A 72,089-nucleotide genomic window follows, 5' to 3' on the forward strand; every position below is an offset into this window, starting at 1 on the left:
ACATAGAGATGTACAGTTTACTGTAGGGCTATCATATAAATCTCTAGCGCTAAACATTAATAAAATACACAGGGATGCAATAAACTTCATTGTCGTAATATTTCTGTTGAAAAATATTTTTGTATTGTTCATTATTCTCCTTTTAAAATTTTACTATTGATATAAATACATATATGACTAATATACATTGTTTTAGTTTATCACCTACCTGGACTTCGGGCAATAGACCCACTTATTAAATTTGTGTGAGCTATTATTTTCTTCAATAACAATAACGGTCTGAAAAGTAATTTTCTTCCAGAATTATATTAAAGTCGAAAGTTAACATTTTAGGTTAATCTAGTGTTACTATTCAATTCAGCATTTATTTGTATTACTTTAATTAATCATGTATTGGTAATTAAAAAAAAGAGTTTTTAATATGAGATCATAATTAAATTTTGGTTTATATTTTGTCTACGTATAGTTATCTATTAATTTGATACAACTAAAGATGTTATATGTCAAATATTATCTACAGGGTTGTTTTAATTATTAACAGTAATAATAAAACAATAAACTATCCATATCAATTAACGTGTAACACTAACCTACTCGCATATACCGTATTATAGTAACGATGGACCAAGATAAGGAATAATTATTACAACCTTACTGTAGATGGTTATCACTCATTAGGATATTGAGAAATTACTTAGATAGTGATGTGTGGAATTTGTCCCAATATAATTCCAATTATAAAACCACTTCAAACAATTCATATCTTCAGTTTTGGTTTGAGTAAACTGTTGTTTATATTTACTGCCTAAGCAGTACGCTGTGCGTGTGTAGTGGAATTATCACTCACATTCTTCCACAGAATAAAGAATGACCGCAGGTAGAAATACTAATGCACGGCCAGGTCAGTTTTGAAAAGTAGGACAGTTAGTCCACGGGTGTCGGCGTGGACTAACTATCCTACCCTGCAGAAAAGTGATATCAGCTACCCTCGTCAAAGTTAGGCGTGGAGCTACAGTCCTATAATCGGCTCAAACGGTTTGGTTGAAGTCAATTGCCCTTGCAGTGAGCGTAATATGATACCGAATTATATAGAGAGAAACAAAGCTATCAAATGGTGTGAATTTGAAAATAATGACTTAAAATAAGAAACAAACCATTCGTATTATTACTAGACCCAGGGACAGTTCCACATAACGAAAACAGAGTTTTGTTTATTGGTTATCTGGGCTCCACTTGGTCTATCAGTCGGAAAATGACTTATTGTGTAAAAAATGAAAGATCAGCTGAAAACTTTATTTGACTTGTTTGTTGCCTGAATTGGTAGATCCCAGGTATCTCAGAAGAATTTCAATCCGAGGTCGTTCAGTAGCTGAATACCAAGGTTTTTATAATACTCGCGATATCCGGTCTTTACGCTTGAAAATACCCAATAACACGACGACAGTAGCGGGACAATTACTGGCGGTTACTGTGATATCCGGTCTATACGCCTTAAAATAACCAATCCTAAGAGGATAGTGGTGAGACAAATACAGCGGTTACTGTGATATCCGGTCTATACGCCTTAAAATAACCAATCATACGAGGATAGTGGTGAGACAAATACAGCGGTTACTGTGATATCCGGTCTATACGCCTTAAAATAACCAATCATACGAGGATAGTGGTGAGACAAATACAGCGGTTACTGTGATATCCGGTCTATACGCCTTCCAATAACCAATCATACGAGGATAGTGGTGAGACAAATACAGCGGGCACTGTGGTATCCTGTCTATATGCCAGACAATATACGACTATTGACTATTGACTATGAGTACAGTGGTGAGACAATTGCTGGCGGTTACTGTTATATCCCGTCTATACGCTTGAAAATACCTAATCACACGAGGACAGTATTGAGACAAAAAATGGCTATACGCTTGAAAATACCAAATCACATGAGGACAGTGGTGTGAGAAATACTGGTAGTCACTGTGATATCCAGTATATGTCGGACAATACCCAATAACACTTGCACTGTGGTGGGACAATTACTGGCGGCTACTGTAATATCTGGTATATAGCCTACGTCGGACAATACCCAATAACACGTGCACAGTGGTGCGACAAATACTGGCGGATACTGTGATATCTGGTCTATAGCCTACGTCGGACAATACCTAATAACACGTGCACAGTGGTGGGACAATTACTGGCGGCTACTGTGATATCTGGTCTATAGCCTACGTCGGACAATACCTAATAACACGTGCACAGTGGTGGGACAATTACTGGCGGCTACTGTGATATCTGGTCTATAGCCTACGTCGGACAATACCTAATAACACGTGCACAGTGGTGGGACAATTACTGGCGGCTACTGTGATATCTGGTCTATAGCCCACGTCGGACAATACCTAATAACACGTGCACAGTGGTGGGACAATTACTGGCGGCTACTGTGATATCTGGTCTATAGCCTACGTCGGACAATACCTAATAACACGTGCACAGTGGTGGGACAATTACTGGCGGCTACTGTGATATCTGGTCTATAGCCTACGTCGGACAATACCTAATAACACGTGCACAGTGGTGGGACAATTACTGGCGGCTACTGTGATATCTGGTATATAGCCTACGTCGGACAATACCTAATAACACGTGCACAGTGGTGGGACAATTACTGGCGGCTACTGTGATATCTGGTATATAGCCTACGTCGGACAGTACCTAATAACACGTGCACAGTGGTGGGACAATTACTGGCGGCTACTGTGATATCTGGTATATAGCCTACGTCGGACAATACCTAATAACACGTGCACAGTGGTGGGACAATTACTGGCGGCTACTGTGATATCTGGTATATAGCCTACGTCGGACAATACCTAATATGGTGCACAGTGGTGGGAAAATTACTGGCGGCTACTGTGATATCTGGTATATAGCCTACGTCGGACAATACCTAATAACACGTGTACAGTGGTGGGACAGTTACTGGCGGCTACTGTGATATCTGGTATATAGCCTACGTCGGACAATACTTAATAACACGTGCACAGTGGTGGGACAATTACTGGCGGCTACTGTAATATCTGGTATATAGCCTACGTCGGACAATACCTAATAACACGTGCACAGTGGTGGGACAATTACTGGCGGCTACTGTTATATCTGGTATATAGCCTACTTCGGACAATACCCAATAACACGTGCACAGTGGTGGGACAATTACTGGCGGCTACTGTGATATCTGGTATATAGCCTACGTCGGACAATATCCAATAACACGTGCAGTCATTCCGGCTCTTATCGCCGCTCTGTACAGACGTGCTGTCTGTCGCTCCGCTCAGCTTGTGCTGTGTTTTGTTCTGTGCGTGCCTAGTTGTTTCTAGTGACACTAATTATTCTATGTTAGTAAAGTGTCTTGCTGGATATTGGATTACCTCACTCCGCAGTTCTTCGGGTGGTGCGATCTAATATTAGTTTTACATTCAATCTAACACTTCTCTTGTACTTGACTATTTAGTTTTGATTTGTTCTTTACAAATCAGTCTCAATTAGAAATTTGTGTTTATGCAGAAGTAATTCCGCAGTTTTAAACAAGACTTCAATTAGTAATTACAAACAGCTATCTTACAATTGTAATATTTTTTCTTGGACATAATAATTGCTTGTTTTTGACACATTTGTATAATAACACATCTTAATCCACTGTAGTACACTGTGACCATAGTTTCCGACAGACTCACCTGAAGTTATTTAATTATCTATTTAAATAAATATTGTTCAAATAGTTTGTTGTGTCACAGCTGATAATATACTAGAGTCACTGTACTAAATCAATTAAATTGTAGTGCTTTCAACTATCTTACCCTTATAATTTTTATTTTTATAATCTAATACTGTGCTTTATTCGCTATGACCTAACAATGTTTGTTAAATAACTGTGTACCTTGCCTATATTTAACTAGCAAATAGTAAAGTTATTATCTTCCTTGTATAATTGTTAATCAGACAGTCTAGGCGACCACGTGCTCCGACGAGGCCGGAAACTAACGGTTCGGAACTAACGAGATTCTCGGCCCAACCGATCAACAACCGCGGCGCCTCTGGACCCGCGCTCTCAGTAGCGCCTTTGTAGCGCCGCCGCCTTGCCTGACAGGAATTCTCCAGCCCGTCGGGCCGATTCTGCTCCGAGACGTGGACCCGACAAGACCTACTAGTCATTCTGCTCCGAGACGTGGACGAGTCAACAACTCTACTAGAGCGACCACGGATGAAGATGGATGAAGAGGGATCTGCCTCGGCGGTCTCAGATGGCGGAGCCGGTTTACCGGAGCCGCTGGCGACACTACTGGGGTCCCGCGCGGCTTGCCAAGCGGGCCCCGGCGCTGTCTGCCCAAATGGCCTTTTACAAGGCCAACCAACCGCTGGAAGTCCCAGCAACACCATTCCACCCGGGACGGGAGAACAGGGCCCGGGTGAAGTCCGGTTTTTACCGGAGACCTGTTACGCGATGTGCCAGGTGAGCCCGCCCCGGTCAGCCGACCGGGCCGCGGGATCCCAGCACCGCACTGCTGCTCAGGCCAGCAAACTTATTCCACCCGGGACTTGTCAGGGCCCGGGTGAAGTCCGGACTACCCCGGAAAGCTGCCAGGGTGCAGCGACTAAGTGCCAGGGGAACCTGCGCCGGTCTGAGGCCCAAAAAGGCCTTTCTAAAGGCCACTCTACAACACCGGGGATCTCAACCCCAGTGGCCCAGGCCATAGTGCCAGCTACCCCTGGGGCCAATTCCGGCTCATCAGGCCGTCCTGCCGCGGGTCTGCGGAAGCGGCAAGCGGCCCCAGCTTCGACTCTTCCGCCTAAGAGCCGACGGACGGACACCGCTGCCAGTGAAGACATGGAGGTTGAGCGAGGCCCCCGCATTCCCCCCATCATCTTGGACATCCCGAAAGGATGGGGTAGCCATGCAGTGACCCTGAAACAGCTCCTAGGAGGAGACCTTGAAGCTGTGTGCACGGCCAGGACATTGCGGCTCAAAACCAGTACTGTGGCCCACTTCAGGTCCTTGCAGAGATACCTGCAGGAGCAGAAGATAAATTTCCACACCTTCGCTATGGCGAACGAGCGTCTCTTGAAGGTGGTGGTCAGAGGATTGCCCTCCACTCTGACTCCTGAGGAGGTCGTGGCCGAGTTTCAAGACATCGGCTATGGCATAGTGGAGGCCAAATTGTTAAAGACTAGGAGAGGCCAGCCGACCAGCCTGTGGCTTATCACACTGCGCGGTGGTGATGGTCTGAGACCCCCCACGGACATCTAGAATCTCCAGACTGTACTTTTCTGCAAGCTGGAGATTAGGAAGTACACCCGACCGGGAGGACCGATCCAGTGCCACCGATGCCAAGGCTACGGACACGGTTCCAGACACTGCCACCGGGATGTGCGTTGCGTCCGATGCGGCGAGGGCCACCCTGCCAGCCTGTGCCCGAAGGAGTCAACTAGACCGGCAAGGTGTTGTAATTGTGGCGAGGCCCACTCTGCCAACTACCGCGGGTGTGCCAGCTACAAAAATGAGAAGCAACTCTCCTATGCTGCCGTGGCAAAGAAGACTCGGAGGCCAGAACCTTCCAGGGCCGAGCCTCCAAAACCTCGGGAAGCTCCTGACTCTGCCCCAGCTGCCCCTGTTGACGACATCACAGAGCCCTCCACTGACAGCCGAGAAGACGAGGACTTCGAGGTAGTTCGACGTCGCCGACACCGACCTGCTCGGAAGCCGGAAAATCGGAGAGCTCATCCTGCCGCGAAAACCTCCATCTCCGAGCCGCGACGACCAGAGAGCCCGAGGAATGAAGCCGTACCAGCCCCTGTAAGACCTGAGAGGAGACCAGCCCTACCCAGGCCCACTCCAAAACCTCGCTTGGAACTGCCAAAGATGGCTGCTAGTGCAGAACCTCAGGCCCAGCCGCCCACACAAAACAACACGCCGGCCTCTCAGCCTGCTGCCCGTCTCCCTGAGGAACTCAAGGCAGGGATTTCACAGTTCCTCTCCCAGCTGACCAGCATGGTGGCGATGATGTCTCGCCTCATGGATATGTTGTCCGCCACCATGCATGGGTAAGCTGAGAGTTGTCAGCTGGAATGCCAACGGGCTTGCTGACAAGAGGCTGGAACTCAGCCAGCTCCTCCAGGACATGGACGTGGACATCGCTCTCCTCCAGGAGACCCATTTCAGACAGACGGACTCCTTCACCATCCCAAATTTCCAGGTGTATCGCACTGACAGACAGCTGCAGGACATCCGACCCAGCGGAGGCACGGCGGTCTTAGTCCACCGGAGGGTGACTCATCGCCCACTGGCTGCAGTTACTACCCCGGGGACCGAAATCAACCGGGTTGCCGTCAGCTACAAAGGGACGGAGCTAGAGATAGCTTCCGTCTACAATCCGCCAAAGAGGTTGCTCCAACCGCACTGCCTCGACTGCCTGCTGCGACCCGGCTTTCCTGCACTCATCGCTGGGGACCTCAATGCGAAACACCTGGACTGGGGATGCCGGAAGACAAACTCCACCGGGACCTCAAACGTCTCCTGGAAACCCGCCACCACGTCTATGTACTGGCCCCTGAGGAGCCTACTCACTACCACCACCAAGGACATCCGCCGGACATCCTTGATATTGGTCTAGCTGGGTCACTAGATGGAAATGTCGAGGTGTTTGCTGTGTCTGACCTCTCGTCAGACCACGTGCCAGTTGTCTTTGACCTCCCGGACGATGGAGCGCCAGCCTACCCTCCGACGCGCCCCACCAAGGTCAACTGGCACAAATATGCAAACCACCTCGCCGACAGACCTCGGCCCCCACCAACCCCCGCCGAATCGCCCGACCAGCTAGACCAACAGGTTCTGGACCTGACCATCACCCTCCAGGAGGCTGTAGAAATTTCCTCGTCCCCTCTCTCACAGGAGAATCTCACTCCACCTCTTCCTGAGAACCTGAGAGAGGAGATACGCCTACGTCGTAGACTGCGAAGGGAGTACCAGCTGACACGGTGTCCCCACGCTAAGCAAGTCTTCAACCGCCAAGCCAGGAGATGCTCACGTCTCTTGGCGGAACACAGAGCAGCTACGTGGGACAACTTCGTGGAACACCAAGCTGACGATGGTGTCGGCGGCATCTGGAAGGTCTCCAAAGCTCTCCGAGGGGATAAGAAGGTAAACCGCCCTCTCCACGGCCAACGTGGTATCGTTTACTCCCCCAGAGACAGAGCCGAGGCCTTCGCCGACACCATGGAAGATCAATTCTCCCCACACGCTGACATCTACGACGAGGTCACTTGCGAAAGAATCGAAGACTTCCTGGAGGACTACGAACCTGAAGAGGATGACCCGCTGCCCTTGGTGACTACACAAGAAATAAACGACCACATCCGTCGCCTCCGCCCAAAGAAGGCTCCTGGCCCAGACTCCCTGGGAACGCCAGCTTTGAAGAACTTGCCGGCTTGGGTGATCGTCACTATCACATGCATCATGAATTCCTGCATACGCCTGGCCCACTTCCCGACCACCTGGAAGGATGCCAAGGTAGTTATGATTCCCAAGCCCGGCAAGGACCCCCTTTTCCCGGAGAACCACAGGCCCATCTCCCTGCTGCCTGTACTCTCCAAGATCTTCGAGAGGATCATGCTGGCTAGGTTCCCTGAGGAGTTTTTCACGTCTATTAGGACTGAACAGTTCGGTTTCCGAAGTGGACACTCGACCACCCTCCAACTCCGCAGAGTTCTAAACTACATCTCAGGAGCGGTGGAGAGGAAACACCATTCAACTTCGGTCCTGATAGACGTGAGCAAGGCCTTCGACAAGGTGTGGCACGACGGCCTACTGTACAAACTCACAGAGTCCCCGCTGCCTGGCAGGATGTTCCGGCTAATCCGCAACTACCTTCACCACCGGACCTTCTCCGTCTGCGTTGCCCGATCCACCTCCACGACTCGACCAGTCTCCTCCGGTGTACCACAGGGGTCAGTGCTCGGCCCGATCCTGTACCTGTGGTACACAAACGACATCCCCGTAGCTCCAAGAGTGCAGCTGTCGCTGTACGCCGATGATGCACTCTTCACGGCCACATCTGCAAACCTGAGGATGGCCAGAGTCTACATGCAGCGGCAGCTGGATCTACTGGAGCCCTGGTGTGAAAAATGGCGGATCAAGGTCAACGTAGACAAGTGTGAAGCTATCAACGTCACAAGGTCAAGGAGGCAAGCGGACGGCCGACAACTGACTCTCAACGGGGACAACATTCCTTGGAGGACGACGGTCAAGTACCTGGGGGTACTCCTGGACAGCGGACTGACCTTCACTCCCCACGTCACGAGGATCTGCGGACTAGCAAAGAAGGGCTTTGCTAGCATCGGCCCACTGCTCCGTTCCACGAAGCTGCCCACCAGGACGAAGGTCCTGCTCTACACGGCTCTGACCCGATCAGTGATAACCTACGCGGCTCCAGCATGGTATCACCTCACCTGCAAGTCTGCCCGGAGAAAACTACTCGCAGTCCAGAGTAGGTGCCTGGTTTGTAAGAAACACCGTGATCAGAGCATCGGCCAACGTCCCTACGATCAGAAGCTTCGTGGATGGAATTACATCAACTCTAGAAGAAGCAGCAGAATCCTCGCCGTGGGAACACATCCGTCGTCTACGTGACCAGGAGGTCCCCCAACTCCGTCTTCCAATGAACTACTAGCTACTAGACTACACTCCACTACTACAATACACAAAAATAAAACACTGACAGGTAGCGAAAGCTACTAGGGCTTTGACCCTTGCAGACACAAGGCAAAAGCCCAGCGGCAGAAGCCTTGAAAGAAGTGGGGGAAAAACCCCCCACAGTCACAGTGACTTGACTTGACGGTCGGGCACTTTGTGTCTATTGTTACAGGATGGAAGTAGAATGTGCGTCACATGCCGCCCCCCGAGCTGACTACCGCCGACCCAAGGCCGCACTATACACCAGGCCGGAGTCACCCCTCCACTTAGCGCGCCACGTCATCGCAGTGGCCGGCCGCATCAGCTGAGACAAGCCGCACGGCGCACTGGCTGAGTAGCTCAAGGCAACACCAACCATTCCACCCTGCGCTTGCACGTGATTAACTGACTGAGGTTATTAACTTAACGTGATTAACTGAATCAATGTGATAGCAAACAGACATTTACGTTTCCAAATGTCGACAATTATAATATTAAACAAACTGCATGTGTATCTGACTTAAAATGTTACACAAGAAAGAACAAAATGAAAATATAAAATTAGCACCTGCTTTTTCTCTGAAAGTTCTCCATCCCACTTCGATAGAAAGGCAAAATGTTTTACTTTGTTGTAAATTATTTGACGAAAAACACATTGCAGCTCTAAAAAATACCGATATAAACTCTAGTACTGCTTATTTCATGGACATCATTTTAAAATGGTGGAAAGTTGTGAATGTAAATCAAGCTTAAAAAGGGGTAAGATTTAATGATGAATATTACAAGCCAATTAATTTAATGATAGACAAAACCAGTTTATATTTAGAAAAATTTTGTTCATGGTTAGTTAAATGGAATGAGATAGAGATTCAAGGAGAAAAAGTAGGTTGTAGGAATGGAACGACAAAAACTCTATTAGAAATAGTCGAATTCTTAACTAAGAACCTAAAATTGTCCTACATCTTACTAGGAAAATTTCAAACAGATAGTTTGGAAGCACTTTTTGGCCAATTTAGGCAAATGAGTGGGGCTGCTATAACATTTCAGTAAATCAGGTAATACAATCTGAAAAAAAGTTGAAAATATTAAGTCTCATTAAATTATACTCTGCAAAACATTCTGAAATATGTATATCAGATATATTCTCTCAGAACGATGATTTAGAGAAATGTGAAAAAGAAATCGTTAATCCAGTTTTTGACGAGTTTCAAGTAGATTTGAATGAAGATACAGAGAATGATATGTTAAGTTTAGTATATATTGGTGGTTATGTAAGCCATATTATTTTAAAGAATATATCATGTAAATCGTGCAAGGAATTGTTAACCCTTGGTTCTGACTCAAATTGTTCTATCGCTCCTTTACGGAAGGATAATGTTTACTTTAACTTAATTGATTGGGGTGATTTGAAATACTTCTCTGATTTCATTATGCAGGTTATTGTTATATCTTTTAAAGTTTGTTTATCTGATAGATATGAAAGTAAATTTCTTCTGAGAAATAATCAGAGAGCAGTATTAAAACAGACTATCTTAGAATTTTTGGCCTTAAATGAGAATGCAATGTGTAACAGTTGTAATGTAGAAAAAAGTAGACTTACAGTACAATTCATTTTTTTATTTTGTAATATTCTTTTGAATAATTATTCCAGATCAGCAACTGATTCAATGAAAAGAAAACAGTCTGAGAAGAATTGTAGTGTAAAAACAAAATCTAACAAAAAGAGAAAAGTTTCTAAGTTAAGTTCAAACTAAAATGTATAAAAAACTAAACAAAATAGAATTGGTAAAATTTTATTCTAACAAGTAGTAAGTATTGTTTATTTGGTATTTATAATTCTTTGTAATATCTGATGATACCTACATACAATGTTTTACTAATATGTCATTTTTACCTTTGCAACTAATATTGTGACTACCTACTCAAAATAAGCATACTTTTATAAATTAAAATAAGTTTTTGAACTCACTTTTAATCTTCATTTATACCCCAATTTTCAAATATTGAAACAAATTAATAAGTCTTTTGATAGTTTAAGGCATCAAGTAGCTTTATAAACAGCCTGAAGTGAAAAGTTCTAATTAATTTTAGTACATGTCTATCAAATCAATTTTATTATTTTTATACACGCCTGTGCTCTGCCTATAATAGGCAAGCTCTACAGTTAAAAATAAGTCAAGATCTAGAAAAAGTATCACGCTGGTTAATCGAAAATAAATTATTAATAAATGCTCAAAAATCTAAATGTGTAATGGTTCTTCGACCATAAAGTACCTAAAGAATATTTACAAAATGTTTTCAATTTAATCTGTCACAAGCATCAGTGTTTGTATAGTTGCTCATGTTCTAACATTGAAGTAGTTACATTTGTTAAATATTTAGGTTTATATTTAGATCAACACCTTAAATGGGATCACCAAATTGATTACTTATCAAAGAAATTAAGAAAAGTTAATTATGCACTTTATCATTTGAAGCAGTATGTTAAAAGTGAACAACTGATAGAAATATACACTTCATGGTTTGAAAGTATGATGAGATATGGAATAATTCATTATGGAGGAACATACCCCTCAATTATTAGGCCCGTGGTTATAAGTCAAAGACATGCACTTAGAACAATGTTTACTATAAAAAGAAATGAAAGAGTAAGTTACATTTTCAACCAGTTTAAAATATTGACATTTAAACAGGTTTACCAGTACTCAGCAATAATGCATATTTACAAATATATTAATCAATATCCGTTCAAGGAAATAATGAGAACAACTCGCTCTGCCCGGTATATGCAACTGGAAATTCCTTATTACACCAAAGAGCAGAGCAGACATCAGTTTAGTTATTCAGGTCGAAAATGCTTCAATAACTTGATTTTAGCGTATGGAAATGAAATTATTTCCGAGAAAAAACACAAGGTAAAAATGAAAGCTCTTGAACTTGTCAGAAACACATAAGTACAACTTGTCATATCAAACTACTTCTCATGTATCGTTATTGCAGGCATTTTATTATATTTATTTATATATTATAGTTATTTTTTATATAGTATTAAATTGTTACATAGTATTTATTTGTTTATATAGTATTTAATGGTTTGTATAGTATTTATTTGTTATATAGTATTTAATTGTTACATAGTATTTATTTGTTATATAATATTTAATTGTTACATAGTATTTATTTGTTATATAGTATTTAGTTGTTACATAGTATTTATTTGTTATATAGTATTTGTATATTATTATTTTATATTTTATACTATTTATTATTTGTTATGTTATATTTATTTAGTATGTTAGGTTACTTATTTAATGTGATTCACAAAGTTAACTGCAAAGTCATTGTTTTGTTAAGTTTCAAAAGTCACTTACCACTATTAATGATATTGTATTCAGACACCATGGACACAGATTTCAATTTATGACTGTGCTGTGGATATTGCCTCTCCCTTAAGGAAGGCAATATTATACGATACAAAATTTAATGACAATAGTATCTATCATGTCACCAAATATTGATATAACTGATGGGAAGTCATTGTCATTGTCTATGGTTTAATGTTTAAATTTATACTGTTTTTTTAGATTATAAGGTTTATTTGTTACATTGCTAAGTTATATTATTTTATTGTTAATTCTTCATAGTTTATTTATTGTTATAGATCTTTTCTACTTTATAGTTTATTTCTGGTTATAGGCCTTTCTACTTCATAGTTTATACAGTTAATGAAATTGTTATTATTATTTCAATGTTATTGTTGTTTTTACTGTTAATTATTTATAGTACATACTATTGTTTCCGGTTAAAAATCTATAGATCATCCTAGTGCATATTTCCAGAATTGTTTTTACTTACCATGGCAAACAGGTTTTTATTTGTTAGCAGTTTATTATTTATTGTCGCTTTCTGCTCAAAAATGTTTTGATATAATGATTAAGCTAAAAAAAGTGTAATTTTTGAATTGTCTCTATTTTCTATTGGATTAAAAGTTAATGGTGGTGGGAGATAAAAATGAACGACTGCAAAATGTTTCAAAGCTTAACATGTTAACTGTCAACTACTTTTCCCGCACGCGCCCTGTGAGGCGCATTGGGATTTGTGAGATTTATGTACTTTTGTTGACGTGAATAAAGAGTTTTGAACTTGAACTTGAACGCCGAAATAAGACAATATTGCCACAGATTTAAAGAGGATGATGTAAGCTTTAATTTGATATAACATACATAATTTTACTCCAGATTTTAAGCTGTCAAATGACAGGTTGTAAGTTGCGTATTTTGCATTGAATGTAACGGCTGCTACTGTGACGTCACAGCTGGATGGCTCCGGCCTGGTGCATAGTGCGGCCTTGGCCGACCCGTCCAACAGTGAAGAACCGTGTCAGTCCGTCCCACCAAGGAAACGGGGGAGACGGGCTTCCACATCTTCCGAATCCTCAACTGCAATATTTGTTACAGCACAAAAGAATCCAGAACCAAATGTTGGAGAGTGCCGCCAGCAGCGTATACCGCCGCTGATCGTTCAAGGAGTCACCGCCTGGACATCGCTCTTACGCCACCTGAGAAGCCTGTACCTTTGATGCAAAATATGTGGGCACTCGCGTGCATATTTTATGCAAAATCGAACTATGTTTCAGAACAGCACAGCGAGAACTACTCGATGCCAAGCTCGCCTTCCATACCTTTAGTTTGAAGGAGGAACAGGAGCTGAAAACTGTAATCAGAGGACTTCCGGCATGGACCTCAACAGAGGACATCGCGGAAGATCTCAGAGACCAGGGGTTCACGCCGACTCACGTCGCACCCCTCCAACGCCGCGACTAGGCTGGTCGCCACCAAACTAACAGTTTTTATGTCCGTTTCAGAAAACTGGCAGCTGGTCACAAACATGGCAGCTCAACACCTCGTTGGGCGTCAGAGTCTCTGTTGACCAGTTTTCGCCCAGAAGAGGACTGCCACAATGATATAATTGTGAGCAGTTCAACCACAGTTCATGGAACTGCCACCTCCCAGCACGCTGTGCCAGATGTGGAGGAGAGCACAACGTAGCCACATGCACTCTGCCAAAAGACAGCAAGTGCGAATGCACTAACTGTGGTGGTAAGCACCCCGCGAGCTACAGGGGCTGCGGAGCGAACAAGCGGGCCATGGTACGCTGCGCCGCCGTGAGGCTCTGCAGCGGCACTCGGGCGCCGCTACTGCGCGACCGGTCACTGGGCAAGTACGTACCCTATCAACCACGAATGTCTCTGCCCGCAGGTACGCAGATGTCCTAGCTGCCACCAGGCTCCGTCCAGACTCACCCACTCCTCAACAAAAGCCAGCTACAGCACCTGTAGCTCCGGCCAACACGACTGCAACACATGCTCCTGCTCCTATTCCTGTTCCCAGGAAACAGAGAACCGTTAAGGCAGCAAACTCAGAGCCGGAAGCCGCAGCCCCACCTGCTTCAACTGCCTCAACCGTCGCTAAGCAGCAGAGAAGGCTGAGGGCCCGCTCAAACCGCCGAAAACTGAGCACTAACCAACCCTCTGTTTCAGTTTACCCGCAGGAGGACGTGGTGGAACCAATGGAGGATCACCCTTCAGCGGTAGCCATAACCAGTACCTCGGCGACACAAATGACGGCGATAAAAACTGTGAGGGTACCTTACAGCCAAAGGGCTTCCTGTCCCACGGTGCTGTCCTAAGGTGGATAACCTCTTTAGTAACGATCGTATCCGACAACAACAAAAAATCACAGCGAGTTGCTTGCTGCCTTACTGACGTCTTTCCAGGAACTCCTCTCCAATGAATAAAAGCCTAAAACTTGCTATCTGGAACGCGAACGGCGTAGCGACGCGGAGGAACGAACTCCATCTCTTTGCTGTTGACCACGATGTCGACCTAATCCTACTTACAGAAACGCACCTGCAGTCCGCCACTGTATTTAATGTTCCAGGATACCAGACTTACGGGACGGACGGACTAATCACAGCTACTGAGATATCTGGTCTATACGTCGGACAATACCCAATAACACGTGCACAGGAGTGGGACAACTACTGGCGGCTACTGAGATATCTGTTCTATACGTCGGACAATAACCAATAACACGTGCCCAGTGGCAGGACGATTACTGGCGGCTACTGTGATATCTTGTCTATAGTCGGACAATACCCAATAACACGTGCACAGGGGTGGGACAACTACTGGCGGCTACTGAGATATCTGTTCTATACGTCGGACAATAACCAATAACACGTGCCCAGTGGCAGGACAATTACTGGCGGCTACTGTGATATCTGGTCTATAGCCTACGTCGAACAATACCCAATAACACGTGCACAGTGGTGGGACAATTACTGGCGGCTACTGTGATATCTTGTCTATAGTCGGACAATACCCAATAACACGTGCACAGTGGCGGGCACAATTACTGGCGGCTACTGTGATATCTTGTCTATAGTCGGACAATACCCAATAACACGTGCACAGTGGCGGGACAATTACTGGCGGCTACTGTGATATCTGGTCTATAGTCGGACAATACCCAATAACACGTGCACAGTGGCGGGACAATTACTGGCGGCTACTGTGATATCTTGTCTATACGTCGGACAATACCCAATAACACGTGCACAGTGGCGAGACAATTACTGGTGGCTACTGTGATATCTTGTCTATAGTCGGACAATACCCAATAACACGTGCACAGTGGCGGGACAATTACTGGTGGCTACTGTGATATCTTGTTTATAGTCGGACAAAATTGGAATATGGTTCTGTTGTTTGGCACCCTCATTTAATATGTCTCTCAGATATGTTGGAAAGTGTTCAAAAAAAAAAAAATTTTTTAAGATATTTGTATTATAAAACATTTGGTCACTACACTGATATTATTCCGTATACAGAGCTTCTTAACATCTATAATATGGATAGCTTAACAAAGCGGCGTAAATTAGGCATGTTGTTGTACCTACATAAGCTAGTGAACGGAGTGCTGGATGACAGTGCCTTGTTATCTATGTTGGACTTTGCCGTCCCCCGCCACAACTCCCGCTCAGTTGCATTGTTTGTTCCGCGATTTTCTCGCACTAATTTGGGTTAACACAAAATTATTAGACTTTATAATGAGCACTCAAACTCTTTAGATGTATTTAATTTCTCTTACAGAGATTTTAAGGTTAAAATACTCCTGATTATCAATTAATAGTTAAAACATATTGTTATTGTTGTTGTTATTTATATAGTAAATATTTATTGGTGTTTATATATATATATATATTTGTTTTAACTGAATCAAATTTTATAATTGTTATATTGTTATATATATATTTTGTTAACTAGTTTTAGTACATGTTTAATTGATTACTTTTGGACAGTAGTTTATTGATTCTCGGTTGTTGTTTATTTAAATTATTTGATTCCTCTTGTGGTTAATTTATCGGTCGGTGCTTCGGTAGTGTTGTCAACTTTGTCAACTTTCAAATGCTCTTTTTTTGTGTATAGTTGATATTTAATGTAGTTGAGCTGTTGTTTTGGATTAAATTGTGTGTGTTTTTGTTGTTGTTAAAAGTTATCCAATTATATTCATATAAAATAATATTAATGTCACAGTGTAATTGGCTTCGGCTGTATTGTAACATTATAAAATATAAATAAATAAATACCCAAAAACACGTGCCCAGTGGCAGGACGATTACTGGCGGCTACTGTGATATCTGGTCTATACGTCGAACAATACCCAATAACACGTGCACAGTGGCGGGACAATTACTGGTGGCTACTGTGATATCTTGTCTATAGTCGGACAATACCCAATAACACGTGCACAGTGGCGGGACAATTACTGGTGGCTACTGTGATATCTTGTCTATAGTCGGACAATACCCAATAACACGTGCACAGTGGCGGGACAATTACTGGTGGCTACTGTGATATCTTGTCTATAGTCGGACAATACCCAATAACACGTGCACAGTGGCGGGACAATTACTGGTGGCTACTGTGATATCTTGTCTATAGTCGGACAATACCCAATAACACGTGCACAGTGGTGGGACAAATACTGGCGACTACTGTGATATCTGGTCTATACGTCGGACAATACCCAATAACACGTGCACAGTGGCAGGACAATTACTGGCGGCTACTGTGATATCTGGTCTATACGTCGGACAATACCCAATAACACGAAGACAGTGGTGAGACAAATACTGGTAGCCACTGTGATATCCGGTCTATATGCCGGACAATACCCAATAACACGAAGACAGTGGTGGTGAGACAAATACTGGTAGCCACTGTGATATCCGGTCTATATGCCGGACAATACCCAATAACACGAAGACAGTGGTGAGACAAATACTGGTAGCCACTGTGATATCCGGTCTATATGCCGGACAATACCCAATAACACGAAGACAGTGGTGAGACAAATACTGGTAGCCACTGTGATATCCGGTCTATATGCCGGACAATACCCAATAACACGAAGACAGTGGTGAGACAAATACTGGTAGCCACTGTGATATCCGGTCTATATGCCGGACAATACCCAATAACACGAAGACAGTGGTGAGACAAATACTGGTAGCCACTGTGATATCCGGTCTATATGCCGGACAATACCCAATAACACGAAGACAGTGGTGAGACAAATACTGGTAGCCACTGTGATATCCGGTCTATATGCCTGGACAATACCCAATAACACGAAGACAGTGGTGAGACAAATACTGGTAGCCACTGTGATATCCGGTCTATATGCCGGACAATACCCAATAAAAGCCGGGACACACATTCCCGCACCGCGTCCGACACGTCAGTCGCCCGTGTGATGGCCGTCATACAGTGAAAGAATTGCAGTGCAGTATTCTACCTGCAAGTCCACACATGTCCGCACGGACACCAGACCGTCATGGCCGCACCGTGCCCTCACCATCACCGATAGTAGTTGAAGTTTGAATTTTGACGGGCACGTGCGGTCTATTTGCGGCATCATATGTTGGTTACTGTTGCGTTCTTCTTTTTGAAACTATTTAAGTAGTATAAACGTTCTACTTTTTGAGTTAGTTATTATAGCCTACTAACTTTACATCCTGTGTTTGCGTACAAAATCATATTTATTAATAAAATTATTACATTTTTTACCTTAGAGTAAACTAGTCATATTTTCTTATTGTGCTAAAATAACAACAAATTTGAAAACCATGTTGTACATTAAGTGATTTTAAACAACTAAACTCGAATTATGTAAAATCTATAAAAACTTTTCATTAATTAAGAAATGACAAGTATATAATTATTTGCGCAAAATTCTATTTATCTTTGATGTTTTGAAGTTAATACATTTATTCCGGTATTTTGTATGGGTCATATTTAGAATGTTTCTAAGACATGTTTATTTTTTTATTCTTTTCACTTCAATAAAGTAAAAATAAAAATATTTTATTTACAATTAGATTTTCAAGCAAGAAAAGCCCATGTTCTCCAGTATATATTTTACAAATATTTACTATGTTTTACAAATTATTATAAAAGGGCTTGCATCATGGCAAACTCTGGTATTACACTATAAGGTCTTGGGTTTAATACAAAAAATACCAAATATACCGTTTATAGTGTATTTGACCGAAATTCACTGCAATGAAAACACAACGAACAAGAATTACAAGGATAGAAAATATAACCAAGATAATTATATTTACAAATTGTACATACTAGCTGATTGTAAGAAGCTTTACTGTAGCATTGCAATGTTTCATTCACCAAAGCGATTAATAAAAATATCAACAATAAAATTAACATTCTTCATCTCAAGCAATACTTAATCATCTGAATATTTTTTAAGTATCTGTCACTTCGAATTCAAAAGAAACATGCTCTAAGTCTAGTACAAATAGTGAGGTTGTTGCGCTCGGACTGTATACGGATATGTGTGGCCTCACGGTAACCGAGCCGAGCCGGCACCGACACTCGGCAGACTCACGTGTCGGGCACGGTGCTGTTATGTGTGTCCCGGTCTTAACAAGTGCACAATTGCGGGACAAATACTGGTAGCCACTGTGATATCCGGTCTATATGCCGGACAATACCCAATAACACGAAGACAGTGGTGAGACAAATACTGGTAGCCACTGTGAAATCCGGTCTATATGCCGGACAATACCCAATAACACGAAGACAGTGGTGAGACAAATACTGGTAGCCACTGTGATATCCGGTCAATATGCCGGACAATACCCAATAACACGAAGACAGTGGTGAGACAAATACTGGTAGCCACTGTGATATCCGGCCTATACGCCGGACAATACCCAATAACAGGCAGGGGCGGTACAACTTCTGGTTTCCACTAATATTTAGGCTTATTGTCGCCATCACTATTTTCAATATGGATTGATTAGACAAGCTCTTGCAGGGCTCACAAGTACATTAAGTCCTTAATAAAGTATGTATGCGAAATTATATTTTAGAGTTGAGATCGTAATAGAATAAGTATGAATGTTTTCTCATTATTATGTGGAGATTAAAATGCCTATCACCTGTATCACTGTTCAAAAACAGCAAATAAAAATGGAAGTAAATACATTTTAAAAAGTAGTTCGTTTACAATACTTAGTACTTATAGTCTAACACAATTCATGCTTCATATCAAGAGCTCTCCACCATTGACTTTCCATGTATAACACCTAGTATGTACCAGTTACTACAAACATGGGAAGTAGACAACGTTACTGTAGGGAGTAATCAAGCACATAATCACATTAAATTTGATGCAAAAGCTAAAATTTTGGTTGTTATTGATTCTGGCCTGAATTTTATTCCCAGGAATAATTATATTTAATAAAAATAGTAAACTAGTCCATAAAAAATAAATAAATAATCTACAACTAACGTTGCTTCAAAATGCATTATTGACACTTTAAAGGATAACTGCAGAGAAGCTTGTGAATTATCTTTGCCAAAACTTAAATCACTGTTAGGCAATAAAAAGCTTTTTCTCACAAAACATGGTTGGCAACAAACAGCTCACGAGTTATATCACGTCCAGTTTTCTGGCGCTTACCAAATTTATACAAATTAGTAATCTGCTACTCGTATAAAATAGCACAAGGAACTGCAGTAGGTTAACAGAAAAAATGCCAGGCTATAAGGGAAAATATCTATTTCATATGTTTAGAACGTTGTAAGAAAATTGAAATTCAACACACATACAAAACATGTATTAATAATGATGAATTATATGAAAATGTTATAAAACATATTATACCAGGTTATGTTCCTCAGTTTATTGAATTGAAGTGTACGAGAAAAAATATCAACTATAAATGACTTACTGGAGATCTTCAATTAATAATAGCTATTACAATATAGAAAACATCCACGCCCACGAAGGTCTTGAATGTTTATCATATAAAATTTTTAAATGTGCGGCAAAAATTAAAGATGTGATATGTGAACGACAACTGTTAGGATGTATAATAACATACGAGTGTAACATGGCTCATATTCTTTGATTGACACTCTATACCGGAAGTATGTACATTACTATATTGTACAAGCGTCAAGCATATGATCTACAGTGTAGTGAAATTAACTAATTAATAATTCCAAAGAGGTGTGGATCACGTGTTGATTGCTACCCATTTGGATTTAATTATTATATTACGAACTAATATTACTTTACAATAATAATAATTTACATTTAAACTAATGCTATATTCCCAGGCTGCCGTGTCCATAGCTGTGAAAACTAAGTATAATATTTTAATACATTGTGATAACACCTTGGTCAAGCTCTCAAATACTCTTAATGGTGCACTACTGTAATACATAATAAGATACATTATTAACATATTCCAATGTAATAATGTTAATAATTATCAAGGGGTTGAGCCGTCTGTGTTGCGACGTCTCTGTTTACGACATGACTCCCGGTTCTTGGTCCCGTCATCTGACCTTAGCTCCCAGGCTCAGTGGCTTATCTCCTTTGACATAACACGTTAAGTCCGTGTATTTCACGGCCCTACATTGCTGTTCTCGATTTTTCTTTAACCCGGAGTATAGGCGAGCCTTTAAAATCCCCCTTTATGTTGAGGGCGAACGAGAAAAGACCTCTGAGGGAATAGAAAGGGGAATTATCCCCTTCGGTACATTGTAATTCACACAATCGATTAATTGTAGTTCTTAGGCTTCAGCAGCGCTTAACTTGTAAACACATGAAAAAGCAGTGTGGTTGCATAGATGAACGATAAATTTAATGGGTTGCAATTCGTTCTCTTCCGCCATTAAAGATATTGTTCCATCTTCCAACAACATTTCTTTAACTTAAACAGAAATCATCAATATGGAAAATAATAAACAAATAAGACCAAATAATTGAACTCCATTTAAATAAATACAGGGTGTTTCTGACCACCCGACCGCAAATCTCCTGTGGTTGAACCGTTGGACATAGAGCGATGTGATAAACTGTAACCCTGATAAATCTCATATGAAGACGGTCACAACATTGTTTTGTCACATTTTAAATACCGGGTGTGTCCGAAAATGAGGGCCATAGGTACGAATCTCGAAAAATGTAAAATAGTAAGATATATACTATATATACAGTATATATATATATATATATATATATATAATTTATTTCAATAAACATTGAATCGCAAAAAGTACTTGCTCCGCCGGGACTCGAACCCGGATCTCTCACTTGCCGGGTGAATGTGCTACCATTACACCACAGAGCCCTCACTTTTTACGATTCAATTATTTTGTATTTGGCCGTTTCTTTCACATATGTGTTTAAATAACCAAACTAACATATGATCGGAAGACCAAATACCTGTCAAATGACTTCTATTTACATTAATTAAATTTGTATAAATGGCAATAGCCGAATTTAATTTATTTCAATAAACATTGAATCGCAAAAAGTACTTGCTCCGCCGGGACTCGAACCCGGATCTCTCACTTGCCGGGTGAATGTGCTACCATTACACCACAGAGCCCTCACTTTTTACGATTCAATTATTTTGTATTTGGCCGTTTCTTTCACATATGTGTTTAAATAACCAAACTAACATATGATCGGAAGACCAAATACCTGTCAAATGACTTCTATTTACATTAATTAAATTTGTATAAATGGCAATAGCCGAATTTAATTTATTTCAATAAACATTGAATCGCAAAAAGTATTTGTTATATTTAAATATTATATATATTATCTATATATAATAAATATATATATATATAGATCTAATATTTATTAAATTAAAGTTTCCGTTTACTGGTTTTGTACAATACACGAATGTCAAATAGACCTGACCAAAAAAATTACCATGCAACAGCATCCTAACAATGTAATTAATACAATACAATTATGATTTTAAAACATCATGTATTCATAGATGTGAAAAAAGTATGTTAAATGTGTAAGTGATGTCAATGTCATGCGAAAAAACATATATATATATATATATATATATATATAAATTTATCTTTTATTAGCTGTTCTAATATCCTGTAGATAACTTGAAATTATAACATATATATATATATATATATATATATATATATATATATATATATGTATATATAAATATGTATATATATATATATATATATATATATATATATATATATATATATATATATATGTCATAATTTCAAGTTACCTACACGATATTAGAAGAGCTAATAAAAGACAAATTTTAACCGAGAAATTTAAAATTGAATTCATTGTAAGAGTTAGGATTGCTTAACTTTATACCTGAATATAATAGTATATGTGTTATACAATAAGAAACAGTGAAATCGCTGGAATGCACTTTAAATCTTAATTTCTAATAATTTTGTAATAAAACAGTACAGTAATATTATTTCAGCAAATGTTAAGGTTAAAAAATATAAGATTCATAGCTTTAAGTTATTGGTAATGTTGCCGACTCCAAAAATTATACTGTAAGGCCACAAAATTTTTAATACTTAGTGACCACTTATGTATACACTACAATTACCAAAAACTAAACCAAGACAATTTTTAGCATAAAAGATTGCCCATAATCGTTAGTTTGTTGTGTTCGTGGGGTCACGATCGTCACCGCACTTATAATCCGTTCCTAAAATACCATGAGTTAGTGTTCGTCTGCAATACACGGTAGTATGAGTACAATTTCCCTAAACCATCCGACCATGGTCAAGAATAAACCTAAATAATGCAATAGGACTTATCTGTTTGATGAATCAAGCCGTCTCCTCAGCGTGATGTCCGGACTCAGATCCCAAAATAGCGGTGCGACCTTCACGAGGCTGGGGAAACTGCGGTTACGGCAGTGTGTTCGTTGATCACCACGTACGAAGATGGACCCTATATCAAAACAATTATTTTAGATAACTGAAATTTAAATGCCTTAAAACAAGCTATAGTAAACATTCATTGTTAATAATTATGTAAAGTTTGTTTCTTATCGTAGAAAACCAAATAGTAGTTACTATGATAAGTTTAAAAGTATAAAGATACTGTAGACACCATTTCAAAAGTCTCATCATTAATTCGCAAGTGATTTGATTCTTTTAAGTAACATAATAGTGTACATATGAATTTTTATATTATTATAAATTCTATACAAAGATACATAATAACACATTTAAAACAAGTGAAATGTAAATTAGCACAAGCAAAGTACACAAAAGCTATAAACTACCCATACTATAATGTATTAAAATATGTAACAAAGAGGCTCTTAAGATTTGTATTAAAATAACAAAAATGTTTGGGTGGTTCTATGCTAATTTTAACAGCTAATAACTCATCTTTACGTTAACATATTAGAATCTAGTAAGTATTTAAAATACCATCCTAAGGACTTTAATTTATTTGTTATACAGTAGCGTAATTAATATGATCATTATAACTGTTTATATTGTACTAACGATAATTATCTTGACTTAGATTGAAATTAATCAAATTTAGTTTTCACAATGACAAAGTTTCTCAATTCACACTACAATACAAAAAAATATTAATTACGCTGGAATTTATTAAATTTTATACCTTTTTAATAAAAATATAGCTAGTTTGTTCAAAATTGTATGAAATGTTAAGGAATTGAATAATTGGTTTTATTATTGTTGAGGAATTAAGATTTTAGATAATTTTAGTACCAAATAATAAAAAAATCTATTTAGTCAGACAGAGCTGAACCAAATTGTTGTAAAACAAAACCTTAATTTGTTATTTTTAATAATTGAAATCCTATTAGAAAATTATATTTTTTAAAATCTAAACACTGTTTAAATTAGACATTGTAGTCACGATGATAATTTGTAACCCAATTGATAAAATTGTTTTCAGCGATACATAATACATTTAAAGTTTTTTCGGTTATAAATCCCGTAATTTATTTAAAACTAATACTGAAATCAAATTATTCGTCAATGCGAAATATGTATTGTACTTATATGTACTTACATTACGCTTAAATTAAAACTAATATTAGCCTACCACGAACCTATCCATCTTACGGAGTATAATAATGTTTTAGTAAGAAAGTGTGGTTTCAGTTTTTATTTGAATTTAGGTGGATTTTGTTCGCTTTTGATGTTGTGCAGCCCTTTAAACGGTCCTTCGCGACATGCTGTTGTAGTGTATAGAGATGGATGTCATGTTTCTAGGCCGTGTCTGATACTCATGGCCATTGCTGACAGAAATCTGTGAGTTGTTTTTAAACTTAATCAAGACAGAGCTTTTAAATAAAATACTGTAATTAAGAACTAAAAGTACGGCAACAACATATAACATATTTATAAATTCTGTATTAAATGAACTCGGCTATTGATTAATCTCCAATTATTAATTTAATTGATTATCCTCCAATTATTAATTTAATTGATTAATAATTGATACTTGATTGACTTGTTTTAATGAGTAGTTAGAATTTAAACAAGTTTCACAGCATTTCCAACCTATGGTTGTAGACTCCTGTCCGTGCATGAAAGACTGTTAACATTTATAACGATTATAACATTTTAAATGTTAAGTATTCTTTTGAAGAAAGCGAATTACACACAATTTATTAAAACTAAATTAACAAAATGTATTACAATCTGCCTTACCTCCTCGTAACAAGGTACAATCTGCGTAGCAGAGTCTCGACACAGAACAGCCACACGCAGATACTAGTTGCCCACTAGCAGCTCGGCAGGCAAATGCGGGTTACGTAGAACACCACAACCCTCGTCGGCCTGACACAAGTACGTACAGGTCGGCTCTAGCGCAGCCACAGCCTTCCAAAGTTCATCGCCTTTCAGGTCGGTTGTATCAGGCGATAACAGTCAATGCTCTAATGCTTACAATCCCTGTATAGATAGCAACCTGAATTATGGAACCTTATGCAGATGCCAATGCTGTGAGCTTATTTCTAGTATGCATGTACGCGTACCCTCGTAGTTCAGTTTTATTTTCGTAACTTTTCATCATTAAGTATTTTTAATAATAATGAGGATTTTAATATATACAGGTAATACAGGTGATATATATATATATATATATATATATATATATATATATATATATATCATTACACTAATCACTTAAAATGTATAATCATATGGATGTTTGCTTTGCCTAAGATAGTGCCCCCTTTAAAAAGAGGGGATGCCATCTGTACATAAAAACCAATACATTTTTCCCTGGATAAAACATTTAAGTTATTTCCGAGGGTTTATCAGATGTAGGCTAAAAGAACTTGGTTGTATCTATTTGTGCACAGAATGTGTACAATATAATGTTACAACTAAATCTAGGGTTGTGCCTAGGGTGGTGACAAAATCAGATTTATGTCTTTTTATATGTCTGTGTGTATATAAGATACACAAGAATTATCGAATGGCTTAACTTAGAGAGTTGAGATTTAGTGTGAAACTCCACTCTACATTTACATTGAAAATGGTAAGCGTCGCTCCTCCATTGCGAGCTATTCTATCGTTGTGGAGCAAACTCGAAGCCCAATACGCGCTGACCTGACGTCGACCTTGTTAATTCTTTCTAAAAAAAAACTATTTTAAAATCAAAATGTGTCCAAATATGAAGTCAATTGATTGTCACATTACCAACTTATTTATTGGCAAAAACTAAAACCTACATTATTATCCTTTATATATTTCATTCCATGTTTAAAACTAATGTCTCACTTTATCTGCTACGTAACGAATGGAATCTATTATACAAGTTACATTACTTGTCCGAAACCCTTAGTTTGCTATAAGTAAACATTGTCATGAAACTTTGGAATCCGTAATAAAATGTCACAGTTACGCACTGATAATCAGAATTAAAGGGCGTAGCCTTACATTATATATAATGTAATGGGATGGGGCCCTAAGGCAATTTTTCAAACCGAAGTGCCTATCTGGCACTAATTATTTTAGTGTTCATGGTTAAGAAATTCTAAAGTAGATTACAATTATAACTGGTTTTTATTTCAGGTTATTTGTGAGTAGGTACATACATTTCTGGTTCGAACCAATTACACCATAAGTGAGTCTGACTGCCCTCTCGGAAACCTACTTTGGCAAAAGTGTCAACTTCCAGTCTAATATATTTTAACTGCCATTGTTGAGTTTGCCTTGTTGCCCCGATCAATAAAATACATACCAACAGAAACTAATTTCGATTAAGAAGCGTATACTTCGACCGTTGTAATTTACTTCTGGTCTAAAATATTTCCAATGCCATAAGTTGAGTTAGCATTGCTATCCAGATGAAGAAAAAATATATATAAATCAATGCAATGTAATATATATATATATATATATATATATATATATATATATATATATATATATAAATACATACAAAGGACTAAGAAGCTATTATACTTCCAACCGTTTAAATTCACTTCCTGTCTAATTTATTCGCCATTTTTGAGTTTGCATTGTTGCTCCAATCGGTAATACATACATATGTAGATTTTGGAAACCAACTTATATTTAAAGAAATCTACATCCGGATCAACGATAATTATGACGGTAAAAGTAATTTCGATCTTTTAGCTTGACCAAGAAAATATATAGATGCATATGCATAAAAAGATTACTTCCGTCAAAATGCATCTACTTCCGTCACTCATAGCCTGCTTTTGGTAAGAGTAACGGTGGAACATCCTTGAATCCGGCATTTAAAAATAAAAGTTTACAATAAATCTTGCTTGTCATGCCAATTTTCGGACTGTAGTCTGAAAAAGAATGGTTCGTTTATGCATATTAATACCCAGTCCTCTGTTCTCTTTCCAAGACAAAAGTTTCATATCACAATTTCAAGAAAGTCAACCAATTCAAGTACCTTATGTGAACGCATTGACAACTGTGAACTTTACGGCAGTGTTTCAATCTCTTATTAATATTTAGATTTATTACTTGTGCTGTGTAGTACAATGGAGATAATAGCATTGTCTTTGAAATTTGCATTACAATACTAATTAAGAACTGTATGTTTAATATTTTCTAAAATATAAATGTCAGCAAATGTTTAAGCCTCTTTGGCTAACTTCTACCGAAAGTGTTGCAGCTGTTTACTGTCAGTTAAATTTATTTGTGGGTTATTACATGATTATTGATATAGCCTAATAGCTCCATAACTTTCGGTACAATTGAACTATTTTAGACAATCCTAAAGTTGAAGTCCTTAATGTTTCAGCTAACGCACTTATGGTGTTATAAATGGTAGAGTTCTATGTAGTTTTGAAACAGAAGTATACATATTTATGGTGCATATTATTACAGATTTTATGGGTGAGAGCTTAGATGTTAAGCAAATTCGCAAACGGTTTTTATTTTAAGCTATGTGCATGAGAACTTCCCATTCGCATAAATTATATTTCTGATATATTGTTGCCCCGATCAGCAATATGTATCGGGACTGGTCTCAAAAACCTACATCGGTCAAAGAGCAAGTGCTTACGATCCTTATAAATGACTGCCGGTCTAAGGTATTTCTAGTGCCGTATTTGAGTTTCTTACCTTGTTTCCACGATCATATATTATGAATATAAAACCTAGGGCTGTTGATTTTCACAAACTCATAATCCTACTGATGTTTAAACAGATTTTTAAACATCTTTCTACTAAGCGAAATTTCCTGCAAACTTTGCATTTAAACAATTGATATAATCGGATTATTCTTCAATATCATCTCGTTAGCATAACCGTTGAGAAATAAAAAGATTGTTGTTGTAATTTCATTTTTAAGAAATTTGAAATCAATTAACTTTTACTTAAAAGAAAACAATAATTTTGTCTGTGTTTATAATTTTAGACAAATACGTCAAAGATTGTTATATTGTGTGTGTTTCTTAAAACCCCAACACTTTCAGAATATATTTTGTTAGGAAGTAGGCACTAGTTAAAACTTCATGTTTCATGTAGCAGAACAATAACATAATAAAAATTATGCAATTATTTCTGGCAGTTTAATTGGACAAACATAGTACCAATAGATAGATTGTACATGTTAATTACATTCAATCGATGTCACGTTAAATTGAGTTCTTTTATTATAACTGTTTGATACTATTTCTACTATTTTATGACGAAGCCCTTGTTACATATATAACTTATAATTCACAAATATATTCACAAACCCATTGAGAATTATTGCTTTTCCCTTGGGATTAAAAATATGTTATTTTAAATGCAATTTAAGAATGAATGTTTATTGAACAATTCAAAATTCGTTATGAATAAGACATATGAATATGAGTATAATTATGAACATTTAGATAAATAAGTTTGAAAAGTGTTTAAATGGACTGTAAAACGTGAGCCAATAATTGGTTATTTATGGTTATGTTATTTATAATCAATATAGGTATAATAACAATGTATGGTGGAATTGGCAGCACTGCGAACAAAAACATAATACAGAACACGGTATTTGTCACAAGATTTACAAATAAACACGAGTGGAATTTTCAAACGTAAAATAACTGTAGTACATTGTATTTAAAGCCATGCTTGTGGTCGAACATAGGTCTACTGCGAAAGTTTAGTGGAGACCCCTATGTTTGCGGAGGAAGCACAAAGGTTAACCTATTGATGGTGGCTTAACTGCGACCGGGCCGATAAAGGTGGCGATAAATGAAGCTCACCAGGGGCGGCTCTCTAAAGGGAGCATCTGAAGGGGGACATTCACTGTCCATCACCAAGTTGGAGTCAGAACTTCACGGACCATCAGCCAAGGACCACAGACTAGGATATCATGGACATTGGACAACGCCGTCTTCAGATGGGACTTTTAAAATATAGTTGTAATAATAGGTCTCTCTGTTTATGTGTTTAAATTAATTGGTATTTCCAGCATAAATTGTAGTTTTGTGCCTGGGGTGATGCACTGTTTGTAAATATTAAAATAAACTGTGGGGCATAGTTTTGTTTTGCTTTACTGCAATAACCCTTGTAAAATAGACTCCTAGAGGCAACATTGTCCTTGAGAAATGATTTTGTATGGGCTATGATGCCTGTGCGTAGACTTGAGTTGCTCACGCTTAAATAAATAACGGACTGAGTAAAAATTGAGAATACAATGAAAAAGTTAAAAACTGTGTAAATTTAATTTGTAGGTGATTAGCGTGATATAATATTAATGTAAAAGAAGTTTACAATAGGGTATATAAGCAGCAATGATTAGCAGGATATCCGCAGATTACAATAGGACTGTCATAGTGATAACGAAAGATCATGGGAAGGAGGGTTGGCCGTTCACAGGTCAGACCCGTAGTTCGTAGACGGCACTCCCCCTGCATACTCAATAGACACTGATAACAAACATTGGTTAACTTTCATTGTAGTAATTATTGTAGACATTTCAGTTAAAAAAAAACTAAAATTTGAAAACTGTTTATTGGTATTTATAAAAAGCACGTGAGCTAGATAGTATGAGTTGGTGTTTGAAAAAGACAGTTCATTGCAGAGGTAGAATTCCTGTAGATCTATAATGGCGTGTGTTTTATATTATGCGAATTAAAAGAAATTGTATATAACAAAACAGTTTTATTGTAAAAATTGTATTTTCTTAAAATAAAATGGAAGTTGGAAATCCATTACATACTTTAAAAGCTACTTTTAATTGATTTATGAACTGTGAACAGGGGATCGAGCTTTGATTTGTAAGCTGCCTTCTAAGAAATGACAAATGCAAAAAGTGACTGAACGTATGCGTAGTATGAAACTTTCATTTCATGAACGGCAAGAGTATTCTTAAGGTTCTTAAAGGAAAAAATATACTTTCCTGTCTTTTATTTGAGGTATTCAATATGATCTGACCATTTCAAACGGACATCTAAGATAACTCAGATATTTATATGAGTTTATTTTTTCGATTGCTTCGCAGGTACAGGTATACTTGGTCATCACAACTATGTAGGATTAGATTGTCTAAAACATAATCTAATTGTGAATTCAGAGAGATTGGCATTAATTTGTTTTTAGTTATATTTAACGAGAGGACATTCTGATCAAACCACTTTTTCAATAACATTAAATCACTTAATGCTTCTCGTCTCACATCCGCCTCTGTATCTCCTTTAAGAAAAATAAGGGTGTGCAAATAATGTTATTTTTATGTCTAAATTTAGCTTGAAAATAATGTTAAATATAACAACAGAATAGGCCTGAATGTACTCCCTTGAACTACACCGTAGTCTACATTAAAATTGCATCACTACTAACATAACAAATTGAAACATATTGTTTTCTATTTGTAAAATAACTTTGAAACCAGGTAAGGGCCATACCCCTAATTCCTAATTGTTCTAATTCATTCGGCAACTTATTTCTGTCGACAGGGTCAAAGGCTTGTATGAGGTCTAAAATAATTAGCATTGATTTTTTGTTTTTTAAGATTGCACTATTTAATTCTTTATTTCAATCAAACAATGCATCCGATATACTCTTATCGTCTCTAAACCCATGCTGATGCTGAGAAAGTACATTGTTTACGTGCAAAAAGTGTATGAACTGTTCCTTAACTACTTTCTCCAGTACCTCAGCAAAGACACTTAGGGATATCGGACGGAAATTTTTTTTATCAGTAAAGTTGTTTGATTTGTGCAAAGGATACACTTTAGCTACCTTAAAATTAACAGGTACTCCCTGGGTGATACATAAATTGATGAAGTATAGCAGTGGTTTTATAAAAGTAATTAAATTGTACTTGAGTACACGTGCAGAGACTCCATCATGACCCGGGGCACAGCCTCCACGTACATTTGTCACATGTAGTATTATGTCAAGTTCTGTCATTGTACGTAGCGTAAGTGTCGTATCCAGTCTGTAGTCGCTATCGCTCACCACTAGGTGCTCTCCCGATTCAATCGCATCGGGTAAGTTTTTCCCAACAGAGGCAAAATAATGATTGAAGTCATTTGCTACTTGGGTATGTTTTTCTGTAACAGTCTGTATGGATTTACGCTGAGACTGGAACGCCTTCAGCAGTGTCCAAGCAACTTATTAACATAATGGTCGCCGGTGACATAGGCCGGCCATACACTTTTCGACCCGGTTAGACAAACCAGACCGTACCAGGCCCAGGTTTGTTTGAAGTCGGGACACATAATGTTTGGTAAGTGTTTTTATACTTTGTCAAAGCGGGTCGGCAACACGACTTCCAACTAAGTTGGATGTGAAATAGGGTTGGACTTGGGTTTAATAGTGTGGTGACGGTGGACTGTACCACTTCGAGTTGGCGGAACCTCTCTCTGGTCTACCATGTCAGCAGCAAACTCGCTCCAGACGTGGGACAACAACCCGGAGTGATCGAGACCGGGTTGCGAGAAAGACAACAGATTGCCTCATTTCACTTCAGTTGCTCTGACAGTTGATATGTATCACGTTTTTCATAGAATGTTTTGCACTTAAACCCAATTTAACGGCAGTTTCGTATTTTTTCCGTTTCATTTACTTGTAGTTAAGTTCATATAAAAAAACTAAAAATAGTCAATATTTTTATATGAAAAGTCGGTTTTAAAGTAGCACTATAAAGTTACGCACCTACACTTGCCTAGAGTAACGAATACTAAATCTAGCTTAAGTATGCATTGCATAAATGGCCACTCTTACTTATTTTCTTTTCTTTCAAAATTAGATTGTGAGTTCAATATGTGAAACAAACTCTGCACCTCGCTGATATTTTTCAATATACGTGTTTCAATTGTTGTTCTCATTATAATCTGTTCTTTCATTTGGAAAACAATCCCTTTACCATATAGGACAGACTAGACATAAAAAAGTTTTAATATAACTTTACTTCTCATTTGAAAACAATGTAAAATATTTTTTTCTTTAATTCTTTGAGTTGAGCCACCTCAAAAATGTGTGTTTCAGATCTGACAAGTAGTTGCAGAGCAACATTTTTGGTAATACATGACGGACGTACATATATCAGATAACGTATAACTTAAAGGTCCATAGTCTACCTACGGAACATAAAAGTGGTGTTTACAATTCGAAACCAAAAATATATTCGTACCTGAACTGAATTTTTCAGTTACATTACTACCAATCTCTTTAAAATAAAATTGAATTGATAAAAATGTCATTTGTGTTGTTTATTGTATTTGTCAAATCAGGTAGTCGTGAATAATTTTATTATATTTTCATATTTTGCTAAACATTTGCTCAGAAATTTGTGGTTTGATCCACTTAGTTCCTAGTTCTTAACTTGTGATACTACAGCTTTTGAAGCTTATTTAACTTAATTATTATTGTACTATCAATGAATGATCGTACATTAAGATTTGTTGCAGTTTGCATATGAATGAAATGCTTTTTCATATTAATTATAATGGCTTGCCGTTGCAATGAAATAGTAAGTAAAATTTCTATTTTTATTTTTAGCCATTTTTAGCCTATGTGCAAAATATGATTAAATTATGACACTTTATTGCAATATTCGTTATGCACCATATCATATTTAGTCAATATTATCTTTTGAGGTGTCAAGGAAGTGTAAGTATAAATGCTGTAACGTAAAAAGTAACGAAAGTATTTTAATACATTAAATATTAATTAAATTGTTCGATTAAACCTTATTGTAGTATACTTTCTATAGATGTTGTCCCGTAAACTCTCTGTAAAGGTATACCACGTTATTGCTCAGGTCATTACAAACATATTTCACCATATTAAGATGGGTACCCTATGCTTAGTTTCGCATCCATCTGTCTATACGTGTTTTTATTAAAACATTATTATTTCAAAAACCAATAAATTAAGTTATACCAAAGTTGGCTAAAATGTTGACGACAAGTGGTTACGGGACATTCTGTATAATTTAAATGATTTTTAGATCTGTTCGGATAGCCTATACAACTTCAATAAAGTGAATTTTAAAGCTAAATGGATTTTTATTTTCTTACATTATAACCTTACTACTCATTAATGCAAAATATATCATAGAAATCAGAACAGTTCCGATCTCCCATACCGACTTGCAAATGTAAGGGGTTTTCGGTGGTTGTCGGAACTGCTCGAGTCTGCCCCCCACCCTTTCTCACAAAGGTAGCTGATCAGCCCCGCTTATAGTCCCGAGGAGCTCGTCGAGGGAGAAGGGTAAGGCGGACCAGGAGTCAGTTAGTTGCTAATAAGCCAGCAGACCCTCTCGAGACAAGGATGCAGATTGTATTTTCACATGGCGCTCGTCGTACCTCACAAACTTATAAGGTAAAGGGAACATGCTACGAATAGCCTTATCTAGGAATGTAATAGTATATAGATAAATCGCGCTATTCTTCTAGCTCTTACATATTTCAATAAACAGCGGACAAGACATTTCGGACGACAATAAGTATTTTATTGTTTCGCTGATAATTTTGTAGTTTACATGATATTTCTTGCTTGAAAAATACTGTTGAGTATTTCTTAGTAGATTTCTTTGTACATATGTCAGGGCATTCATTCGAGCTATAACAGGAAGACGTCAATACATTATAAATTAAGGGAAAACTACTCTAGCGATGGTGAGAGATCGTCAACAAGTCTCTAAGTCAAGTTAGTACGGGTCGATGCAGGACCCTTCATGTTTATTACTTGTGTGTACAGTGTGACGCGACTAAAATGATATTAAATGTAAGATTTAAGGGTAATACTAGACATAAATACATATCGTTTGTATAATCAGAGGGGATTATTTTTTACTTGTTGTGGAGTGCTACTCCACCAATTAGATTATTAAAGAGAGTACTCCTCAGCCACAGCATGTTATTTATAGCTTTATGGAGCTTTCCTCCACCATAAGTAGTAGTAGGGCTGTCCTCTGCCCTAGTATGTAAATTTTATAAGTAACTTATAGTGTGTTTGGCTTGCGACAGGTAACGGTGAGTACCTGTTGTAGACTATTCCCTGTTTCACTTGTGGTAGGGTTCTAATGTGAGGAGTAGTAGGACTACTGTCACTTCTCACTATGAGAAGCGATACTGCCAAAACCGTCCGCGACCATATTTTGATCTAAATTGTGTTGCTATGACGAACAAAGCTAAAGACTGAGCCTTGTGCTGGTAGTTTGCTTTATGAATTCTGAGCCACCACATTTTTCGCATATTGTGAATATTGCTGAAACAGACTATTAGATCGACCTTTTAAACAACCCCAGCTGTAAGCAATTCGGCAAGGGGTTAACTTAACCTCAAATTGTACAGGTGCTAGGAAAACACCTTACATAACATCTAATACAATGAATCTAATTAATTTAATGTAAAACATTATAAGGATTTTTACCTTATAAGGAATTAAATGACAAACTGTTTTGTCAACATAGTCTAAATGGATGTAATTTTGTACAATAATTATACTGTTCAATAACGAAGATATTTAAAAATATTGTAGTCCTTTAACCTATCCTTACAGTTCAAATTCTCTTAACACCAATATGTAACACAAACAAGTTTTTTTTTATAGCAATGTAGTAAATCCTACATTTTATCCACTAACCATTATAATTCTCGCTGATTTTTAATTAACCTAACATATTAATAATCAGCATTAATTTGTATAAAATATGTGTGACATTCTAATATTAAATGCAGTCATTAAAAGCATTTACTAAACATTGAGTATATACTTGATTTAATACACAGTGAGAATTATTTGTGATTTAAGAGATATAGAGCTAATTAATAGTGTATTGAGGAGTTAATAACAAGAAAATAAAAACGAGTCTGTGAATAACACATGACAACAGATTCACAGACAACAACAGATTCTGTTTTTGACAACTTAAAAGTTTTTGACATACGACAGTTATTTGTTAGAAAAATGTTGATGCATATACACAAGCGATTTGACGAAATCTTCGACGAAATAACTCACGACTACAACACTAGAAATGCGGACAATGTTGGAATACGTATACCAAGACTTTTAAGAACTTACTCGACCACTAATCCGTTCGTTATAGCCCACTATTTATACAGAAATATACCTGAAGACCTACAGCAAAACACGACATATAAAAAGAAAGTTAATATATGGTTACTGGAGGTTGGAAGGGACAGAACTGAACAAATTATAACATCAATATATAGATAAAAAACAAATATAAACTTAACTTTCGACCTAACGTAGTACAAATGTGTTTGTCATTGTGCGCTAGCGTGTATGAGTGTGTGCGGTGTGTATAAGTGTGTGCGGTGTGTATGAGTGTGTGCGGTGTGTATGAGTGTGTGCGGTGTGTGTTTGTGTGCGCTGTTCGAGTAGTGTGTATTGGGTGTATGTGAGTGTGAGTGATTGGGGACGTACGAGTCATTAGGTGGGGGGTGGGAGGGTTGCAACTGCCATAGTCTTCTCCCATATAACCAAACAAATCTTTAGTATATTCTTTTTAAATTATTAAAAACACAATCAATTAATAATTTTAGTTTCTGAATATTTATATATTTATTTTTAAAGAAATTTTAATTATTTTTATAGAAATTCTTTTTAGTTTGTTGTAATTAAGCTGCAATGAAATATTAAGTAACAATGCGGTACATTAAAAGACTCATTCTCAAAACACAAGTTTTTTACTTAGTTTGGGAATTAATTTCTAAATTTTATTTTATAGAGTTTTACAGCAACGTAATTAGTTATTGTAGTATATTTTATTTCACCTAAGGAAATGTATGTAATCTAGATGTAAATGTTTTTTGATGAAGAAATAAATACTTTTTGACTTGACTTGAATAACACTTTAATTTGTATTGATAAATTTAATTATTACATGATAAAACAGTTTTTCAGTATAATTCATTTATTTGGCATGAATTCCAATGTTTATACAGAGAATAAAACTTATTTGTAAAATTGTATTTTAAGTTGTAGTAATTCGATCGAACAGCATGTTTAACTTTTAGTAATTACTAGCACATACCCGCCATTTTGACCGCAATTTCTATGCAGAATTTCGAATATTTGATTGAATTAAAAGCCACTATTAATAACTCTTGAACTATGAGGAATGTGAGTGAATGTGGAAGAACTTCAAAGTAGAAGTTCATAGCTATCTCAGTGATTGATCACTTATCATGTAATACGATAGAGTTCTATGTTATTTTTGAAATGGAATTAGTCACATATCAGGTATCCATATTTCAGTGTTCTTGGTTAGGAGGGATTAGAGGTTAAGCGATATTGCGAGCAATTATTATTGCAGGGTTTGTACATTTAAGAACATTTCTGGTTCGAATTAAATGTATTTTCGACACCAAATCGGAGTTTACTATTTTGCTCCGAGATACAATATTGATAAATCTTTATATAGCTTTTTAGTGAGGTTGGATTCAAAACATTACAGTTTTTAAAAATTGTTTTAATGAATATAGATATTGTTATTGAAAGTTAAAAATTAAAACTAAAATCAACATCATTAATACAAATACATTTCAATACTTCATTTATGATAGTTGTCATCCCTACTGTGGAGGAGTTGATATAATGCATGTACGAACCTACTAAACCTAATATACTAATAACAGTTATAGATAATTAAATTCCATAAAAAGAAATGTATGCCTACTTTGCGGGCCAGCCAGCATGCTGCTGCCTTTGTTAGTATCCTCAGCATTCGTTTTCGAAAGAGTAAATATCTGTAAATCTGATACAGTAAACTACATGTTCTTGATTCCATTCCCTGCTCAATCAATCATTCTATTTCCTTTGTTCAGTCTAGGAATTATATCAGTTTTTGTATGTAATCAGTATCGCATGCTTCAACAGTTTAAATCAGACTCGAAGTCCCCTTGACGACTTTCTGTAACGAAAATTGAGTTTAGTGTCTCGTGTATTGCTTTGTGATTCCACTCGTTACAATCACGGACTCAGTGCGCTCGCTTGTTTCCTCAAATAGTTGTCACGAATGAATGGCATGTTAAATAATTTTAATACCCAGTCCCTCCGTGATTTTGTTTTCCTTCAGCTATTGTAAATATGCCATGTGCCAAAATGTCTAAAGAAACAAAATTCAATACCCTAAATGTACACATCCACAATGTTGGTCTTTGAGTAAAATCCAAAATAAACTAATTAGTTTCAACTTGGCATTGCTGCCATATATGATAAAAGCTAGATAATACTATTTGTCATTACTATCTGCATCATAGAACGATAGTCGTTATTTATTCATGTAAATAAAAAGTAATACCATATTAGCTGTCACAAATATTTGCTATGTTTACATAAAATATATTTTCTTTAAATTATTTATAAAAGCATTTTTGTGGGTGGTTTTTCAGAATAAAAGTATCCACGTGTATGAACAGTTCTGGTTAATGTGAATTATATTTCCAGCTCCAATGTTGAGTTTCCCTTGTTGCCACGACCAAGAAAATCTGCCAAAAAGTGTATATTTAGGGTCATTGTAGTTTAATAACCATAATCTCGTCCTAATATATTTTTTTTAGTTGAGTTTGTCTTGTTTTCCGATAAAGAAAATATATGCACATATAAAAGGGCTTGAGATGCCTACTAATGTTAATAGACAACTAATGCGAGTTTTATAACAGTCTTTAAAGTTGTAGTAAAAGTTAGATAGAAAGTTTGTCTTATATATATGCATTAAAGTATTGAACAAGCACTGCATACTTAATATATCCTAAAATGTACAGTTAAATGTATTTTTAATATGATTTTTCATTTTATTATCTGGATTGTTTCTTATTCTGTGCGCAACAGCGATGGCAGAAATATTTGAAATAGGAAATGTTTTTACTAAGAAGCGTACTCTATGCTTTCACGCTATAAATTGAAAATAGTGGTTAAATTAATTTAAAATATGGATGTGTCATAAAGTAATGTTTATACAAAACAGTTAATTACATTTAACAGTATCTTTCAATTCATATCACGCGACTTTAGAGATCAAGATGGGATATTTTGCTGCTTTAAAGACCAGTGGGGCTTAGTCCAGAGGGTTTTCGAAATAAGTAGACGCTTATATTCATTCCAGGGACTATAAGAATATATATGTAAAATTTCTGTACGATCGGTTGAATAGCTTAGCGTGAAAGCAAAACAAAGGCACTTTCGCATTTATATTATTATTAGGATAACAGAAAATATATATTACGTTTAAAATTATGCATTGCTCCTAATTACTGTTACTAGTTTTTCTACATTCTTAAGATTCAATATTACAATTTATGTTTAACTTAAATAATTTAAACTATAATTTAAAATTATTTGTATTGTATTTTTATCCTTTTAATTTGATAAATTTTGTCATAACTGTTTGTAAAGTATTTCTGTTTCCGTTAAAAAGTGTTACATAAATATGTTTTTAAATTAATAAAAAAGCAATTACTTTAATACATTTATTAATAAATACAGTTGAAAGAGAATAGCTAGACGCTACACGAATATGAGTGAAGCTCCGTATAACTGCTGTGTGTCAACATTACATCACATCATCTGGCTGTATGGAGTTGATATAGCTATCAAACCCAGTTGACATAACGAAACCTCTGAACAGTTAAGTGAATCGTTGTATCAATTACCATATTACTAAATTTTATAAATTGATTTGAAAATCGGTTATTGTCTCTAGACCCTTTTTCATATTTGTTATACATAGCTAAGTTTTGGGCCATTAACACAAAGAACTGAAAAGCCTAGTTCTTTCAATAAATCATTTTATTTCAAGTATTTAACTAAATAGGAGAAAGCCACCCTGTTACTGAGTAATCGACCCTTTTTCACTCAATTTAGTGCGTCGTTGTAACAAATAACCTTTGAAGAAAACCTTAAATACAAAAATAGGGTCGTGGTCACAAACGATCTGTAGACTAAATTACCCTGTCTCACTTGTTATTATCTCAGAAAAGGTCGTTGGGTCGACGACGAGTCGTGTAAAAGACCCATCACCCACCGTCCACTTTCTCAAGTGGATTTTTTTATGGTATTAGCAAATAAGGGTTGTGGCTGGCCCAGGTAGATTCTCGTTCACACACTGCAGATCATACATACACAAGTACTGAAATGCAGGAGACTAGGGCTGGGCCTTTTTGTACCCTGTTATTCATCTATCTACACCTGCTGTTTGTAATTTTATTCATGATTATATACATATATATGATAACAGGTAGAGAAATGACTGGCAAATCCGCTAGCCACCATTACGTATTTTTTATATACATTAATTTATCATATTACATTTTTAATTTATTATATTATGTATTATTTTATTATTTTACTTTATTACCTCTAAAACTAGTCAAGTTAAAGAAACCAAATTTGGCACAGAGATAGGCAAGAGAAAAGTGAACAAAAATAATTGTGTTATTTTCCTTAAAATTAACAAAATGGTGCCTGTTCACATTTTTCAAGTGAAATAACAATAAAACCAGTATAGTCATACACAAGTAACTAGACTTCAAAAATATCATTACAATTCCAATGATACTTGTTTCAATGATATCCGTCAATGCATAAACGAGCACGACCACTTTGAAGGCAGGCTTGCACAAGCCGGAAACAGCAAACATGCTGCCTTTTGGTAGGTATTAGCTGTTTTACATACGTTATAAAACTTTGACAAGATACTACCTATTTTTTGTAACAATTCCAACGGTACTTTTTCCAACGAAATCCGTAAACGCATTAACGAGAACGACCATTTGTTTGGAACCAAGTTTATAAAAACTGTTGCATGCAATGGTGATCTAGTCCGTCCTTCTTGAATTCCACATCAAATACGTTCTCAACTTATTTCTTCTACTGGTCTGCTTTCAAAGCATTTGCTTGAATCTATATAAAATGGAATTCCTCACATTTTGTATCACTCAAGTATTTCAGTAACGACGTAGAAGAATTTGCTGCCTTGCTTTTATTCTGGATTGGTATGGCGCGTTGTCCAACACTATTATAGCACTACGAGGAAAGACTAGGTGCTGAATTACCATTGTTTAAAATACTGCACTGTTCATGAGCAGTGGAAATCTCCAATTTTCTTTGATTCAAATACCAATGAAGGGGCTGTAATTCAACCACTAAAACTTCCTACGTGACAGACAATTAGGTGTTTGCCTTTGCATAAAGTGCAACGTGTAAAGAAGATGCTAAAGTGCATTTTATTGAGTCGTCTACCAGAAAAGTTCTTTTACTGTCAATCTAAATTATCCGCGCCTCATCCAAAAAATGTATTTCTGTCAAATCAACATCACGCATTTTACGAAGGAAACTACACCCTAATGACTGTTTTGTAATTTCTTATACCTAAATCCTAAATCTGTTATTATTGTTCGCGGTGAACCATAGCTTCCACTAAATAAATCTGCATCACATAAGAGTCAATTAATTCATACAGAGTTGGTATCTCTTTCTTTTCATAACATGTCTTACTGTGACGTTGTATTGCAGCCATACCTATCAAACTAGCTAACACTCTATAAATATCCGCTTCTATATTTTGGACAGTTTTTAAAGAAGTGTCACAAGCGTCTAAATTTCGTTGTAGTAATATTCTTTCATGTCAATTCAAGAGGTTCTTTATTTTTACAATTTTTAAATAATTTCTTACATACATTATCAATGCCCTTACCTGTGAAATGAGTAACCTAGGGATTTTTCACTAAAGCTATAACGACAGAATAAACTTTAAAAATAAACACTATATCAACTTTACAAAACATCACAAACGCCTGGTAAACTCTGGCTGTACTATGGCTGTATATAAAATAAAGTCCGTCTAACGTATTGCTTTGGGTCTAAGTTGTTTTTTAATAACCGGTCAGTGACGCTAGGTAACTGATACGACTGATGAGACAGAAAATGCCAGGTATCAGGCTGACCTCAACTCAACCTTTTACGCTCGTGAGTGCGGAGGTACGTAGGGACGTCTTCAGCCGAAATCCCTACTTGACAATACTATAGCGTCTACTAATCCTAAGAGAACGATACTGTAGAAACCAACTATATAAGAATTGTAATACAATGATCCGCTGTTACAGGTAATAGCATCATGTTTCGCATCAGTAAATCTTACACAGTTTAGGAAGATCCATATATAGCTAAATTCCATTGCAATTTCCAGCCATTTTGTATGAGGCTGGAAACTGATATAAATACCTATATAATAGAGCTTCAACGACAGAATTACAAGTGTAAGAAGTTTTATTATTATTACATGCGTTTTCCTTCCCCAAACCTAGTTAGTTACGTAACTAACTGTTTAAAAGGGATTTGTAAAAACTTTCGACAGAAGGATTGCGTCGATTTTCCAATAAAAACATACATTTAGCCAAGGGGATAGAACAAATTGTATATACTGACCAATGCATTTAATACTAAACTCTGGTATGTACATACTATAAGTTGCTGAAATAAAGTAAAATTATTTATTCCATGATTACTTGATGGTTTTTTGTAAGTATGCAAGCATTTATGGGATTACAAATTTATCCAGTTCTATAACTGATATCAGTGGCTAAAAAGTGCGTCCATGAAGAAAAATCTACAAGCTATAACGTGAGTTAATATATAGAAAAGTTATAGTTTTTGTTTATACTGTAATACATTTTCGATTATATTGGGCCTAATGTTTTTATAATTATAATAATGAATTTGTTTTAATCAAAAACCATATTATAAAACTCAACTATCTGAACAAACTAAAGAAATCTCTGTATTATTTCAGAACTAAAATGATTATATTCCTAAGCTAAAAAGTACAATTTTAGGAAACAAGGAAAAACAATCTCCTTGATTAGGTACTTAAAGGTCTGCTTAAATTGAAACTACCCTGGGCTATAAGTGACGCCTTCGTTGGTTTCTTTCTTTATTGAAAGGTTCACACGGAATGATCAAGAAGAAATAAAGGACAGAGTTAAAGTTTTTTTTTTAACATTGCTACAAAAATCCCCACTTAAGTATCGCATTAAATACATTTCTTGCATTTAAAAATGTCATATAATGTTGTTTTTTTTTTTTTTTTTTTTTTTTTTTTAATATTTTGGGATCAAAAATCTGTAAATTATAAAAAAAATCAATATAGATTCTTTTTGGAAAATTTGAGTTTGTTGTAAACTTACCCTTTATATTCCTATTTCCAATACATTATAAAATATTCGTTGCAAAATACATTCTTTAGCAATTCATTAGAGATTTCTTATGTTTGCAGACAAATACATACATACCACATGAAGGATTAACATCAGCCTTTAACATGTTCGTTTTGTTAAATCGATAACGTCAAGACTATGCTATCTGTTTATTTCATTTTTTCAGATAACGGTCACTATTTCAACTTTTTCGATGATACGAAAACCTGTACAAGCATTTATGAGGGCGAAGAAGCTTCTAGCTGAGTTGGAAGAAATGGGTATGTTACGTAACAACTCAAATATTAATATGGATTATCGTAGGAATTCAGGATTTCGCTACATTTCCACAAACAATTTTATCTATGCCATAAATACTAAGTGCATTGCCTTCGGAGCTGAGAGTGGTTGGGCTTCGGGGGTTCCGTGAAGCTACAATGGGAAGAATTTACAATAATCCGATGTTAAACACAAAATTTACCTAAAGCGATCATATATTAGGTCAACATAATGTACTGGATTTGTTGAAGTATTTCATAATATAGCGCCTAACTCTGCCAACGGTTACACGCCATAGTGAAAACTGGACCAATGTTTATAGTTTGTTTTTAAGCACTCTTCTCCAATATGAAACTATTTCAAATATGAACGATGAGTTTTCGTATCAGCCATCTTCGGTAACTGGGGATCCATTGAGTCTGGTTAAAGTTTTGCAGCTATCCTAGCCTTATCGCCTTATCTTATCGCTTTGAAAACCTTAATAGAAGAATTTTATTTTTAAATTTTTTTTTATTTATTGATATAATATAATTGATTCATTGCTGGTTCTGCTAAGTTATACAACGTGTCAGCAGAGTCCAGTACACAATGTAAACCGTTATAAAAACTAAATAAGTTTTTATGTAATTAAATTATGTTATTTATTGTCTCTATTTAAACTCTATGACATTGGATGGGCTTAAAATAGCAATTAAAATTGTGGCTAGTAGAGATAATTACCCCAACCAAAACAACTAACATAGCGTCAACAATAAAACTAACACTAAATAGATAAATGCATAACAATATCGGAAACTGAACAAGAACAACAGCGAGGACATAACAGAAACATTAACATAAATTAAATAAATACTAACAGAAATTAGTAAAAATATACAAACATTTTTATAAAATGTTTATTATGTTAATAATAGTAGTCACAATGTGTGTAATTCCTTTTTAGACAAGTCAGTATCATTGTCATCCGCTATCTTGGCAAACAGACCCAGTACTTTCCCCCTGCGGTAATTATTACTTGATTGTGCACTGGTTGTTAGTGAAAGTGTGTTAACCCTTCTTATCAGCAGTTGTATAAAAAAGGCATTTTTATAATACGTACTGTTAGTTCCCGTCCTGTCCCTGTCGCGTGCTCATCGTCCATGTCCACCTGACATATGTCAGTAGTACGCATTGTATTATAGTTCTGTGTAAGTAAAGTGTTTTGCGAGAGTGTATCAAGTGCAGTGTTTCGTGGGTGAAAGTGAAAAGTGTTGTTTCAGTGGTATTGTAGTGAATGGGGTGAGTCATTAGCTAAATTATCCTCTTTTATTACTCATTTTTAGCCTACAGCACTTTCTTGATCAATTAGCATATTAAATATTTTATATTTAAATCGTAAATGGTTCACAGAGTTATCATAAATATAATCAGGAAACTTATTATACAGGTACGGCACTATGTAATTCGGGAGACACTCTCCATCAAATGTATTCGATCTAGGCACTTCAAAGGTTTACTTACTCCTTGTGTTTATTTTTTTGTGAATAATGCGTCTAAGATCGTTTCTTAGTAAATTTGTTATTATTGTGTTATATGTACTATGTAAACCCATTAGATAGAGTGTTTTTGCTTTTTTTCTTAGGTCTGCCAACTGTACTTTTTCGTTTTTACTGTTTGCTTAGTAATGTCTTGAAACACCTATCCTGTAGGTTTTTTTTAATTTTTATTTAAATGTGTCTTATCAGCTGTTCCCCAGGCATTTACACCGTACCTAATAACTGACTGGACCAATGCCTTATATATCTTTAATTTTCTGTCTACTGTGTTACCTATTCTATGCATTGATATTAAACAAGCTGTCAGTTTCTTTTGTAGTTCATTAATATGGTCATTCCAAATTAACGTATTGTCTACCAAAAGTCCTAAATATTTAAATTTTTTGGTTATTTAATAGTCTCACGCATACACTCTATTCTTTCTAAATTTTTATTCATATGTAAACAGTCACATGCGTGATACTTAATTTGTGGAATTTCTATTACTTTTAAATTTTGTATTTGAAAGTGCATCATTACTGTTTTTTCCAGTTAATAACGAGTCCTTTATCATATGCTCACTTAGTTAGTTTATTAAAATCTGATTGGAGGGATTTTTGCGCTAAATTCTGTTTCTTATGCCTTGACGCCAGGACTACATCATCACCATCTTACATTCTTTTAGAATCTCAAACATTTCATTTATACTAACTATGAACATTAGCGGACCAAGGCGACTCCTTGTGGTATCACGTAGGTCACATCATTTAATTCACTGTATATACAGGAAACACTGATCTATTTGATGGCCTTGATACGTTCTGTTGTATTTACACTTGTGTTTAACTTGATCCACACCTTCTACAACATGGTTGGCAAACTTACTTATAATATCTCTCTTTGCATACTTTGCACTCATTGCTACCATCATTACTTAATGTAAGGACTTATTTTTTTCTGCCCAGTAGACTATTTAAACTCTGCCAAATTATTTTAAATATCGCATTTTGTGTTATTAAAACGAGCCACATAGTACTTGTTTTTCTTTTATTTTATAATATTGTTCACTCTATTTATGAAGTTAGTGTATGCTTTCCTATACTGTTTGATATTTAGATTAGACTTCCATATTATAAATAGCATATCCCGTTCTTTAACCATATACAATAAGTCATAGTCCATGCATTCTTTTATTATTTTATGTTTTTTATTTATGGATAACATACTTTCTAGTAATATTGGTTTTTTGTTCGAACTATACACTTGATTGAATATGTCAAGTAATTTTTAAACCCTCATTGACATCCTCTGTGACTATTGCCCTCTAATCGGTGTTTGTCAAACTGTACCTTAACTTCCTTTCGTTATACAGGCCCCTGTTTTGACTAGTTTGAGGGTTATTATTATATGATTTGTTATTTTAATTCAACTGACAAACTATGGTTAATGCGTTAACATTTTGATCTTTCTTATGAGTTAAATATATATCTCCTATCAGCACACATATTTTATAATTGCTCAACTTCTTAAGTTCCGAATCTATTTCCAGCCGAAAATGTTTCATTGACAATTTGCTTGAAGAATTAAGTGGTCTGTAGATGGCGTTTAGACATATCTTGTCTTTGAACCCTGCAACTAAAATATCACCCAATATGCCTTCGTATGATTCTGTATTAGTTTTAGTGGTTATTAGTAATTTTTTGATTTATAACAAATTAATAAGCCCCCACCTGCTTTTTTTCCTTAATTTATACATTTTTTCATAGTTTGGTATACTGTTATAATGTATTCCATTCTCCCAACAAATATTTCCGATAAGATTATTAAATCAAAATTACTATTTGATAGTTAATTCTGCATTATGATTTCATCACAATGTTTTGCTACTGATTTTATATTTATATGTAGTATGCTTAGGCTATTTTGTTGATAACATATATGTAGTGAATTAGACCAACTACTAAGACCAAGGTGACTCTGGAAGTTTACATTTTCATCATTAAAATCTATGTCATTCAGTGTAATAGTTAAAAACTACTAGCCTAGCAGGCCTAATAGTTCTTACAAACACCCACAACAATAAACATTACATTAAATGTTAATATATTACTACTATACTAAACTAAAATATATTACTAAAACTATAATAAAATGTATATATGTTTTACTTAAAAATCGAATCTTGACCTTCTGCATATTACTGAATTAAAAAGGAATTGTAATTATTTATTAACCTAAAAGAGGCAACAATTTTCTACTTAATACCTAATTAACTAAGCTAAACCTATTTTCCTAAGGTCTCTAAAGCACTATCACTTGCCTGTCGTTTTCTTTCTTCATTACTAGGACCTTCCTTCCCTGAAACCAAACAGTTGTAATTGTGAGCTCTTGCTCTCTGTTTAGTCTCCATCAGCAAGGTCCGGTACTCTGGGCAGAGAGGTTCTCGTTGAAGTACGTTTTCGGAATTCTGACTTTTTCTTCCCCACTCTCAGCCACTCATCCCTTTTGGTTGTAGACATAAGCTGTACCAAAATAGTGGAAGGCTTGCCATCTCGTCTGTTTTATAGCCTGGAGCGCGATGGATGTCTACTTCTGAATATTTGTACGCCTATCTTCTAAGCTACCTCTTTTAACAGCACCGGGAGCTTTTCGTCTGCTTTCTGGGCGATTCAATGAATTTCCTGGTTCAATCTTCTCCCGTACTGATCCAGCTCAGCCAGTTCTTCTTGTAGATCCTGAATTGTATTGCTGTTTGCACTTCATTTCCCTTCAAAACTGCAATATCACTTCTTAGAACTTTATTTTCTTCTGACAGTTGCTTAAACTCTTTTAGTATTTCATCATATTTGTTTGCTAGAAAGGACATAGACTTTTCAATACTGTCGATTTTACTTTTGGTCTCGAGCAGTTGATATTATGATAAATGGACTTTTTATACCTACTAGGTTACTAGGCTACTAACCTAATAGTCATCCTCATTTCAAATCAAATCAAATCAAATCTGTTTTATTGCTGAGACAATAATACATCGTATGGCAAACGTCAATTAATAATAATATCCTAAAATTTCAGTCATTCATACTATAATACACATACAGACATAAAATGTTTAAAGTCACACCTCTTTCATTCATCGCCAATGCAACCCACTTCGAATAGCGGTGTCATTCTTCAAATTGGGCGGCCTCCCAGTTGAAAGCCAAAAACTCACCTGCATTATAAAACGCTTGAGACACCAAGAAGCGTTTTAGGCGAGTCTTAAACGCCTTTGGCGTTGGAGCATCTTTGATTGGATTGGGCAGTCTGTTGAGGAATTGAACACCCGCTTGTGAAGGCAGGCGTTCATAAACCACCGTTCTGTGTCTACCAGTTCGGTAGTTTGCTCTGCCACGTGTCTCATACATGTGTATGTCTTGTCCTCTGGTTAAGGTACATTTATTCACACAAAACATAGTTGTTTCCAATATGTAGAGACATGGCAGAGTCAACAGCTGCAATTTCTTGAAAACTTGCCTGCACGACTCTCTGAATTTGATTTTTGCGATGGTTTGAATTGCTTTTTTTTGGAGTCTGAAAACTCTTTGGAACTGAGTGTTAGCGCAAGCTCCCCAAAGGATCACTCCATAGGCCAGGTGGGGGTATATCAAGCCATAATACGCCGTAATCAGTACCTGACTCGGGCAGTATTTTGCTAAAGACCTCAGAACAAAGATGCCTGAGCAGATTTTGGCGCAAACATGATCAATGTGCACATTCCATGTCAGTCCTCGATCAAGGTACATTCCAAAGGAATTTTGAAGAGTAGACTTCGTCCAGTGTGGAGTCAGCCATCAAGATGGCAGGTCCGCACTGGTTGCCCGCAGTGCGCAAAGAAAATTTAAAACGTTGGTTTTTGAAGAGTTTATTGTGAGGTTGAGGCTGTTGAAGTATTGGACACAGTTGTTGATATCAACAAAAGCCTGTTGTTCCAAAACTTCGCTTGATCTTGCATTGAAAAAAAAGAGTCGTATCATCTGCAAACTGCACTGTTCTTCCATGCAGAAGCGATGGTTCTATGTCGTTGACATAAAGCAGGAAAAGCACAGGACTGAGGATAGACGCCTGGGGGACTCCATATCTAAGATCTATTGGTTTGGATGATTTATTTGATATCTGGACAACTTGGGATCTGTGGCTTAGAAATGAGCTAAGCCATTTAAAAAGCACGCCTCGAATGCCGTGGGACTCAAGTTTGTCGAGCAGTATATTGTGGTCAACGCAGTCGAATGCTTTGGACAGATCCAGGAACACACTCATTGTGTGGTTCCGACATTCAATCCCCTCTACAATCATATCGACAAGACCAACGACTGCGTCGGTTGTCGATTTACCTTTTCTGAACCTAAACTGTTCATTTGAGAGCTGATTGTATTTGTCCAAAAAGTGAAGCACTCTTATAAGAAAAAGCTTTTCAAAAATTTTGCTGAATACTGGAAAAATTGAGACAGGCCGGTAGTTATTTATAGAGGCTGGATCGTCTTTCTTTAAAATTGGAACAACTTTTGCAATTTTGAGGAGAGAGGGGAACACTCCTGTTTGGAATGAATAATTTACTAATTCAGTTAAGGGTCTCACTAAATGCTTGCAACATTTTTAATGAGCCATGGGGACATCAGATTGAGGTCGTTTGACTTTTTGGCTGGGAGCTGCTGGATAATTAGGTGAAGCTCATCCTCAACAACAGGCGCCAACACCATTGATGCTGCTGGGCTTTGCCTTCGCGAGGGGCGTACTTTAGGGTCAGATGGCCGAGGACCTTGCCTGTCAGCAACGGATGCGAAGAACTCGTTAAGCCGACTGGAAATCTCAGTCTCATCTTCCACAAGCCTATCCCCAACTTTAATTTTGATTTGTTTGTATGCAATTGTTTTATTGTTTATGATGCCCCAAGTTCTTTTAGAAACGTTTTTTTAAGAGAGAATTGATTTGGAGACATCGAGTGCTTTCGCAGCTTGGATCACTTTCTTATATACTTTTTTATAATTCCTGAAAAATATTTTGAACTGTTCATTAGAAGTGTTTTTATAAATTTCGGACATAAATTTCAGTTTCTCTCTAGAAACTAAAATTCCTGGTGTGATCCAATTGTTTTTTGAATTTTTGTCACAGACATTAATTGTTTTTGTAGGGCAGCAGGTGTTAACGTGGAAATTAAGAGTGTTGATAAACAATTTAAACTGTTGCTCAACGGGTTGAGATGAATTTAGAAAATTCCATCTTTCTTTAGAAAGGGAAGCGTTAAGGTGAGCAATGTTTTCTGGCCTTATGTCTCTTATTGTTTGTTTAATTTTGGGCTCCCTTGTAAGTTGTATCCCACTAATGACGGTCTCTTGGCCGTAGTGGTCAGATATAGCTGTATTCACCACAGACACTGCGACACTTGGGTGATTGGTGATTATGTAGTCGATTACAGTTTTGGTTGTAGCCATCACTCTCGTTGGAGATTTGACTAGCAAATCAAGCTGAAATGACCTAAGTAAATCGACCAAACGAATTGTTGCATGGTGAGTGTTGTCCAACGCGTTGATGTTGAAATCCTTCGTTTCCACTGGGAGACCTGTAAATTCCGATCACGAAGAATTTTGATGATTTTGTTTGTAGTTTGATCCCGACTGCTTCGAAATCTTTTTCGATTGAATCCTGGATCGGAAGGGGGCAGACGCGAAATTTTGTTTCAGAAAAATGGCAACTCCTCCTCCTCTGGAGTGGGATCGGCAATACGCGAAAACCAATTTGTAATTTGGAATTTTGCACAGTGCGATGTTATCCTTGTTGAAACCGTTTTCCGTTATTACAAGAAGATCTGCTTTCAGATCCTCGCACATGAGTTGGATTTGATCTAATTTGTTGGTTGCAAATTGGGAATTTTGATGAAGCAGCCTTACTTCCGTTTGTCTGTGAGTGTTTGTGTGTTTCTGATGGTTTTTAGTAGTTAATTTTGTCCGCTGATTCAAAGTGGGGTCCCTAAAAAACCGAGTCAATTCCAGCTTGCACAAGATCCGTAGAGCGTCCATTGGTCATCAACGGTGGAGATTTTACTGCCTCCGCGTAGCTGTTGTAAGGCAGCGTCTAAGGCCCATCAGGACAAGCGGTACACGGTCAACATCGGCAGCACATGCTGTTAGCAGTAGAGACGGCGGCAGCGGCGGCAGTGATGGAGGCGCTGGTGGTGATGGAGGCGGTGGTGGTGATGGAGGCTGTGGGGGTGGCGATAAAGACGTTTGTGGTGATGGTGGTGGTGGTGATGGTGAATGGTTATCAGTGGCTAAGCTGGCCTTCTTCAGGCCGGCCACCACCAGTTCGGCAAGCATCCGCTTTCCCCTCATAGTCAGGTGCTGGCCATGGCGAGTGAAGTGTCGCCTTCCGATGGCGTTGAAATCCAGCAGCACAGACCCCTTACACCTGATACACAGCTCCCTTATTTGAGGTAGAACTTGGTTGGGTTCTTCGATTGCTGAGTTTCCTCTCTTTTGATTTCTACAATTAACAAAAACCGATTTATCTTAATTTTTACCTAGTGATTTCCATGCTTATCTTTGATCCTGCATTTGCCGTAATGATAACCACTTTTGCAGATCGTACACATTACATGGTCTCCACTCCTGGCAATTATTATTCTGAACACTTGCCACACTTGTTCTCGCTCTTTTCACTAATTGCTTTAAGGACTAGTACATTATTATAATTTCTACAAAAAATTATAAATATTTAACAAATATAAGTATAGATCACTTTTATCACAGAGAGGTTGTAAAACACAACTGTATGCATCCAGTGCCACCAAGATATACTCGAAATTCTAGGCCTTTTATCACGTTGCTTGCTAACAATTTATAAATATTCCGTCTATCACTAGATGAACAACTGAGGCCTTATTTTGTGTTAAAGTGGAAACATTCAATCTCTTCAAGCTTTAGGCTAGGTCAAAATTTATTTTTGTCTGCACATATTTTAAGAGCAATTTATTCAAAATCATTTCAGAAATACCTCTAAATATATCCCTAAGATGAAGGAAATTGTTTACTTATATTGAATGTGTTCCCTTATTGCTAATTTTTCAAATGTCGCCCAAGCTTCTTTGCCCAATGGTGATGCTGTGAAGAAAGTTAATACAGGCTCTTCCAATATATATATATATATATATATATATATATATATATATATATATATATATATATATATATATATACATTAAATTGTATAAATGGCAATAGCCTTATTTAATTTCAAGACACATTGAATCGCTAAAAGTACTATATATTCAATATATATATATAGGTAAAGGACATTTTGTTTAACCATTAACCATGCTGATCTAGAGCAAACCAGTTATGTGTTCTTATTCTTCATCTTAAACTCACGTTACTTACTCTATAGTGTGATCTATTTGAATTAGTCTGTTAAAGCTACGATAGCCTATATAGCTGTTCATAAACCAAAATTCTTCTTTCTACAGCGCTAGTTAAGATTACATCGGGGACTCTAAACAGTTGTAAGATCATCTTAAATAGGTCTATTACTGTGAAGGACGTAGACACAACACACCTTCGTCTTTCTCACGATAACAGGACTTTCCTTATTCATGGAATCTCTCCCTCTCAGGTGCAAACAAAGGGGTGTTCCACTCGCTCCAGTCCCCGACCCCAGATCGACTACGTGCCAATAAGCGGAGACCTGAAAACACTGCTACACCGCTCGACTCCAGGCCCTGCAGCGCCGCTTCAATGATCTCCAACATGGAAACACGTGATGGACTACGCATCCCACCCTTCCAGGGATGGCACAGCCACGCCGCGGAGCTACACAAACTCACAAATTGCGACTTCCACTCAGTATGCAGAGCGAGTGAGTACGTAGTACTGTAGTACTGTAGACAATTTTAGACGGATTCAAAATTATTTAAGTATTAAAAAGATACAGTTTTTATACCAGGCAATTGCCAGGCACTATGCCTACAAAAGTAGTTATAGCCGGCCTCCCACTTGATATCACAGACATAGAGCTATATGATAGACTGAAATTGAAATTAACAAATTAAAAACTAGGAGAGGGGAAACTAGCCTTTGAATTTTAAACATTCTCCCCGACTCCAGCAGACCCATACCAGAAATATATAAAATCAATAAATTTTTCTACGTATTAATTAATTTAAGGCCGTACGAAAAACCCGCCGGCCCAATACAATGCCACAACTGCCAGCAAAATGTGTGAGATGTGGAGTCCCTCACCAAGTCAGGGATTCTAATAGGCCACATGGCGAGCGTGACTTGTGCTGAAATTGCGGCGGACCACATAACGCAAACTACCGGAGCTGCCAAAAGTATCTGGCCGAGAAGAAGGGGCCAGTCTCGGGCATAGCCCAGCGCCGGCGGCCGGTAGAAGGACAGCCTTTGTCCTACGCTGCACGTGCTGCGCTCCCGTTGGCCGAACGCGCGGCCCAACCACAGCGCGGCACGCGCCCAGCCGCCACGCGCCCGACGCCCACGTGCTCAGCTGCTGTGCCATTGGCCGAGCAAGAAGACCAACCAGAGCCCGTGAACCTATCCGCTGACTATACCCAGCTCAGCGGCCGCGCATGCGAAGACGGCCTTCTCCTCGGCTGCGTAGACCAGGCCGCTCTGTCCTTGGATGGGACGGGCAGTCTGTCTACACAGCCGAGTAGAAGGCCGAGGTCTTCGCCGACACTATGGAGCGAAAAAAAAACCTCACCCTACCCTACAACTACCCGCCAATCCCTCTCCTCCCTTCTTTCACGTAAATCCTTCATCGATTCATTCTGGCCCGTTTCCCCTAAGACTTCCACACGCATATTTGAAAAGATCAATACGGTTTCCGTCAGGGTCACTCCACCACCCTCCAACTGACTAGAGTTATCTCAGACCTCACTGACTCCCATAACCAGGGACTAGTCAACACCGCAGTTTCCCTTGATGTCAGTAAGACCTTTGACCACGTCTGGCATCAAGGGCTTCTGTACAAGTTGGCCTACAGTCTGCCACTTCCTCGCAGTATGTTCCGACTCCTCCAGTTATACCTAGCAGACAGAACATTCTCTGTCACAGTGGAACAGGCCGCGTCGTCCTCTCGGCCCATAACCTTGGGCATGCCACAGGGATCTGTACTGAGCCCAGTGCTGTACCTGTGGTACACAAATGACATCCCAGTCATTCCCAGGATGTCTCTCGCTCTCTACGCTGACGATGCACTGTTCTATAGCAAGTCGGCCACCATCCGCCAATCATGTGTCTACATGAGAAGACAGATGGAGTAACTGGACCCCTGGGTGAGTAAGTGGAAGGTCAGGATCAATACACAGAAGAGCGAGGCTATCTGTTTCACAAAACACCAGCATTATCCAGCACAGCGTGAGAGGATTCACCTGCAGGGGGACCAACTAAGGTGGACCAAGTCCATCAAATACTTGGGAGTCGCCCTCAACAGGACTCTTATGGATCCGCCTTGGAATAGCCGTCCATCCGTGGAAATCCCACAGCTAAAAGCCATACTAGAGGACCCACCCTAGAAGAATGAACAACTACAAAAACCAACTGACTCTCCACTTCACTACTCAATTAACTAGACTACTCGAAAGCGACAGAAATTTAAAACCACACAATTAACAACTCCCCACGACTAACCGCAACAATAGCCCCAAGCGCGGCTCGCCAAGCGGGCCCCAATACTGTCGGCCAAAAAACCCTTTGAAAAGGCCACCCTACCGCATTGGGGACTTGTGACCCAGCTGCCCAGCTAGCTCAACCCAGCAACATAATACCACCCGGGACAGGAGATCAGGGCCCGCGTGAAATCAGGAACACCCCCGAGAGCTGCCATGGTGCAGCGACCAGAGGCCAGGGAAACCTACACTGGTCAGAGGCCCTAAAAGTCCATTATAAAGGCCACCCAGCTGCCCCGGTGTCTTCTGCCCGACTGCCAAGTCCATGGTCCCGGCGTCAGCTGCGGCCCTCGTCAAATATTCCTCTCGACATCCCGCGAGTGTAAGGAAGCGACAGGCGGCTCCAGCACCGGATCGTCCACCGAAGAGTAGTCGGACCGACTCAGCCAACGACCAGATCAAGGAAGTGGAGCGAGGCCCTCGCATCCCGCCCATCATAATGTAGGTGCCCAAGGGCACGTCACGCCGTGACACTAACACAACTCGTGGGCGGCGCCCTGGAGGCGGTCTGCACCGCTCAGACGCTGTGGCTGAAGACCAGGAGAGTGGCCCAATTTAGAACATTGCAACAGTACCTACAAGAGCAGAGGATTAAATTTCATACCTTTTGCTATGACTACCGAGCATCTCCTCATGGTACTTAAAAATCAAATGACTACCGTCCACATTTATTCCTGAAGAAGTCATCCTGAGTCCACTAGGATCGCTGTCAACTACAACAGGACTGAGGTAGAGGTGACATCTCTCTACAACCCTGCTCCGGCCGAGCTCTCCAGCGCTTGTGGCTGGAGACATCAATGCTAAACATCTGGACTGGGGTTTCTGGAAGACAAACGACAACGGCAAAATCCTCAAACGTCTCCTGGAGGATAGCTAACACGTCCATAACCTGGCCCCTGAGGGGCCTACTCACTTCCATCACAACGGGCAGTTTTTACCAGATATACTTGACATTGGTCTAGTTGGTTCACTTACTGAAAACATCGAGGTGTTCAAGGTGTCAGATCTTTCTTCGGACCACGTGCCAGTTGTCTTTGACCTGTCAGACGACGGATGTCCATTCTACCGGCTCGCCCCATCAAGGTCAACTGGCACCACTTTGAAAATCTCCTCTCTGACAGACATCGGCCACCACCAACTCCTGCTGAGTGACTGGAACAGCTAGACCGACAAGTACTTGACTTGACTGCCACCCTCCAGGAAGCTATGACAGCCTCGTCATCCCCTCTCTCCCGGACGTACATCACGCCACTTCTATCTAAAGACTTGACAGAGGAGATTCGCCTTCGTCGCAAACTGCGAAGTGAGTATCAGCAGTTTCGTTGTCCCCACGCCAAGCAGACCTTCAACCGCAATTCCAGGAAGTGCTCTCGTCTCCTGGCAGAACACAGAGCGGCTGCGTGGGACGACTTCGTGGAACATCGAGCTAAAAGTGATGTCGGGGACATCTGGAAAATATCCAGGGCTCTCCGAGGGGAAAAGAAGACCAACCGACCACTTCATAGCCAGCGTGGCATTGTCTACTTCCCTGGAGATCGAGCGGAGGCCTACGCCGACACCATGGAAGACCAATTCTCCCCACACGCAGACGTCTACGACGAGGACTTCTGCGGGATGATAGAGGATTTCCTAGATGGCTACCAACCTGACGACGACAAACCACTGCCCCACGAGATAACTCTTGAAGTACAATACCACCTTCGCCGCCCTCTCCCAAATAAGGCCCCTGGCTCGGACTCCTTGGGAACTCCAGCGCTGAAGAATCTGCCGGCTTGAATGATCGTGACGATCACCTATATCTTCAATTCATACCTACGCCTGGCTCACTTCCCGACCACCTGGAAGGATGCCAAGGTGATCATGATCCCCAAGCCTGGCAAGGACTCTCCCTTCCCAGAGAACCACAAGCCGATGTCTCTCTTGCCTGTGCTCTCTAAGATCCTGGAGAAGATCGTCCTGGCGAGGTTCCCTGAGGAGTTCTTCGCGTCTATCAGGACTGAACAGATCGGCTTCCGCTCCGGACACTACACCATCCATCGGCTCCGCAGAGTACTAAATACCATCACAGGAGCTGTGGAGAGGAAGAACCACTCCACTTCGGTTCTGATAGACGTGAGCAAAGCCTTCGACAAGGTATGGCAGGAATGACTGCTCTTCAAGCTCACAGAGTGCCCGTTGCCTGGCAGGATCTACAAGCTGCTCCACAGCTACCTCCACCTCCTGAGCTTCAGCGTCAGCGTTGCCCGATCCACCTCCACGACCCATCTGGTGTGCCACAGGGATCGGTCCTTGGCCCGATCCTGTACCTGTGGTACACAAACGAATTTCCGGTCGCTCCTGGAGTGCAGCTGTCCCTGTACGCGTACGATGTGCTCCTCACGGCCATGTCTGCCAACCTGATGATGGCTGGATTCTACATCTAACGGCACCTGCATCTACTGGAGCCCTAGTTGACCAAGTGGAGGATCAAGGTCAACGTTGACAAGTGTGAAGCGATGAACTTCACTAGGACAAGGAGGCAAGCCGACGGCCGACTCCTGTCACTCAACGGGGACAACATTCCATGGAAGACGAGTCAAGTACCTGGGGGTAGGTCCTGCACTACACGGCTCTGATACGACCAGTGCTAACCTACGCGGCCCCTGCATGGTACCACCATAACTGAAATTCCGCCCGGAGAAAACTGCTCGCAGCCCAGAGCGTGTGCTTCCAGCGGGCGACTGGGTCGCCCAGGTTCGTGAGGAACACCGTCGTCAGAGCTTCATCCAACGTCACTACCATCAGGTGCTTCGTGTACGGACTAACATCGAGACTAGAAGAAACCGCAGCATCTTCACCGTAGAAACATCTCCTAGAACACAGTGCCCAGGAGGTCCCCCAACTTCATCTTCCAATGGAAGTCTGAACGATTACGACTACGACTAATACTACACTACGACACTACACCACACCACTGACAAGTAGCGAAAGCTACTAGGTCTTTGACCCTTACGGACACTAAGTAAAAGCCAAACCGGCAGAGGCTTTGAAAGATGTGGGGGAACAACCCCCACAGTCACAGTGACTGACTGGCTGAATTTTGGCTTATTCTCCTGGTACAACAGCGACTCAGGATGCCACCCAAAGCGAGCGGACAAGCCGTCAAGAAGGCCGGCAAGGCCCAGAAGAACATCACCAAGGGCGTCAAGAAGAAGAAGCGCAGGAGGGAGGAGAGTTACGCGATCTACATTTACAAGGTACTGAAACAGGTCCACCCTGACACCGGTGTTTCCAGCAAGGCCATGTCCATCATGAACAGCTTCGTGAACGACATATTCAAGCGCATAGCCGCCGAAGCCTCTCGCCTGGCACACTACAACAAGCGGTCGACTATCACGTCACGGGAGATCCAGACCGCCGTCAGGCTCCTGTTGCCCGACGAGTTGGCCAAGCACGCCGTGAGTGAAGGTACCAAGGCCGTGACCAAAAACACCAGCTCCAAGTAAGCCGGCAACCACGCAACGAGCGAGCCCGCTCCGCACAAACGGCCTTTCTAAAGGCCACTAAAAACTTGTTCGTTTTCGCTTATTTGACTGCTTTTGGTTGTGTAAACAGTGAAATCTGTTATTGTATATAACAAGCAGCTCTCGACTTGTTTTATATTGAAATCACCTATTTGTACAGTTTTTAATAATACAAAATTCCAGGATCTTTACTGTTCTTTTGTTCATTTATTCAAATTTCAATAGCAATCAACACAGGCTAATTGTAATTTTTTTATTTACCCAATAACGTGGCATATTTATTCCCCCCCAACCAAAAAATAAAAAACATTACATTTTACATAGACGTTAATTCTAATTCATCGATATTACAGAATTCCATATATATTTTCATATATACTCCTGTGTTTTCTCCAAGAACCAGGGTTATCACATACATCTTACACATCACGTACCGCTGAGAGCCAAAAATAAGACTTGAAAATTTATATTTCATGTAAAAAGACTCGTTACCGTTACGGGTGTACAGAGGAAACGAATATATAGAGTGTTACTCGCTTATATACGTAGGAGGTGGCCTATCGTTATTGGTCGGTTACTATTCGACCAGTTAGATCGAAGTATCCGTTAAAATTTTTTAAACTCGATACTTTTCCCAGTTTTTAGTTATTACGGTTAAATCGAGTCGTCGCCAATTCGGTTGTCTTGACAATTTTCGATACCTAGACAGGTTTTAAATTTGAAAAGAAAAAAGAATAACGTAAAAAACAAATATATAAAATAGACAGGTCAGTGCGCCGAGTCCTTAGCGTTAGAGAGGCGTCTGTTAATGAGTGTAATTCTGCTCGGTCTTGCGAACCTGATGGTTTGCTTGATTGCTACCTTTAATGTGATTGTTGTTCAGTGTATTTATTACATACAGTAAGTTTTTAACAAACTTTTGGTAGGTTTTATTTATTTTTGTATTTTTTTTACTTATTTCCTGTTTCCTCGGCACCACGAATTACTTTCTACTAAGGTGAATGCTTAATTATAATTCAAAACAGTAATTTTCATTTACTTATAACACCGCTTTTACAACACGCTACTTTAAAATCCTGTACGTGTGTTGAACCACGATCTGAACACTCGTCCATATATATTAATATTTAGTTTCTCCGGACTAAAGTAAGTAGACGACGTTAATTAGCTGAAAACCGGGAATTTTTAATTTTAAACCCCTCAAAAAAATTCGCAAAGAAACGCGCATGTAACCCTTGCAGGCTTTTTTGTAAGCCCGATAGCGGGCGAACCATTGGAGCTAGCTCGGATCTGACGAAAAATCGCTAGTCAGGAATGAAGTGAACTACAAAAAAGGTCTAGTGACCTTTTGTCCTATATTCCATAATTAAGTCACAAAACACTCGAATATTTGACATTCCAGAGATTATTTCGCTAAAAATAATATTTCGAGCCCGATAGCGACCGAACCGTTGATCGTAGCTCAAATCTGATTGACCCATCAAATTATAAAATCGCGCGATCTACAGAAAAGGTCCAGTGACCTTTTGCCCTATCTCTATTGGTTTGGCTAATAAACGCGTTTAAGTGCAAATATTTTTTAATTTTCACGTGAGAATTTAGATTTCGGGGTTAATAGCAGCCAAACCATTAGTCGGAGGTCAAAGCTAAACAGAAATGGGATTTAGGAAACGACGGATTTAACATATATTACTACGTTACCGAGTAACTACAACCCACCTTGGCAATTGGCTGAGCGTTAGCTAAAGTCAATAGTAATTAGGGACAGAGTAAATTTTATTTATGCTCACAAACACAATACCTTCCGAAAGAGACCCACGTGTCTCATAAACCTCGGTAAAATTAACCCCCCCCTGGAATTTCCTTGCATGACCAGACAACCTCCTGAGTAAATTAAACCCGCTGATGTCTTAACCCCCGGTAGCATTAACCCCCACCCTGGAATTTTGTTGTATGACCAGATAACTTCCTGAGTAAATAAAACCTCATGATTTCTTAACCCCCGGTACCATTAACCCCCTCCCTGGAGTTTTCTTGTAGGACCGGATAAACTACTGAGTAAATAAAACCTCATGATTTCTTAACTCCCGGTAACATTAATATCCCCCTGGAATTTTCTTGTATGACCAGATAATCTCCTGAGTAAATTAAACCCCCTGATGTCTTAACCTCCGGTAACATTAACCCCTCCCTGGAATTTTCTTGTAGGACCGGATAAACTACTGAGTAAATAAAACCTCATGATTTCTTTACCCTTGGTAACATTAATCCCCCCTGGAATTTCCTTGCATGACCAGATAACCTCCTGATTAAATTAAACCTCCTGATTTCGTAACCCCCGGTAACATTAATCCCCCCCTGGAATTTTGTTGTATGACCAGATAACCTCCTGAGTAAATTAAACCCCCTGATTTCTTAACCCCCGGTACCATTAACCCCCTCCCTGGAATTTTCTTGTATGACCAGATAATCTCCTAAGTAAATTAAACCACCTGATGTCTTAACCCCCGGTAACATTAACTCCCTCCCTGGAATTTTCTTGTAGGACCGGATAAACTACTGAGTAAATAAAACCCCATGATGTCTTAGTCCCTGGCAACATTAAACCCCCTGAGAATTTCCTGGCATGACTATATAAACTCCTGAGCAAATTAAACCCCCTAAACAACTTAAAAATACTGACTTAAGATCGGTTTTTATTATATTTATACTAACAAAATCACGATAGCTGACCAGTGCTGACTTTTCTTCCATGCTCTTACCGGCTGAACCAGAGGTCGTAGCTCAAATCAGAGGACAATATCCTCCTTCAAAATTAAATTTACAAGAAAAAAGGTAACTGCAACGGTTAAGCCACAAAACGCACTCTAACTCAAAAGTTTGGTCAAAAACTAAACACTCCAATTTCCATTTTCTGGCAAACCTAATCTCGGATTTCTAGTTATCACCAAATTCTTTCGTCTCATAAATTTGTTAACACACCACTTAATTTTTCGACGAAATCCATTGGTTATTTTTTATATATCATACATCATTTGGCTGAACGTCAGCGAAGCATTACAAACCACGAGAACGGATACAGTAGGGAAGACGAAACTTGAAAACCCCAAGTCCGAACTTAACCAATAACCAAACCCCTCTTGATAGCGGCGAAACCATTCGTCGTAGCCCAAAACATATTATTACAAATTATTTAGGGTATAACGTCATATACAAAAAAAGTCAAGTAATATTTTGCTGTACTTCCTTTGATTAGGCCGTAAAACGCGATTATGTCCAAAATTCTTTTAATTTTTACGTGAAAAGTCTGGTTTTGGGCCCGATAGCGTTCAAACCGTTGGACTTAGATAAAAAAATTCCCTATCGTAATCTGATATCCCCCGATAACACTAACCCCCCTCCCGGGAATTACTTCTGAGTAAATTAAACCCCCTGATCAACTTAAAAATCTGATAAAGACCAAAAATGTGTGCAATTCATTCCGGTTCCAGATTGAGTTTGTATTACTATGTTAACGAATGACTAGTATACGTATTCTAGCCCACATCGCGAATTGGCTGAGCGTTAGCGAAGCGTCGAAAGTAGATAGGGACAGAGTGGATTTTAATTGTGTTCACAGAAATAATACCTTCTAAAAGAAAACCACGAGTGTCATTAACCCCCGGTAACATTAACCCCCCCCCCAAGAATTTTTTGGTATGACCTGATAATCTCCTGAATAAATTGAAACCCCTAACCCTCCCCAGGGAATTTCTTGGCATGACTAGATGAACTCCTGAGCAAATTTAACCTCCTATAAAATTTAAAAATACTGACTTAACCTCGGGTTTTTATTATATTTACACTAAACAATTTACAATAGCTGTCCAGTACTGACTTTCCTTCAATGATATGTTCTGGCTAAACGAGAAATCGTAACTGAAATCCAAGGATAGAAAGAAAATCAACCAATTCTACTTCTAATTCTTGGATTTAACCGCTTATCCCCGAACCGCAAGCGTACATCATGGGGGCCTGGGGCGAGTAAAGAATATATATACTGGGTGCTTCAAAAAAATGTATACACACTTTGAACTATCGTAGTTTTCCTGCTCTACAAGGCTAATGTTATATTTCTTCGCCAGGTGGCAGCATAATCGTCCCTTTATGTTATATTGTTAGTTGGAATTTGTAATATCAACATGGCGGACGTACGTTTGAGTTTTGAAGAACGTAAGCAGGTTATTAAGTGGTACTGGAAGTTTGAGAATGTAAATGAAGTTTAAAGACAGTGGAGAAGGGAATATGATACAGAACCACCTTCAAGATTAACAATTACACGCATACGAGACAAATTCGAAGTTAATGGAACAGTGTGTGATGTGCATAAAGGTCATTCAGGTCGACCTCGAACAGCTACAAGTGATGAGTCTTCAACAGCAGTCTTGGAACTGTTTCAACGCTCTCCTAACAAATCTAGCAAGTGGTAGCAGCGTGCTACGCATTCTGAAGAGAGGCAAGTATCGTGTTTACATTCCAAGGCTGGTGTAACAGCTAAGTGACGACGATCCAGATCAAAGGTTGCATTTTGTGAATGGATTCAGGAGATGGTGATACGTGAACCGGTATTTATGGGTAGCATCATTTGGTCGGATGAAGCCCAATTCAAACTTAATGGAACTGTCAATAGGCACAATTGTGTTTACTGGGCTGAAAACAATCCTCACATTATAATTGAAACAGCTGTAACTTTGCCTGGTGTGAATGTGTGGTGCGGTTTGTTTCAAGGGGACTCATTGGACCTTTTCGATTTGAAGGTACTGTAACTGGTATTAATTACCTAAAAATGCTTGCTGATTCCATATTTCCTGCCATTCGTGCATTATACGGTAATTATAATTTTTATTTTCAACAAAATGGTGCCCCGCCGCACTATCACAGGGATGTACGAGCTTACCTGGATCAAAATTTGCAGGATAGGACGCAGGGGGCCAATCGAGTTTCCAGCACGCTCTCCAGACCTTACACCACTGGATTTCTTCTTATGGGGCACAGTAAAAGATGAGGTGTACAAACGTAAACTACGTAATCTAGACATTCTTTGGAATGAGATTCAAGCTGTGTGTAGAGAAATCTCATTGGACGTTTTGATACGATGTACAGAATCAGTGGTGACTCGTACTCGGAATTGTGTTGATGCTGCAGGTCACCAATTTGAACAGTATTAACATTTGTTATTTACGTTTCATTTAAATTGGACTTTAAGCTTTCTAATTTACTGAAATTTTACTTTGTAGAACGGTAAATAAATTTTTCTATGGAAGTTCAAAGTGTGTATACATTTTTTTGAAGCACCCAGTATATATATATATATTTGGAAAACTAAATAAGTGATTTTTATTTGTTGCAAATCACTATGACTACAAACTAAATACACTGTTAACAGATTTCAGTCAATATCGCAATTAGTAGATGATGGCAAGGCACAAAACCTTGTAATTAACATAATTTATCTATCCACTTACTGTTTTATCCGATATTTTGGAATGTAAATCATCCAGATTATAAAATAATTGTAGACTGAATCATTGTTTGGTTTTGTTGTAATATACATAAATACTACTACAAGGAAACTGAACTGGTAACATATTTCCAGTCGAAATCGCAATCGGATATGGACAAACGTTTGTAATGTGCAAAAAGGGATAAAATTAATCTGTTCTCTATATGAATACCAAAAGAACAATTAGACAAATGTAATTTTCACACGTATAAGCCAGAAACATGGAAAAAATATTTAATTTGTTGTAGTAAGTAGGATTAATATATAAATATTAATGAGATTTGCAGTAATAAAACTGCTAATAATGTAATATGATACTGTAAAAGCGTATTGTAAGGAAATGGTTTGTAGGACACCTGTAAGATGGTTGACAACTTCCTGGACAACTACGTACCGGACGAAGACGACTCACTGCCCCCCGTTACCACTCTTGAAGTACGAGAACACCTTCGTCGCCTCCGCCCGAAGAAAGCTCCTGGCCCGGAGTCCTTGGGAACTCCAGAAACTGCCGGCTTGGGTGGTTGTCACGATCACCTGCATCCTGAATTCTTGTCTTCGACTTGCCCACTTTCCGACCACCTGGAAGGATGATTTCTTCACCTCTATCAGGACCGAACAATTCGGATTTCGAAGTGGACACTCCACTACGCTTCAACTCCGCAGAGTGCTCAAACTACTCTCCATCATGGCGGAGAACAGGCACCACTCCATGATACTCCAAGGCAAGGCCTTTGACAGAGTGTGGCACGAGGGGCTACTCTACAAGCTCACCGACTCCCCGCTGCCTGGCTGAATGTTCAGGCTGATCAGCAGCTACCTCCAGCATCGGACCTTCTCCGTCAGCGTTGCCAGTTCCAGATCCACTTCATGACCAGTCTCCTCTGGTGTGCCACAGGGATCAGTGCTCGGCCCAATCCTGTACCTGTGGTACACCAACTACCTCCCTGTACTCCGAGAGTCCAACTGTCTCTCTACGCTGACAACGCTCTCCTCACGGCCACCTCCACAAACCTGAGGATGGCTGTTGTCTCCATTTAGCGGCAGCTGGATCTACTGTAACCCTGGCTACAGAAGCGGAGGATACAAGCCAACGCTGACAAGTGTGAGGTCATCAACTTTACGAGAAGTCCGAGGCAAGCGGACGACATACATCTGTCTCTCAATGGAGGACGAATGTCAAGTACCTGGGGGCACTCCTGGATAGAAGACTTACACTGACTCCCCACGTGACAAGGGTATGCAGCCAAGCGAGGAAGGGCTTTGTCAGCATCCGCCCTCTGCTCAACTACAAGAAGCTCCCGATCAAGACTAAGGTCCTGCTCTACACGGCTGTCAGAGCATCATCCAACGTCCCTACCATCAGGAGCTTCGTGGATGGTGTAACATCGACGTTCGAAAAGGCTGCAGAGTCCTCGCTCTATGAGTATATCCGACTACTACGGGGCCAGGAGGTCCCACGACTACGTCCTCCAATGGATGATTGAACTCAATACACTGACTATACTACTACACTACTGAACTGACAGGTAGCGCCAGCTACTGGGGCTTTGACCCTTACCGACATAAGGCAAGTGCCTAACGCCAGACGCCTTAACAGAAGTGGGGAGACAATGTTCTACCCACAATCACACTTTTCCTCCTTTCCTCTCCAATTTAGCTCAGTGCCGTTACACCCGCCGTACTGCTCAGACGTGCCGCGCTGTCGCACTGCTCAGTTGGTGCTTTGTTTGTGGTTTACTCAGAGTGTTGTTCTAAATTGTGCCTAGTTCCTAGTGACACCTTGTGTTAGTGTGGCGCTGTGCTGTTATTGGATTAACCTTTTATCGCTGCCCTGCTATTTGTGAGATCTAGCATTAGTACATATACAAACTAACACTTTCTTTCCCAATCGTTATATTATTTGTTTTAGACTTTTGTTGTGACCTTAACTATGCCCTGATCAAAGGAGTAGTTTAGTGTTTGTCCCACATGGAACTCTGTTGGAACTAAATCCTATTTGCATACTTATAACCAACTACCAAATAGTGTTACTCTAAAACTTGTTTTATACATATTTTAATCCAGAGAAACAGTTTGCTTGGATCCGAGACATTGGTCGAAAGACAATTAATTATGGCCTAAATAAAATAACTTAATGCAGCAAGAAACATTATTATCATCGTTATTGTAGTGTATTAACATCAGACTTGTCTGACGGTGGAGCGCCACGTGTTTATTTACTGTTCTTATTAATCACCATATTTTATTATTGTAATCCTGTTATTATTCCACATACGAATTGTTAACAATGATAGTTAAGCTTTGTTTACATAACCATAGTATCAATTGTTACTGTGTAAAATATTCTTAGTCGCAACGTGGTCCGGAGCCAGCGGAAGCTAACGGTACTTGTAGCGGGGCTCCCACCCGCCCACCCATCAATACTCAGCGCCTACTCGCACGGCTGCCCTGCCTGGTGGAACTTACTAGCCGACCAGGCTGCACTATATGTGTAGCTAACTGTGGTACTTCAAGATGGAAGTGGAACCCCACCCTAGTGGTGACGCGCCGGTCACCTCCGATCCGCACAACGATGGTGACGAGCTATGGCAACCCTACACACTAGAAAGAGAGGGAGACGCACCTGAAACGCCTCAAGTTCGTCCAACGCCTGTAGACACATAACACACGAACCTGCTGTCGGCGAGCGCCGAACACAAAGGATATCTCCCCTAGTCGTCCAAGGCGTAACCACATGGACGCCGCTATTTCGCCGACTAAGAGACGCCGGCTGATAGTTTGAAGCTAAGTATGTGGGCACCCGCCTTCATATCCTATGCTCGAGCGAACTGTGCTTCAGGACCGCTCAGAGGGAACTGCTAGACTCCAAACTGTCCTTCCACACCTTCAGCTTAAAAGAGGAGCAGGAACTGAAGACAGTTGTCAGGGGGCTGCCTGCCTGGACCGCCACTGAAGACATTGAGAATGAGCTCCGAGATCTAGGTTGCACTCCCACTCATGTCGCACCACTCCAGCGCCGCATTCAGGCTGGTGGCCACCAAACAAATAATTTTTATATTCGCTTTAGGATAACTGGCAGCTGGACACGTATCTGGCAGCTGACTCAACTGCTGGGCGTCAGAGTTACAGTCAGTCAATTCGCGCCAAGACAAGGACTGCCGCAGTGCTTCAACTGCCAACAGTTCAACCACAAGCTCCAGGAACTGCCACCTATTAGCACGCTGCGTCAGGTGTGGAGGAGGCCATGAGGTCAAATCCTGCACGCTACCAAAAGAACAGCGCTGCAAATGCGCAAACTGCGGAGGCGACCACCCTGCTAGCTACAGGGGCTGCGCGGCGCACAAGCGCGCTCTGGGCACCGCAACGCCAGCAGAGAGGTCCAACTTCACGCCCGACCCCAGAAAAAACCCAGACCCGTCCTGCAAACTACGTCTCAGGCCGCAGGTACACGGACGTGCTAGCTAGTCCGCTGCTCCGCCCTGACACGCCGGCACCTCAAAACCGCGAAACTACAGCACCTGAATCTCAGGTAGAGCCCTCAAACCCCGCCGCCAAGAGTGTTATTGGCACCAACCCCCCCAAATTTTTCTGCACCTGCAGCACTTCTGGCTCTGGCCCAAGCTCCCAATCCACAGAGGAGGAGGAATAGAGGTCGGTCCGGCCGACGTAAACCGTCAACCAACCAGGAAAACCCTGAAGAAGAGAAGCCTGACGAAGCAGAAGAGCGGAAATGGAAAGCCAGCCTGCACCTGCAGGTACACACAATACCGCAGACCAACCCACCCAACGGAGTAGCACTGCTGATGAGCCACCCTAACAGCCAGGATACTTATCTCACGCGGCTGTTTTCAAGTGGAACTCGTCATTAGTGACAATCGTGACTGATACTAGCAAATCACCGAATGAGCTGCTTGCGGCCATTCTCGTCTCCTTCTAGGAACTCCTAATCTATGGATAGACATCTAAGACTGGTTGTTTGGAACGCGAATGGAGTGATGCCCGTAATAACGAACTCTACTTGTTTGCTACCGACCACGACGTGGGCGTGCTGCTACTGACTGAAACGCACCTTCCGCTCGGCTCTACGTTCAACGAACACGCATCGTGGCACAGCAGAAGGCCGAACACTAAGGGACGACGCCTTCGATCCTATGTGGATCAGCGGGGAGATACGCTGGTAGCAGCACCTGTGGACCTACCTAGATGACTTTATCCGACCAGAACAGTTCGGATTTAGGAGGGATTACTCGACGACACAACAACTATTTCGTGTTGTGAACATGCTAGTTGACAATATGAATTGCACAAATTAAAATAATTGTAGACTGAATCATTGTTTTGTTTTGTTGTAATATACATAAATAGTACTACAAGGAAACTGAACTGGTAACATAGTTCCGCAATCGGATATGGACAAACGTTTGTAATGCGCAAAAAGGGATAAAATCAATCTGTTCTTTATGTGAATACCAAAAGAATAATTAGATAATTGTAATTTTCACCAGAAACATGGGAAATATATTGAATTTGTTGTAATAAGTAGGATTAATATATAAATATTAATGAGATTTGCAGTAATAAAACTACTAATAATGTGATATGATACTGTAAAACCGTATTGTAAAGAAATGGATTGTAGTATACAAATGTACACGTTATTGGTTATCTAGTCACAGATAGTCTGTATTACAACAATGTTAGATAAGAATACGTATAGGTTTTCGTGTTTCATGTTGAAAACGAAATGACAATTTATTTAAGACAACATTGTATGATACATTACATCATAAACAGAATTGTATGAAAAAAGTAAATAGCAAACAGGTAACTAGTTACTTCCGTTGTACTTGTTTATTAAATATAGTTAGTATTTACCATTTCTATTACAAGATACATGTCGGAAATTGGCGACAAGAGTGAGAAATTGAATTATTAAAAGATTCGTAAACTGTGAAAACGAGAGATATTTTGATGGCCTTTAAAAAGGCTGTTTGAGGAGCCGGGCGGTTTGGGTCGCTTTGGCGGGCGACTTAGGCCTTCTTCTCGGTCTTCTTGGGCAGGAGCACGGCCTGGATGTTGGGCAGTACCAAGCTGTGCAAACATACATCATTACTGATCTGACTATAGCAAGATAGATGGTGACTTTTACACCCATTGGTAGGGGTGATCGTCGGTTTATTAACACAATTTTTGATGAATTTACAGACCAAAATTTTGCTGTACGCGAAGTTTTTAAATTAAGAACAAGACGAGGAGAGACTAGACTTTGGGTAGTGTCTCTACTTCCGGACTCAGCTAGTGAATGTGAAACCAGACTAATTAGCGAAGTTTACAACATAGAAAAACTATTTTATGTTAGTGTACATATAAGACCATATAAAAAACCGGCCGGCCCAATTCAGTGCCACAACTGCCAACAGTTTGTCTATGGCTCCGGCAATTTTGGAAGGCCAGTTAAGTGTGTTAGGTGTAGTGGGCCTAACCAGGCCAGAGAGTATGGGAAGCCCCAGGGACCGAGAAAGAGAGCAGGAGGAGGCGACGTCTACCGAGGAATCCCGCGAACAGGACGACCGGGTCGAGGACATGGGCAGAAGCCGTCAAAACCCCGGCATCTCCCCAGAAGACCGCCCAGCAACCGAGGAATGCGGCAGAGCCGCGCAAGTCAGCGCAGACCACCCGCCCAGCGGACGACCACGCCCCGCCAGCAGCAAGGCCACAGCGGCCCCGGACTACAAGCGAAGAGCATCAAATCGGATAATTTCAAGGCCACCAAACCCTTGACCAGGATGAAATATCCGCACTGCTTCTAGTAATCCTCGAGCAAATAACCACTGTAACTCGGACTCTTCGTGAAGCAACTCCTGCAGGACCACAGCGCAAAAATCTGGAAGGACTATCTTGGGTTTATAAGCCCGGCGGATGGGTCTGCATGGCGGCTGGCCAAAGCCCTGAAAACGGAGAAAAGTTTCGAGCGGCCCATCTTAGGAAGGCATGGGCTAGCCTACTCCACCCAAAATAAGGCCGAAGCTTGCTGACTGGAGTAGCAGTTCTCCCCCCACCCAAACATCAGAGACACTGAGCAAACCGATATGGTCGACGCCTACCTGGAAGCGGAAGCCCGAGAAGAAGAGGAGGACAGCGAAGAAGAGGAAGTCGGGAATACCCCCGAAAGCTGATATGGAGCAGCGACCAAGTGCCAGGGGAATGTGCGCTGGTCAGAGGCCCTAAAAGGCCATTCTACAGGCCACCCAGCCGCACCGGGATCTTCTGGTCCGGCTGCCAAGCCCACGGTACTGGCCTCGACTGCGGCCTCTGCCGGGTCTCTCTCTCCCTCTTCCGCAAGCTTTCGGAAGCGACAGGCGGCAACAGATCGAAGAGCCGACGGACGGACGCAGAGGAAGACCGGACCATGGAAGTGGAGCGAGGCCCTCGCATCCCGCTGATCATCCTGAACGTGCCGAAGGGATGGTCGAGCCACGCTGTTACACTCAAGCAGTTCGTGGGCGGCGACCTCGAGGCCGTGTGCACGGCCAGAATTCTTAGACTGAAAACTACCACCGTAGCCCACTTCAGATCAATCCAGCGCTAAGTTCAAAAGCAGAAGATCTGCTTCCACACGTTCGAAATGACGACGGAGCGGCTTCTGAAGGTCGTGATCAAGGGGTGCCTTCAAACCTTACTCCTGAGGAGCTTAAGACAGAACTCCGTCCTGACAGCTACGGCACAGTGGAAGCAAAGTTGCTCAAAACAAGAAAGGGCCAGCCGACTAGCGGGCTGGTCACACTGCATGAGGCGACGACGTCAGACCTCTTGAGGACATTTATGGCCTGACGAACATATTGTTCTGTAGGCTGGTGGTCCGCAAGTACACCAGGTCTGGCGGACCAATTCAATGCCACCGTTGCAAGTGATTTGGCCGCTGCCACCGACGTGCGCTGTGTCCGCTGCAGAGAGGGTCACACCGTTAGCCTCTGCCCCAAGGAATCTTTCACCCGGCAAAGTGCTGTAACTGCGGTGAGGCCCACGTTGCTAACTACAGGGGTTGCGCCGCCTTAAAGTCTGAGCGGCAGCTATCATACGCAGCGGCAACCAAAAGCTCTCCGAGAATTGCTCCCAGGGCCGAGCTGCCGAAACATCGCCCTACTCCTGTCACGGCAAAGACACCGGAAAGTATACATCCCATGGCCCCAAGAGATTCCTCAGAGACCGGCTGTGAGTCCCCCACGAAACCCTCTGAACCGCGGAGCACGTCTTGCGAGGACCCAGGATCAGCAACCTCGACGAGCTCCCACCCGCCAGCAACCAGAGAGGTCCAGGGAAGAGACTGCCCCCACCACCTCTAGATCCCCCGCTCCTCGCCCCACGTCACGAAAACGACATCCCAACGACCAAACATCCTGCTGCCCTCCTGCCTCAAGACCTCAATGCAGGAATATCGGATATCCTCTCCCAGCTGACTAGCGTGGTGGCGATGATGTCGCGACTCATGGACATGTTATCCGCCACCATGAATGGATAAACTGAGAGTTATCAGCTGGAACTCCGACGGGGTAGCAGACAAGAGGCTGTAACTCAGTCACCTACTACAAGACATATATGTGGATGTCGCCCTTTTCCAGGAGACCCACTTAATGACGACAGATAACTTCAGCATCCCCAACTACCAGGTGTTCCGCACTGACCGGCAACTGCGGAACATCCGACGTAGCGGAGCCTCGGCGATCTTAGTGCATCGACAGGTGACTCGCCGTCTACTGGCAGCAGTCCTTGCATCTGTATACAACCCGCCTCAGAGGACCATTCCGCCACGTTGCCTCGATGCCCTGCTGCAACCTGGCTCCCTGCACTTGTTGCCGGGGACCTCAACGCCCAGCACCTGGACTGGGGATGCCGAGATCCAAATCCACCATCAGAGATCTCCACCGTCTCCTGGAATACCGTGGCACAAGTACTGAGTCCCGAAGAACCGACCCACTACCACCACAACGGACGTCATCTTCCAGACATACTGGACATCGGTCTAGCTGGCTTACTTGCCGGCCACATCGGGGTGTTCGCGGTGTCTGACCTTTTATCGGACCACGTGCCAGTTGTCTTTGACCTGCCAGACGACGGAGTTCCAGCTTATCCAGCGGCTCGCTCCACCAGAGTCAACTGGCACAAATACGTGAATTTCCTCGCTTACAGGCATCGACCGCCACCAACTCCTGCCGAGTCACCGGACCAGCTAGATCGATAAGTACTCGACCTGACAACCACCCTTCAGGAAGCTGTGACAGCCTCGTCATCCCCTCTCTCAAGGACCGACATCACACCACCTCTACCTGAGGACTTGGAAAAGGCAAGGACCCTCTCTTCCCGGAGAATCACAGGCCAATCTCTCTCCTGCCTGTGCTCTCCAAGATCCTGGAGAAGATCGTCCTAGCTATGTTCCCTGAGGAGTTCTTCGCGTCTATCAGGACTGAACAGTTCGGCTTCCGCTCCGGACACTCCACCACCCTACAGCTCCTTTAGAGTACTAAATACCATCACCTGAGCTGTGGAGAGGAAGCATCACTCCATTTCGGTCTTGATAAACATGAGCAAAGCCTTCGAAAAGATGTGGCATGAAGGACTGCTCTTCAAACTCACAGAGTCCCCGTTGCCTGGCAGGATCTTTAAGCTGCTCCGCAGCTACCTCCACCTCCTGAGCTTCAGCGTCAGCATTACCCGATCCACCTCCACGACCCGCCCAGTGACATCTGGTGTGCCAAAGGGATCGGTCCTTGGCCCGGTCCTGTACCTGTGGTACACCAACGACTTTCCGGTCGCTCCGAAAGTGCAGCTGTCCCTGTACGCGGACGATGCGCTCCTCACGGCCACGTCTGCCAACCTGAGGATGGCTGGATTCTACATCCAGCGGCAGCTGAATCTACTGGAGCCCTGGTTGACCAAGTGAAGGATTAAGGTCAACTTTGACATTGTGAAGCGATAAAATTCACTAGGACAAGGAGGCAAGCCGACGGACGACACCTGTCACTCAACGGGGACAACATCCCTTGGAAGACGACAGTAAAGTACCTGGGGGTACTCCTGGACACCTGACTGACCTTCACACCCCACGTCAAGAGGATCTGCGGCTTAGAAGACCGCACGGAGACAGTTGCTCGCTGTCCAGAGCCTGTCCAGAGCCTCGCTGACAGAAGAAGAGGAAAGACAAATCTCTCCAAGAAAGCTATTGAAAATCAATTAATGCAACGTTGGGAAGATGAGTGGAGAAACT

At 40.0% G+C, this 72,089-nt stretch overlaps 1 protein-coding gene and 1 long non-coding RNA gene across 2 annotated transcripts; one reads left to right on the plus strand and one right to left on the minus strand.

Moving 5' to 3' along the window:
• Positions 1-22,460: 22,460 nt before the first annotated feature.
• On the minus strand, positions 22,461-24,953 carry LOC124365262. Its single transcript, XR_006922723.1, has 2 exons — positions 24,831-24,953; positions 22,461-23,082 (listed from the first exon to the last, which is right to left on the minus strand). It is a non-coding gene; the product is annotated as an uncharacterized LOC124365262 (long non-coding RNA).
• A 31,942-nt stretch (positions 24,954-56,895) lies between these two features.
• On the plus strand, positions 56,896-57,267 carry LOC124365546 (histone H2B-like). Its single transcript, XM_046821537.1, has one exon. It carries the CDS (start codon positions 56,896-56,898, stop codon positions 57,265-57,267), a length of 372 nt encoding a protein of 123 aa, XP_046677493.1.
• The last annotated feature ends 14,822 nt before the right edge of the window (positions 57,268-72,089 follow it).

The sequence above is a fragment of the Homalodisca vitripennis genome, chromosome 6 (assembly GCF_021130785.1).
Source record: "Homalodisca vitripennis isolate AUS2020 chromosome 6, UT_GWSS_2.1, whole genome shotgun sequence".
Lineage (NCBI taxonomy): Eukaryota > Metazoa > Arthropoda > Insecta > Hemiptera > Cicadellidae > Homalodisca > Homalodisca vitripennis.

Excerpts from the sequence above, each read along its gene's own strand:
- LOC124365546 (XM_046821537.1), top strand. The coding sequence starts at position 56,896 with ATGCCACCCAAAGCGAGCGGACAAGCCGTCAAGAAGGCCGGCAAGGCC.